The 66,124-nt window shown below is 40.9% G+C and overlaps 1 protein-coding gene across 1 annotated transcript; it reads left to right on the forward strand.

Moving 5' to 3' along the window:
• Positions 1 to 38,141: 38,141 nt before the first annotated feature.
• MAP10 (microtubule associated protein 10) lies at positions 38,142 to 41,958 on the forward strand. Its single transcript, XM_008268256.5, has one exon. The coding sequence runs from the start codon at positions 39,049 to 39,051 to the stop codon at positions 41,776 to 41,778; it is 2,730 nt and encodes a 909-aa protein (XP_008266478.1). The 5' UTR covers positions 38,142 to 39,048; the 3' UTR covers positions 41,779 to 41,958.
• The last annotated feature ends 24,166 nt before the right edge of the window (positions 41,959 to 66,124 follow it).

Here is a 66,124-nt window from a genome sequence, read left to right on the forward strand (position 1 = left end):
GGAATGGGAGAGGGAAGAGATGTATAATTTGGGACATGCTCAGGCTGACTTGCCCCAAGTGGTGGAGTTGGAAGCATACCAGGGGATTCCAATTCAATCCCATCGAGGTGGCATGTACCAATGCCATCTCACTGTTCCAGGTGATCAGTTTCAGTTCACAGTTGGTCATGGTGAAGGGACTGGGAGTCAAAGGGAGCACATAGACAAGTCTAGTACCTGCTAACGCTAACTGATGGAGTAAATAAAGGGGAGAGTGATCCAACATGGGAAGTGAGATACTCAGCAGACTCATAGAATGGCAGATGTCCTAAATAGCACTCTGGCCTCAGAATCAGCCCTAAAGGCATTCGGAGCCGGCTGAAAAGCTCATGAGAGTATTTCAGGCATGGAAAGCCAAGACACTCTGGCAAAAAGATCTCTGTGAGTGAGATCCCAGTGGAAAGAACAGGTCTTCAAAGAAGGAGGTACCTTTCTCTGAAGGGAGGAGAGAACCTCCACTTTGACTATGACCTTGTCTAAACAAGATAAGAGTCGGAGAACTCAGAGGGCTTCCATAGCCTTGGAAACTCATGACTGGAGCATAGGGAGATTACTGATGCCATAGACAGGAGTGTCAATTGGTAAAGTCAACAACAGGAGTCACTGTGCACTTACTCCTCATGTAGGATCTCTATCCTTAATGTGCTGTACATTGAGATTTAATGCTATAACGAGTACTCAAACAATATATTTCACTTTGTGTTTCTATGGGGGTGCAAACTGTTGAAATCCTTACTTAATGCATACTAAACTGATCCTCTGTAAAAAAAAAAAAAAATTATCAATTCCCAACTTGACTCTCACTGGGATTAAACATGACAATAGGTCTGCTCTGATTTCATCATCATTTAAAAAAATCATCTATTATTTTTCACTTTATGTTTCTGTGTGGGAGCAAACTGTTGAAATCCATACTTAATGTATACTAAGCTGATCTTCTGTATATTAAGATAATCGAAAATGAATCTTGATGTGAATGGAAGGGGAGAGGGAGTGGGAAAGGGGAGGGTTGTGGGTGGGAGGGACGGTATGGGGGGGAAGCCATTGTAATCCATAAGTCGTACTTTGGAAATTTATATGCATTAAATAAAAGTTTAAAAACAAACAAACAAAAAAATTTAAACACCTAAGAATAATTGTGTGTTAATTACAGAGTTCAACCAATAGTACTAGAACAAAAAAAATACTAAAATGGATAAAATATTACATTGTACATCAACAGTCAGGACAAGAGCTGATCAAGTCACTGTTTCTCATAGTGTCCATTTCACTTCAACGAGTTTCCCCTTTGGTGCTCAGTTAGTTGTCACTGATCAGGGAGAATATATATTTGTCATTTTGGGACTGGCTTAGTTCACTCAGCATGATGTTTTCCAGATTCCTCCATCTTGTTGCAAATGACTGGGTTTCATTGTTTTTGACTGCTGTATAGTATTCTATAGAGTACATGTCCCATAATTTCTTTATCCAGTCTACTGTTGATGGGCATTTGGGTTGATTCCAGGTCTTAGCTATTGTGAATTGAGCTGCAATAAACATTAAGGTGCAGACAGCTTTTGTGTTTGCCAATTTAATTTCCTTTGGGTAAATTCCAAGGAGTGGGATGGCTGGGTTGTATGGTAGGGTTATATTCAGGTTTCTGAGGAATCTCCAGACTGACTTCCATAGTGGCTTAACCAGTTTGCATTCCTACCAACAGTGGGTTAATGTCCCTTTTTCCCCATATCCTCGCCAGCATCTATTGTTGGTAGATTTCTGAATGTGAGCCATTCTGAGCAGGCTGATGAGAAACTTCATTGTGGTTTTGATTTGCATTTCCCTGATTGCTAATGACCTTGAACATTTTTTCATGTGTCTGTTGGCCATTTGGATTTCCTCTTTTGAAAAATGTCTATTGAGGTCTTTGGCGCATCTCTTAAGTGGGTTGTTTGTTTTGATGTTGTGGAGTTTCTTGGTTTCTTTGTAGATCTGGTTATCAACCCTTTATCTGTTGCATAGTTTGCAAATATTTTTTCCCATTCTGTCGGTTGCCTCTTCACTTTCCTGACTGTTTCTTTTGCAGTACCAGTACAGAAACTTTTCAATTTGATGCAATCCCAAATGTTAATTTTGTCTTTGACTGCTAAGGATCTTGAGTATTCTTGCAGAAGAGAAGCAGAGTAAGCATAAAGAGATTATCCTTATAATACAGAGATTAGACACAGAGACACACAGTGCGTACACAGATGATATCAAGAGGGAAGCAGGGATTGGAGCAGTGAAGGATGCCAAGGAAGTCAAAGAATGTTGGCCACCACTGAAGCTGGAAGAGGCAAGCAGGAATTCTCTGGAAGAGCCTCCACAGGGTGCTGGCCTCCAGATATCCTGGAGAATACACTTCCATTAAGTTATCAAGTCTGTGGTACTTCGTCATAGTAGCTGCAGGAAACTAACCAATATCCCTTTGTTCTAACCATAAATCCATACCTACCTAACTCCATATAATTTCCAACATTTGTAGCTATGACAGTAGATTCCAGATTCTAGATTAGCGAAATTTTAAAAAAGAATTCAGGTAATTAACATTGAATTGTCCAAATTTTTTAAAAAAGTATTTTATATGTTTGAAAAATGGAGGAACACAAAAATAGACTGAGAGAGATCTCCCAACCACTGGTTCATTCCCCAAATGCCTGCAATAGCTAGGGCTGGTCCAGACTGATGCAAGGAGCCAGGAGCCAGGAACTCAATCTGAGTTTCCCACATGGGTAGCAGGGACCCAAGTACTTGAGCCATCACCTGCTCCTTCCCAGAGTGTGCAATGGCAAGATGCAGGAAGCTAGAATCAAAAGCAAAGCTGGGACTTGAACCCACACTAGATATGGGATGCAGACATTCCAAGTTGGTGTCTTAACTGAAATGCCAAAGGCCCACTGTGGGTTGTCTGATTTTTATCATCAAAATTACATGAAAAAAGTCATGAATTATCAGTTCATAAAGGAAATTTTACTATGAATGGTATTTGTAAAAGGCAATTCCCTGTCTTGAACACATTCAAACTTATTAAAACCTCACAATATCATTCTTATTCTCATTGTGAAATGGAGCAGATGGAAACTTCATTACAGGTGCGTGGGTCCTTGCTGAGAGACAGGAACCTGGACCCATTGGCTCAAATCCCATTGTACATGGTTATTTACATATTGGCTTTCACTCTATCCCATTCACGCCTTTGGCCAGGAATTACAGAACTCTTTCTTTTTCCTCCACAGTACATCAGATTTAGATAATGAATATTGTCAAGGAATGTCAAAAATGGTCAAAAAATAATTTCCTAGGTTTTTAAATACAAAAATATATTCTTCCCATTGCTACATTTAAGTTTAACCTATAAAAGTCTTAAAGATGAATGAAAGAAGAGGAAAAACACATATAAAGCATCAAGAATAAAAATGGAGGAACATAAAAATAGACGAGAGCTCTCCCAACCACTGGTTCATTCCCCAGATGCCTGCAATAGCTGGGGCTGCACCAGGCTGATGCCAGGAGCCAGGCATTGGGGATGTGGTATAGCCAGTAAAGCCACTGCCTGTGATGTCAGCATCCCATATGGGCACCAATTTGTGTCCTGTCTGCTCCACTTCTGATCCAGCTCCCTGTTAATATGCTTGGGAAAGCAGCATAAGATGGAAAATGGTCCAAATGTTTGGAACCCTGCCGCCTACAGGGGAGACCCAGAAGTTCCTGGCTCCTAACTTTGGCCTGGCCCAACCCTGGCCATTGCGTCCATGTGGAGATTAATCAATCTTTTTAAAAAGAGTAAGAATGAAATTAAAAGTTTAAGAAGAAGTAATATATTGAGAGGAGGATAAGAGGTAGAGATAATAACATACGTGTTGTCCATCTCAGGAGCAAACAGCTCTATGCCTAAGCTCCTGTGGGGAGCAACTCGGACTAGACTGAGTTACTGGAATTAAGACTTATTCTATGCATCTGCTCTCCCACAATATGGCGCTGAGAAGGGAGAAACAGCTTCTACCCAGCTGCCTCCAGTTCAACCAATAAACTGTAGGACCTGCTCCTGATTGGAGGAGAACAGCATACTCGGCGTGTGGGTAGTAGAGTTGGGATTGGTGGAAGAGGACTATAAAGGAGGAGAGAGACAACATGCACCAGGAACATCTAAGGGGAACATCTATCTGAAGGAACACCTGTGCAGCCCCCGAGAGAGCCGGCCGGCGGTGTGCCGCTCCCCCGCGGAAGTGGGGAAAGTGGCCAGGGGGAACCGCCCTTCCACGGAGGTGGAAGGGTCGGTAGCCAACCCGGGAAGAACCAGCAGCAAACCCGGGGAGGGCCAAGCAGACAAAAGAACAGCGCAGGGTCCTGTGTCGTTCCTCCACGAAGACGGGGAGCGACATAATGGTGCCGTGACTCGGATATGAAGCCTAGGCAGGGTTTAGTGTCGTTCCTCCATGAAGAGGGGGAGCGACAGCTCCCAGGTCTGGACTTCAACTTCTCACCTAGCTGAGAAAGATGAGATTAAAGTGAAATTATTAACTCCTTGTATACTCCAGGCTAAAAGTCTTGCCCTTCAACATGTGCTTCTGAGAATTATCATTAAGCAAGCTGGTAGATTCAAAACCCAACCATAAAGCTAAGTGCCCTGGCAACTTTGACCCTCTAATTCCTTCTTTACAAGCTTGAGTACCTTTTGTTGTTTGCCAACAAACAGGATGTTTCTGGGGGTTGAGGGGGAGGAATTAAAATACTTGCAAACCTGCTGCCTGGAGCCGCCCAAGGTGGGGTAGTCCTCAGCCGGCGTTTTTGGTCTTTTTACCTTTCATGCTCTTTTAAAAAGTCATACCTGACTCTAAAATCAGAACCGAGAATCTCTGAGACTGAGTCAAATATCAAAGCAATTCAGTTGCAATCTGAGAAAGGAGAGTTTAGGATGAGGACCTGGCTTCTATCTTTGAGAATTTGCCTGTTTGTGTCTCCATCATTGCCTTTAAAGACAATGCTTGAAGGACTTTAAAAATAAAGGACTAGAAAGGATTGAGCATGACCTCATGGTTTTATTTTTGGAAGAACTGCAGAGAAGCTGTGTGATCCACATCATGCTGCTCCTCCTCAATCTCTGTTTTTCTGTGTCAAAAATTAGGAAAGCGGAAAGCTCAAGAACAAGAAATAACCATCTACTCCACAAGGTTGTATGTTTTATAACTTAAGAAAAATGATTCAATTACATTGTCATTTAATCTGTCTACCTCCTCTGTAACTGTAAATGTCTAGTCACCGTATCCACAGATAAGACAGAATTACAGCCCTAGTCTGTTTCCCCTTACTCCAGGTAATGAAGCATTTAACAATTATCAGGCTGTTCTTCAGCAAGATGACTATTAAGTGTATGTTGCCAATCCGCCAAGTACTATTCTTGTATGTTTTTACAATGTCAACCAAGACCAGGTGAAAAGTGCCTTTGTTAAAAGCTTGGCTTGGGGCCGGCACTGTGGCACAGCGAGTTAATGTCCTGGCTTGCAGTGCCAGCATCCCATATGGGCGCCGGTTTGAGATCCGGCTGCTCTACCTCTGATCCAGCTCTCTGCTATGGCCTGGGAGAGCAGTGGAGGACGGCCCAAGTCCTTGGGCCCCTGCACCTACATGGGAGACCCTGAGGAAGCTCCTGGTTTCAGATGGGCGCATCTCCGGCTGTTGCAGCAACTGGGGAGTAAAACATTGGATGGAAGACCTCTCCCTCTCTCTATGTAACTTTGACTTTCAAATAGATAAATAAATCTTAAAAAAGAAAAAAAAAGCTTGGCAAACCATTACCAATCCTAGTTAAGAGTTTTCACAAAAATATGGGGACAATTGCCAATTTGGGATTGGAAATAAGTAAGATTAAGAGTGTTTATCGGTGCTGCGGCTCACTAGGCTAATCCTCCGCCTTGCAGCGCCAGCACACCGGGTTCTAGTCCCTGTCGGGGCGCCGGATTCTGTCCCGGTTGCCCCTCTTCCAGGCCAGCTCTCTGCTGTGGCCAGGGAGTGCAGTGGAGGATGGCCCGAGCACTTGGGCCCTGCACCCGCATGGTAGACCAGGAGAAGCACCTGGCTCCTGCCATCGGATCAGCGCAATGTGCTGGCCGCAGCGCGCCGGCCGCAGCGGCCATTGGAGGGTGAACCAACGGCAAAAGGAAGACCTTTCTCTCTGTCTCTCTCTCTCTCTCACTGTCCACTCTGCCTGTCAAAAAAGAAAAAAAAGAAAAAAATAGTGTTTAAGGGCCCTATTGCAGTTTCAGCTGTGTTTCTTTGAGGTTTATTTTTGCTTTTTAATTCTTCAAACAAAGGCAATTGGACTTTGACTTTGGGGCTTATTCTAGCAAGTTTTGGGTGTGCCACCCCTTAGTTTAATTTCTGCTTTATTGACTGTGGGTTTACAGACTTCCCTCCAATCTGCTTTACAGCACCTTGGGTAGTTCCAAGCACTGGGACTAAGTTATGAGGATGGGAGCTTTTTTTGGAACCAGTAAGGCATGAACTGTGAGCATTGTCTTCCAGAGCAGGATGTTCTCCAGTCCTCCTAGTGCAGTTACATAACTGAGAACATGTTGATACTGTTAAGGTTAATGATCTAATAACAACAGAAGGCATCTTTATAGACAAACGGGTTATCATAATTGTTGCAGCAATAACATATTGCAAATGGGTGTTCTTTCAGCCTGAGCACCACCCAAGCCAACTTCATCCAACATGACTTTTGCAAGAGGCAATGCTTTACTTTCAACTGAGCTGAACAGCATCTTCTTAACTCCTGAGTACTGGGAACACCTGACATAAAGCCTGCCAAGGCAGAAATCACGAGGCCCACAGCACTCACAGCACTCCTGACTTCTCTAAGACTGAGAGATCAGTTTGGTTCCGATCATATCCAGTGTGCAACTTACCCTGAGAGTAAGCTGACCTTTTCAGTAGGTGCTACTTGCACCTACTCTTCTGGGTCACACAAATAATCACCAATTAACTAATGATTTCACTATGAACATCTAGGAAATTAACATTAAATGTAATGGAAGCATTACATTTTGGTCTTGGTCATTATGCATCATTTGCTACCCAAGTAACACATTAAAGGCCTTGCCTTAGTCCATTTTATGCGGCTATAGCAAAATACCAGAGACTGGATAATTTAAAAAGAAAAGAGATGCATTTATTACAGTTCTGAAGGCTGGGAAGTCCAAGAGCATGGATGGCCGTCTCTTTGACTTCAGGTGAAAGCTCTTGCTAAGTCATGACCTTGCTGAGGACATCACGTGGAGAGACAGAACAAGCCTTCTAGCTCCAGTCTCTCTTCCTACTGATTGCACCACTAGAGCATCCTCCTATCAAGCCACTAATTGCATCATGGGAGCACCGCTCACAGGACTTCATCTGACCTTAATTACCTCCCAAAGACCCCCACCTCCAAATACTATTAACATGAGTCTGTGGGCTAAGATTTCAATACATGAAATTTAGGAGACACATTCAAACCACAGCAGCCTCTATGCACAGCTAGAACAAACTCCGTACGTTAAGATGAGAATTCCACTGAATCCTATGCTGAAATTGAACTTTCTGCAGGAACTATGCTCTTAATCACAACTGAATGAGAAGGTTTTCTTAAGAATGTGTTTCCTATTTTGGAAAACAATCAGGTTCCAGGAGGCCTTTAAGGACTCTTAAGTAACTCACTTCCTGGCTCCCTGACACCTGGAACAGGCCTATCACACTAGCAGGAGCCATTCTTCCATCCATCTCAGTGTCCTTCTTAGAGGACAGCTTTGAACACCCTACTTCCTAGATGGGGAAGCTACCCTCCCGATAGGAAGTGGTCAGTTCCACATCACAAATCATTAATCATACAAAAAGTAATCTTGTTCTCATGCAGCTCAGATTCCAGAAACAAGAAGTAGGGACTGATGGGTCAGAGGAGTGAGTCTAAGGTAAAAACAGCTGTCAGGCTCCAGCCTTCCACTTGAAAATCCTTTTTTTTTTTTTTTTTTTAATTTCACCCTTTTTTCCTTTCCTCTCTATAAGGCTCTGTTCTGTTCTCTTGCCTGTACCAAGTTATTTTCTATTTGCCATTCAGGGTGAAGTGATTTGAACATAAAGAGTCTGCACTGGAGTAGATGGGGACAAGGACCTTCCATGTTCTGGAGCTTCAGTCCTTTACTAAATGCAGTGCTGATCTTTTAAAGCACCCTGCACTGGTTAGTGTTTCCATTCTGGGTTCTGCAATGTGATTTGACTCAGATCAGTGTTCTCCAGGGCAGCCTGACAGGCAGTTGCACCTTTGTGGCACACATGGCCAAGTCTCAGCAGCCAACTGTGTCCTACCCTGGCTTGCCTCCCCTGGCCTCTCTGCCTCTTGCTAAGCAGCATGCAGAGTCTATAGGTTCTTAAGTCACTGTTGCAACAACAATTATGCCCCTAAGATGCCCAAGAAAGAAAACATACTCTTGTTCTTAAACTGAGGTACATTTTTCCTAACAAAAGAAGACACAACATCCTCTTGGCAACAGGGGGCCCTATTGGTATAAGATAATTCCATTTCCATTTCCTGTTTTTCCTACCAACTGTTTTAAATGAAGGATATACACAAATAAGTTGTTACATATTAAGTTTTGCTGAATACTTGGGAACTGAGAAGGTACAAAATGAATCCATTGTAGTCCAGATCATAGCTACAAGAGACAAATCATCTAAAAGGGAAATTACAAACATGAACTCTAAAACAAGACAAGAAACATAGACTGTCCCAGAGTTCTAAAGAACCAGTGATGACTTCTAACTGGGAGAGTTTAAGAGGAGGTGGCCTCTCTCTGGTGTCTGCAGGATGGATCAGATTTGTATGAGGAGGCTTAAAAAGTTCATGGAAAAAGATGGAATTAAAAGACACATTTATTTTGGTGCAAAAAATTTCAAAGCACATATATGGTTTTTTTATAACACATCTTTTCAATAGACTTTTTGAAGACCTTCTGTATGCCAAGCTAGATAAGAAATTAAAGGACCTGGGTAAAGAACCAAGAGGAGAACAGAAGAAAGGAAGGGAAAGACTCAATATCCTATTGGATCCTGAGAATTTGTCAAAAAACAATGATCCCAGCTTATTTTTTGCAATATAGGCATCTGCTTTTTTTTTTTTTCCTGACACATTTAGTAAAGCTAGAATCTATTCTTCCTTCCAAAAAAAGAAAAGCCTCTGAAAATTTCCACGTCTGTACGTGTGAGGAGGTTGAACGTAACTAGATGTTTTTATTTGGATCACTAGTTCTTTGCTCAGTTTTCTGTGCTATCAGGTACAAGCATATAACTGGGCTGCAATACAACTACCAAGAACATTCTCCTGATGTAATGCAGCCAAATGACACCAGGCTGTCAGGTTCAGCCCAAAGGGCAAGGAGTGCTAGGTCTTCCGTCCACTTCTTGTAAAGGTAGATCTGTTGGGAGCACATCCTGTTGGCTCACAGGACGTTAACAGCTCTGCACCAACTTTCTCAGGCACACCCTTACTAAGTCTTGGAAGATTCATAAAAGCCTTAAGTCATTAGAATTACGCAACGGGCTTTGGGACAGTAAGATTTTGGGGAGAGTTATTCCAAAATCAGAAGAAGAAAGATGGTTTTAAGAAAAATGTTACAAATCATAGTTGCTTTTAAAATATTTGTCTTTTTCAGAAAATGCATACCTCATTGGAAGTTAGCAAAATTGCTTAAAGCATCATTTATGTTTAACACAGTATAAATGAGTAAAATTGCTACTGTAAGCATTTCTGATACTGCATTGTGAATACTGGCCCACAGTCATGATGAGACGTGATCTTCTGATTGGATTAGGTTCACAGGAGCATCTACTTTTTGAGTTCCTCCATCCTAGGATACAATATGGTACCAGTTCTTCAGCTCTGTCAACGTTTGTGTTCAGATATCTTGTAGGATCTCTTCCTCTTGAGTTTGATTCAAACTACACTTTCTTGATAAAATGAGCTAAAGAAAAAGAGATAATTTATCAAGAACTTCTGAGGTTTTGTGTTGAGTGAACTTTATTCCAAGTTTGTATTTTTTCCTGCTTCAAAATATCACCACCACATAAGGCAAGGAAGGCATCCCCAGAATCATTTTGTCTACTCTCCTACCTGATGGACAATTTCTCCATGAGAAATATCACCATCTAAGTGGGAGTTGCATCTTGCTGTTTGTTTAGTGAAGAACGTCTTCCTGACACTAACTCTAATTTTTTCTGCTGTGGTGAATCCCATAATTCCTTTTCTCATACTTAGATATGAGCAGAGCACCACTACCCATATAATACCATGTCTGTAGATCTGGAGTTCAGCATCTGAAAGCCAGCGCATCCAGCTCTGTTCCAGAGTCAGAGAATCTCTCCCTCAATTACCACTTCATGGTGTGCAAAGAGTCACAAAGGGCCCAGGCTGTGAGCATGAAGAGAAATTTGCTCAAATCCATTACTGCATGTGGAATACCAACTCTAACCAAAAATAAGAATAAGCATGACAGGCTTCATTGTTGATAGTATTTCTTTGTGGAAATGATTATATAACATATTTATTATTATTATTATTAACATTATTTCAGAGACAGAGAGAGCTCCTATCTGCTGGTTCATCCCCCAGATGCACACAACAGACAGGGTTGTGCCAAACCAAAGCTGAAGATGTGGGCTGGCTACTCTATGCAGGTCTCCCACGTAGGTTGTAGGGATGCAATTACTTGATTCCTCACCTGCTGCTTTTCAGGGTTTACATTAGCAGGAATTTGGAAAAAAGAACTGCAGCTAGGGCTTCAACCCAGGCGCTCTAATGTAGAACACAGGCCTCCTCACCAGAATCTTAACTGCCAGGCCAAACACCTGTCCTCTCCCAATATGGTCTTGATATTTTGCTTATAGATTAAACATGTTTTTTTAAATATTTATTTTTTACTTGAGAATCAGAGTTACACATAGAGAGGAGAGGCAGAGAGAGAGAAGAGAGGTCTTCCATCCGTTGGTTCACTCCCCAGATGGCCACAACAGCGGGAACTGCGGCGATCTGAAGCCAGGAGCCAGGAGCTTATTCTGGGTCTTCCATGTGGGTGCAGGGACCCAAGGACTTGGGCCATCTTGTATTGCTTTCCCAGGCCATAGCAGAGAGCTGGAGTGGAAGTGGAGCAGCCGGGACTAGAACTGGCGTCCATATGGGATGCTGGCGCTTCAGGCCAGGGCGTTAACCCGCTGTGCCACAGCGGCAGGCCCCAAGATTAAACATCTTAAAGACTTTCAAACTCCCTGCTAGAACTAAATTTTAATTTCTTTAGTCTGATATTTCCTCTCCTCTAACCTACCTTTAAGTAGATCATTGGGGTGAAGTTTGAATTCTCTGAGTCAACACTTTTAAGGAACTACCCAATACTAAGTACGGTGACAAGACACTTTGTTTGGTGACCATGTTTTTCTAAATCACAGATAAGAGGGGGAAAAAGGATTTCATGTACCATATTTATATGTAAGAGGCAGATTACATTTAGAAGCAAAACAAATTTTCTTAGATTCCGTTTTACTCCAAATATCCTCTTAGCAGATGAAAATAGTCTTAAGATTTAGGAATCCAGTTATCCAGACATGGAGGGGATTTACTGAACCTGAATACCACCCAGGGGCTATAATGGGAATTCCCAGCCTCAGCACCCCATGTGTCAATTGGCAAATAGTTCTCTTTCAGTGACTAAGGCACAACTACCTGCTGTTTTCAATTACTTCTTGCTTGATAAATGCTGTGGAAGCTACTTGTGCGGTTTTTGTAAACTCTATGAAATGCAGGAAGAAATGTTCGGAAGTTTTCCCACTGTGGAGAGACTGTCAGAGACATCTGTCACGACTGTAGGGGAGGGACCTTGGAGGGTTTTTAGTGTTAATAAAGATGTCTTGCAAGAGGACTTTTACCCAGGCCCTCTGAGTTTCTTCAAAGTGGTTTCTATTTTTGACTTCTCAGTTGTCTTTGTCAGAACCAAGAAAGATACATCAGGGATCTCTGGTGGAAAAATCCTGCTTCCTGAAGCTTCTGCCTTCTTCAAGAAGATAGTTTAATGGCTTCTTGGAAATGCTTATGCAGGTTGTTTGTTGTTATTTGCTTTTTAGATTGTATTGGTCTCCCATATCTTTTTTTTTTTTTTTTTTTTTTTGACAGGCAGAGTGGACAGTGAGAGAGAGAGACAGAGAGAAAGGTCTTCCTTTGCCGTTGGTTCACCCTCCAATGGCCGCCGCGGCCGGCGTGCTGCGGCCGGCGCACTGCGCTGATCCGATGGCAGGAGCCAGGTGCTTTTCCTGGTCTCCCATGGGGTGCAGGGCCCAAGCACCTGGGCCATCCTCCACTGCACTCCCGGGCCACAGCAGAGAGCTGGCCTGGAAGAGGGGCAACCGGGACAGAATCCAGCGCCCCAACCGGGACTAGAACCCGGTGTGCTGGCGCCGCTAGGCGGAGGATTAGCCTAGTGAGCCACGGCGCCGGCCTCCCATATCTTGAATATCATGATAAAGCATTTTTATTGCCTCATTTAATAAGACTGCCAGGTAAAAGATAAACTGAATTTAGAAATAAAGATATTGACACTGTACTGTATATCCCATCTTTCCTTGTTCTTCTGGCAACTTCTATGAGGGAATAAATTCTCCACCTTGGTTTTATGCCTCTGTGCTTTGTTTGTATAGCATACATATCCCGAGATAATGGCTCTAGCAACAGAAATGGCTATAGATTAATCCATTTAGAAGGCAGTACTGGGAAACCTGAGGCTCCTCCCCTTATCTCCAGCAGAAGCCAAAGCTATTGTCTTCTGTGGAACAGAACAGGAACCACACTGACGGGCCTCTGCATACAACCAAGTGGGGCAGGATCCTGATTTGACACCTTCCATGGTGCCTTAGGAGTTTACAAAAAACAAAGACAGAGTAAGTTTTCCCACTTAGAATCACAGAATTCTAAAGCTGGAAAGATGCTTGAAAATGATTCAGTCCTCTTGTTTTTCTTATAAATCAGGAATTGGGCCCCAGGGAGGTAAAGCAATTTGTCCAAGAACAACTGACTGTTGATAGAGCTAGAAGCTCAAGTTCTTAAATTCAGTCGACACTTCCACTCAGTGAAGTAGCTTGCTTCTTTGACGTTCACAGGTAGCATGGAAACTGAAATCCTGGCTTAGTCTAATTAAGAAATGTTATTGAGGGGCCTGCTCTGAGGCATAGTAGGCAAAGCTGCCACCTGCAGTGCCAGCATTCCATATGGGTGCCGGTTTGAGTCCCGACTGCTCCATTTCTGATCCAGCTCCCTGATATGGCCTGGGAAAGCAGTGGAAAATGGCCCAAGTCCTTGGGCCCTGCATCCACCTGAGAGACCTGGAAGAAGCTCCTGGCTCCTGGTTTCAGATCAATGCAGCTCCGGTCATTACGGCTAACCGGGGAGTGAACCAGCAGATGGAAGACACGCCCCCCCGCCCCCTTCCCCCGCCCCGTAACTCTTTCAAATAAATAAATAAATAAATCTTAAAAAAAAGAAATGTTATTGAAAGACAATTATGTCATCAGCTACCACCCCCATCGCCAAAATTACATCTACATCTCTACGATTTCCTGAACTACCCAGGGACTCTAGACAGTGGCATTGATAATGTTGTTGCCCAAAATATCATTTGATAAGATTTCTTATCACCTTTCCTCTTAGGCAACAGGTTGCTACATGGAGGGGAGAAGTAGGATTGTCATGGGTGAACGACAGTAATAATTGCAACCATAATAATGGCTAAAACAGTATCAAATAATTAAAATATATTAGACACTGTGCCCATCACAGTATCATTTAACTGTCATGACAACTCCACTTTCAGATGATGAAAATGAAGCTAGAGAAATGAACTCGCCTGAGTTTACATACCAGAACGCCACAAAGCAGGTGTCCAGACAGAGACCCCTGGTCCCCAAATCAGTATTTTCTTCTACTATGCTTATGAAATGGACAGAGAGGAAGGCTGGTGAGAATTCCAAGTGGAAGAAAAAATGTATGCAGAGACATGCCAGGTAGGAGAATAAATCCTGTTTGAGGATATGCAAGGATTCCAACACACCCAGATGCTAGGGTGCACATGGTGAATAAGTTCAGAGGTGATGAGGCTGGAAAGGAAGAAGGGAGTCAGGGAAGAAGGAAGCAGAGCGCGAGAACTTGGATAGAAACTGTGCGCGGCGTTCAATTTGATCTCAAGCAGGAGCATCAGGGATGAAGTGAGGAGGACTTTGTCAAATATTTGGGAAACAAAGATGAATAGGATCTCCTGATTTCCTGTTCATCTGTCTAAACTGTCTTAATGACACAATAAAGGTAGCCTCCTCCCTGTACACATTGAGAATATTTCTTTTATATCTCATAAAAAATCAACAAAGATATGTGACTACTGGATATGGAAATAATTTCTCCATTTCTGTTTTTGTTTCAATTTTGTCATGTTCTACTTCAAATTTAACAAATCTCATAACAGATATATCTTGTTCAATTAAAGTCATATTTCATTTTAACATTGTTTGGATTTGGGGAAAGCATTGTCTAAATAGAATAACCAATGAGTCAGACACAGTTAATAAGCTTCTAAGCCTTGGAGCAGAGATGTTATACCATCTAGGAGATGTTTAATTCCCACAGGATGATGTCATTTTCCATATTTTTCTTGATTATTTTCTTTGCAAGATTAACTTGAGCAATTGAAAAGGAAGCTAGATTAGCATATTGTGAGGATTGTTTATTATTTATGAGATGGAAATCAAACTCCTATATAACCAAACTCATTAAGGCTCCCATAAATAAAGCTTTCGCTGTCTTCTAAAGACACAATTCCTGTAACAAGTAATTTACACATTCCCAAAGAGTATTTAACTCTCTGAAATCCAAGTTTATTATCCAGGAATAAATGGCACTATTCTTATGCAAGACCTCCCTCCATCACAGCAGTATTGGCCCTCAAGACATGCCTCCAGAAGCACTATTTGGAAAACAGCACCTGCAAATGCGGTGTGTGTGTGTGTGTGTGTGTGTGAGAGAGAGAGAGAGAGAGAGAGAGAGAAAATGATAGAGAGAAATAGGATCAAATTTCTAATCAGCTCCTCAGCTTCTGATCCAGCTCCCTAATAATGCCCTGAGAAGGCAGAAAACTACAGTCTAAGTACTTGGGCTCTTTCCACCTACATGGGAGATCCATATAGAATTCCTAGCTCTGGTTTCATCCTGGTCCATCCCTGGCTGTTGTGGCCATTTGGGGAGTAAAACAGCATATGCAAGGTCTCTCTCTGTATCTGGCTCTTCCTATGCATTATAATTAATTAATTTCACAAGTAAATAAAAGCTCTCATCAGATTCCTAAAGAGGTTCATAACCTGAAAATGATTACAAATCATTAATCCAAGTTAGAAATAATTTGGTTTTAAAGTTTTCCCAATAATGAGCACTGAAAAGCCTTCCTTTTCTGTAGAATGTTGTCTCCAACAATAGCTAGGGCTCTGATGCCAGAAAGTCATGGATTTGAAACAAAATCTATCTCTCGACTTTAGAATCTCAGGCAAGTTACTTAACCTATTTAAGCCATACACATCTGCAAAAAGGGATTATATCATATCTCATAAATACAGCTTCAAGATCAAATCAAGTAGTATGTGTAGAGCGCTTAGCAATGATCTTGCTTCATCGTATACCTCCAACAAAAGTCAGCATATGTTAATGTATTTGTCATGTATACCTGGCTCTGGTTTTTTCATTGTCTTTGTCAGCAATTGGTATGGCTATGTTTGCTTATAAAGCCAAGATGGGGCTGGCATTGTGGCACAATAGGTTAATCCTCTGCCTGTGGCGCCGCCATCCCATATGGGCACTAGTACTAGTCCTGACTGCTCCTCTTCCAATCCAGCTCTCTGCTATGGCCTGAAAAAGCAGTGGAAGACAGCCTAAATGCTTGGGGCCCTTCCCAAAAACCCAGAAGAAGCTCCTGGCTCCTGGCTTTGGATCTGTTCAGCTCCAGCCATTGTGGCCATTAGGGGAGTGAACCAGCGGATGGAAGACCTTTCTCTCTGTCTCTCCCTCTCACTGTCTGTAACTCTACCTCTCAAATAAATAATTAAAACCTTAAAAAAAAGATTAAGTGAGGGTAATTGCTGCAATGCTACAAAGTTAAGGAACAATTTTTATGGAGAAACCACATAAACCAAGAATCAGCAGAAGGAAACGTGATCTGCTCTCTCATTGTCCCACTGAGAGGTGTTCCAGCCCAGGACACTGTTGAACACACAGCAAGTAGGGTTTTGGGCTGAGAGGCGTTCTGCTTCCCACTACTCTGCCTTCTTATAATGCAAGCACGAGATCTGCTTTTGATATGGATGTGTCTTGCAGAGTCACTCTTTTTCCTTCTTCATCCTTATATCAAAGGGAAAAGATAATCATATAACATATATCAACTTAATGTAACTCACAAAAAGACAGCCAGGGTGGGTATTTGGTACAGCAGTTAAAGACACCTCTTGGGGCTCCTGCATGCCCTATAGGAGTGCCTTGGTTCAGAGTTCCAGCTCCACTCTAGACTCTAGCTTCCTGCTAATTCTCACCATGGGATGCAGCAGATAATGGCTCAAGTGCTTTGGTCCATGAAACCCATGTAGGAGACCCAGATTGCATTCCTGGATCTGACTCTGTTCTTGTCCATCCCTTCGTGTTGTGGACATTTGGATAATGAACCAGTAGATGGGTGGTATCTCCCTCTCCTTTCAAAAACAAATTCAAAGTCAATAAAAGAATTTGAAACATTCTTTTTAGGGACTGGCACTGTGGCTTGTTGGGCTAGGCCTCTGCCTGTGGCACCAGCATCCCATATGGGTGCCAGTTCTAGTCCCAGCTGCCCCTCTTCCAATCCAGCTCTCTGCTATGGCCTGGGAAAGCAGTGGAAGATGGCCCAAGTCCTTGGGCCCCTGCACCCATGAGGGAGACCTGGAATCTCTCGCTCTCCCTTCCTTCATGTCTGTCTTTTCTCCCCAATGGCCCGCCTTCTCCTGTGCTGTGCTCTTTATTCTCCAGTTCGTCCATGATTCCTAGCTGTATAATTTCTCTGTCTGTGACTGATACATTATTTGGTATTGAGAATAGTTCCAGAAGAATAGAAACATATGGGTGGGTTTTCTGAATTAATTCTGGGTTCTATGGAATTCATTTTCTGACTTGATTTAAATGGAAGCAATTCATGGCCCAATTCCAGTATAAATGGGACACTGGTACTCATGAAATAAAGCAGCAAAAGTTGTTTAAATCATTGGCTGTACACACCTGCAGTCACATGCATGCCCAGGACATGTTGGTGGAAATAGGAGTATAATAGGGTTGTTTGCTGCTCCTAACTACTCTGGAGAATATGGGGAAAGAAAATGATGAGGTCAGGGCTTTAAATTTCCACCTCAAAATCTCTGTGAGGAAGCTGCGTGCTCCCATACTTTTCTTCAAAGAAACACTTATCCTGCAGGCGTAGTCTAAAAGGTCTCAAAGCAAACCAAACTCTAATTTTGACAAGTGACTGCATTACAGTGAAAACTGATTTGCTAACCAAGTAGGGGCTCTTGTTTTTAAGTTAGGGCACTGGTTTGGAAGATGTGGGTCCTTGAATATTGGGGTGGAGTCACAAGGATAATTTCAATAAGCCTGGAGACCTTGAACCTAGTGCTATGTGAAGCTATATTTGTACCTGAAGCAAAATTATAATTTAAATATTTTATTCTTGATGGATTTCTGGACTTTGGTTTTTGAATATTGCATTAAGATGGTGTTTATTTTCATTGCTGAATCTATTGGTGCCATCCTAAATTTTGCACGCATGGTGAGTGTCTCACTCAGCCCAGTTTACTCTCCAGTTTTCTTGAACCTCCCATTTCTGCCAAGTCTCCTCTAGGAATCTAAGCAGCTTTCCATCCTTGCTCTGAGGTTTGTTTCCTCTTACCTAAGGGACCTATCAGGCCTTCCAGAGTTGACTGAAGAGAGAAGTGAAGATCTTCCTAAGAAACATCCCCACTCACCACCTTTCACCAAACCCAAACCAGAACCCTGCCTGACCCATCTGGTAAGGATGCTCCAATTGTGGCTTGAACTTCTGCCTTGAACAGCCAGCATTCATCAGTCATTAAATATTTCAGCTCTCATTCAAACATGTCTAATTAATGGCCCATTACTGTGTTAAAGTAATTGATATATTAAAGTAATATATCATTTTGATGTACTACTTGATGTCATTGATATATTGAATTCATTTACAATAATTGTGTTTCTGTCCTTTTCTATTGTAATTTATAGAAGTTTTGGCTCTAGACAGATAGAGCTAGACAGATATAGAGGTAGAGTTTTTTTATATATATATATATATATATACAGTTCAACTCATCAAATCCACAAGAATGTCTTCATTTTACCAATAAAGTATTTTGAGTTAACAAACCCAACTATTAAAATATCTGGATATCTAAGGCCTCTGTTCTGTAGAGGACCAAGAAGTCCACGTATGACTTCAGAGTGTGACAGCCTGCATGGTGCCCCTGTGCCCAGCAAGGCTTTTTACCTGTCCCTGGAGAGCTTTAGCAGCCTTGTGTTGCTTCTTTAGTTCCTAACAACCAAATGTGTCCCCTCTGCTCTCAGTAAAGGGGAAAAATCTCTTTAGTTGTAGAACACCTACATAACAGAAGCCAGGAAGCTATTATTTGGGCAAAATCAAAGGAAGAAAGAGACCAGGGACCAAGGTCTTGTCTTTATCTGGGGGGAGGACAGGACTAGAGCGAACAAAAACGAAGGAGCCCCTAGCAACTTGGCCAGCAGGCAGTTTAAGCACAGGCCAGTTTTCGTGTATGTGCAGCAGCTTTCTGCAAACCAGCCTGAGCAGGCCCCAGGTGTCCCTGTACTGCCAGGATGGGGGACTCCATCCCACTGTCAATGCCTCTCAGGAAAGAGTAGTGGCAGTCAGAGCTGCAGGGACAAAGTGCGCCCACTGATTCCTCCAGAACTTCCCAGGCCCCCTGCCTTTCCCGCTGCACACATCAGCCCCCAGGACTATGCTCTTGATCCAGAACCTGGGGACAGAGAACCATGTTCACAAAGGGCAGTGCCCTGAGCACACGCTCCCCTCAGCACAGCACTGCGGGCCAGCTTAGACAGAGACTGATGGGAGGGCTTTATCTGGGCAGACTGTGTTCTCAGCGTCACCCCAGGTGTCTTCTCTGTGGCCTGGCTAGAGCTGAAGGAGAGGGCACGCCCCACTGTGGCAAGAGAACAGGGAAAGGCCATAAACAAAGACAGACTTGTAGTTTATTTTACATTTTTTAAAACAAATACACTTAAAGAAAAAATTATCTGGACCTGATAATTGTAGAAAAGAGAAAACATACAAAGGAAAAGTAAAAATTCTGTACAGTTACACATCTGGAGACAGCTCCTATTAACATTTTGTTGTATACTTTCAAAAATTAAGATTATAAAACTTACCTTATTTTGGATCAACTATATTCCTTATCTCTCACACTGGAGAAGCAAAAGAATTATCGACTATCTGGGGGAAATGACCTCTGCGGAAGGGAGGCACTGGGTTGAGGTCAAAGGAAAAATTATCTCTTATTTTGTACTCTTCTGTCAAATTTATTATTTCATTGTATATATTCTTTTTAAATGATAAAAATGAATTCTAAAGAAATGACACAATGCTGGAATATTAATAAAAGGTACAATACATGGAGAAAGGCTGGTAGGAAGGTACTGGACTTCAGGGTTCTACATTTTTAGATTCATATATATCACTTTTGATTATAAGCCAAGATCAAAGCTATGGACAAAAATGCTTCTTTCATTTAATTTTTAGTAGTGGTGATTCATATAATTATAGAGACTATGAAGAATAAAGAAGTGTGTAGAAAAAGATAAAACATGGCTATAAATCCACATCTGGAGCCAAATTTTATTAACATTTTACTGTGTATTTTATCAACACTAAGATTATAATGCATGTTTTATTTTGGATCACCCCTTTATATTTAATAATACAACAGGTACATTTCTCCAATGCTCTTAATTATTCTTTTATAATCCATTGTTTGATATGCTGTAATTAATTTAACAAACTCCTTGTTTATGTTGTTGCTTTTCCCATCTCTTTTTGCTGTTAAATCAGGTTCTAGACATAGATGGCTTGCATTTGTACACTTATGATTTGTGCATTCTTGGCTAACTCACCAAACCTCTAAGCCTGCTAGTCTTCCCTGTCAATAGAAATTATGAAGAGATTTCCTCATGGAAATTTTGCAGGTCTCAAATGCAATAATAAAAATTTTAGGAGCTGGCATATGGCGCAGCCAGTTAAGCTACCACCTGCAGTGCTGGCATCCCATATGGATGCCACTTCAAGTTCCGGCCACTCCACTTCTGATCCAGCTCCTGCTAATGCACCTGGGAAAGCAGCAGAGGGATGCCCCAAGTGCTTGGGCCCCTGCACCCATCTGAGAGACCTGGTGAAGCTCCTGGCTCTTGGCTTCTGCCTAGCCCAACCCTGGCCACTGTGGACAGTTGGAGAGTGAACCAGCAGATAGAAGACTACCCCTGCCAACTCTGACTTTCAAATTAAAAAATAATAAATATTTTTAAAAGAATTAGTGTAACACTTGGCACATGGTAAGCACTGAATGAATAGTAACTAATTTTATTCAAAATGTTGGCATGCTCCCATGTGGGAGACCTGGATGAAGTTCCTGACTTTTAGAATCAGCCTGGTCTACACCTGGCTGATGCAACCATTTGGGGAGTGGATGGAAGATCTCTTTCTCTCTTTCCCCCTCTCATTTTGCCTTTCAAATAAGTAATTAGTTAAATCTTTAAAAATTGGCATGCACATATTTGTAGATAAATTTTTGTTCAGGTGAACTCTTAGAGATAAAGTAGCTGAGTGAAAGGCATATTCATAATATTTTTGGTTGGCATTGCTAAGCTGTCAGTAGTGCATATTAGACATATAGAAAAGACCCTTTTGTCTGATGTGAATGACATGGATTTTATTTCCTGTCTTTATAAGCTTTAGATAATTTAGTTTACTTTAATTGGTCATTTACATAGAAAAATAGGGCATCTCATTTTGATTTTCATTTCTTTAATTACTAAAGAGATTGAAGTTCATATTTCACATAAATGTTGATAACTGCTGTTTCTCTGGAGAATTATTCATTTTGTATTTTGCCCATTTTTCTATTTTATTAGACTTTTTTAATTTGATAAATTTTCACTTAGTCAAATAAAAGTACTTTTATGGGTTCATTGAAGCCTTTATCAGCTCTGGAGTTTATGTGGGTGTCAGTTAAATCAACTTTATTTTTCCTAAGTAGTCTATTGTACCAGGGCCTCTCAAGATGTGGGTAATGGCAGACATGCAAACCTGAGCCATTCAGGATTTTCAACTCAAGTTTCAAAGATTTGCAATCACAGGAAGTCATAGAATTAAATCAGTAGCTAGAATTGATTGAAAACACAAAATAGTGGCTATATTCCTTTAAGCCTAGATTTAGCTGAGACCACAGGACAATAATTTTTATCGTCTGGAAGGCATTTTTGTTAAAATGCTTAAACCCATGAAGCCCAGACCATGAAAACACTGGGTTCTAGTTCTTGTATTACTTGTAATAACGTTCCACTTGCTTTTTAATTTCAGTATCGACAGCTTCATCTAAAGATATTCAACTGCTAAGCTACAAAATTGGGAACTGAATCGCTCTTTACTGGGGAGTCTTATTGGGGATGAGCCATAAAGTAACCTTAATTATGGAGTACATTATTTTCTCATGATTGTGGAACCCTTATGAAGATCAGAGAATTCTCTAATTAAAGGCATAGAATACATTAATGTATTTTATAAATGTATATAAATGTTTATGTGTCTATTTATTTATGTCCATACACACACAGACATACACATTTCAAACATTAAGGGCATCAGAGCAACACCTTTGATTTAAAAAGGAACAAATTAAGATCTAAGACTATGGTCTGTAAATATTTCTGATTTCACAATCTCAATGAAAATCTGTATGTCTCTCTATATATTTATGAATCATATTAATGTATTTTTATTAAAGTTCAATGTACTTTGTAAAATACAACACAATACTACAAATTTTAAATGACTTAATAAAATAGATATGACCCCACTGAGTCATCCCAAACACACCCATATCCCTACTTTGAAATAACCACCTTAGAGAGGTTAACTAACTTGTTCAAGGTCATGTGAAGGGGAGAAAGAACAGAATTCCAGCTGTATTTATTGCTACTGCAACGTCCTGCTTCCTACCAAATATATAGTTAGAACTAGGCCAAGGTCAGCTGGGTTAATAGTTTCCACTCCTGTAAACTCTATACTTTAAAATCTCTTATAACCACAAATAACTGAACTTTAGATTTAAGGCTAATATTAAAAGCATATTTGTGCTAACAGAATCTCTAAAATTGACTTTAAGGTTATATCTGAGGGAGAGCTCCAAATTATTAATTTCCTGCCAGTCTTGCATAACCCTGGCTTAAACCTGTGGTATATTCTTGGAAAGCACCTCCGCCCTTACCCCAAGGCACAGAAACTATCATTAAAATTTCTAAAATTATAACACAAAGACATTTCTGTAGGAACAACTTTGTGCTTTTGCTCTTGTTTTCCTAAATTCGAATCTCCTTCCAGTTGCAAATAATTTTATAATCCCATAAACTGAATTTCTGAAACTTATTTAGCTTTATATGACCAGAATCCCTCTTAACTAAATGATCTAAAATATTAGCTTTATGCTTTAGAAAGGGCTAAGGAAAACAGAATTATTCAACCTGTAATTTCATGGAAAATTACCTCGGTATCGTTTGGGTGACGAGGACCCAAGATGTTCATGAAAATCCCAGGCAGACCATGCTCTTTGTCATTCAGGGTTCTGAGCTCACTTTCAGGGTCATGTGTGCAGGTGTGTGTGTACACACAAATGCACCTTCATAGGATGATATGCTCAGCTATATTTGTGTGATATTCATACTCTAGATCATCTGAATGGGTACTTGAAAAAAAGATTAATTTATTTGTTTGAAAGTTACAGAGAGAGAGAGAGACAGAGAGAGAGAGAGAGAGAGATCATTCACCAGTTGGTTCACTTTCCAAATTGCTGCAATGGCTGGGGCTGAGCCAGGCTGAAGCCAGGAGCCAGGGGCTTCATCCAAGACTCCTGCATGGGTGGCAGGTGGCCCAAGTACTCAGGGCATATTCTGCCCACATGGGATCCCGGAGTCACAGCAGTGGCCACAATGCCAGCCCTTGAATAGTTATCTTAACCTCAAGTTCTACTGTGTAGTTTCGGTGCTTGGCTTTCATTTGGGTTAATAATTGTGGTGGTGTTAAATAGGGCTGCTGTAATTATTGTGGGCTGAATTAGTCAGAACTCCATTGCCTGTCATAAAAATAAACAAAAACACGCAAATGAGATGCCTTGCACCACAAGCTCCAGATCCTGCAAAGATCACATCTGGTAAATTGGGGAAAGCCTTTCAAGTCTGAGAGTTGTGTCTGGGCCAGTCAGAGCAAGAATTCACACAGCTGAAGGTGTCCCTCTAAGCAGGAACTCCACCCGTGTAATGCTCCTCATATTTATAGGAGGAGAGATGGATGACATCTAGTGGACATATGACAAGGGAGGCGCCCTGCTTGAGAACTTGGCCTTGTGAGAAAGGGAGAGCCTCTGGCACACAATAGCAAGGGCCAGTCCATCCTTCCGTGGACCTCATGTACACCTGCAAAGCCAGCTCACGAGAAGCTACTGGAAACTGGTATGAAATGAACCTACAAGCTTACCTGGATTTGTCTTTCCTCACTAGCTGAAGCTAATGGAAATTTATGGGCTCCCCAGACTTGGAAGGGCTCTATTTAAATCTGTTTGGGTCACTTGCCCAGCCGCATGGACAGAAGGAATGAATATTATGATTGGCTTGGTCTAGATCACGTGGGGACTCTTGGAGAGTGATATATGCTTTGCTGCTTATCACCACACAGGAGTTAGGAAATATTAGTTATTCAAAAGAAGGGATGTCAGCAAGAAAATAATCAGTGGATGCCCTGTACTAGGCAAAAAGAACAGAGCAGAAGTGGTGCATTTGAGCTAAATGAATGCCAGATGGCATTGCAGAATGGCATAACATTAAAGGCTTGTGTACTAGTTTGAACAGAAAGAAGAAGTGAAAAAAATTAAGTGATCTCATGGCACATGTTGGTATGCTAACTTTAAAAACAGTGTCTTTATGGCATCAGGACCATATTCACACTACTAGTAGTGATTTAATTTCATCAAAGTACTGCTGGTCACCACATAAAATTGTTGTTATTAATTTTTGATGGACCCTTTTTATATTTAATTAGTAAATGTTTTATCTTTTAATGGTACACCTGGGTTTGTTGTTGTTGTTGTTTTGCAGGACATTTATTATATATATATATTATAGAGAGAGAAGGACACACACATACACACAGGGAGAGAGAGGGATGGAGGGAGGAAGGGAGGAAGGGAGGGAAGGAGAGAGAGTGAGAGAGAGAGATCTTTCATCCATCAGTTCATTCCCTAAATGTCCACAAAGGCCGGGGCTGGGCCAGGCTGAGGTCAGGAACCAGGATCTCCACCTGGGTCCCCATGTAGTGGGAGGGGCTCAAGCACTTGGGTTATCTGCCACTGCTTTCCTGGGCACTTTATCAGGGAACTGGTTTGGAAATGGAACAACCGAGACTCAAACTGGCACACAGGTGGCAGCAGAACTTTCTGTGCCACAATGCTGGCCCCTGTATTAATTTTTTAGCTAATATGATAGTAAAGTTAATTTCAGGCAATATTAGGCTTGACTTCTTCCTTTACAAGAGAGGAATGCATTACTTAACTCTGAGAGCTCTTTCTAGCTTTCCTATTTCATCTGAGATCCACTCTCTTCTTTTTCAAGCTAAACACTAGAACTCCTTCCATCTTTTCTCATATGATATAATCTTAATTATTCTTTAGGATATGATTGCCAGTGGGGAGTGATAGTCTTTGGGAGATATATTAGGATCATCTGAGGGGCTATGTCAAACACCACAGGTGCCCTCCCCACCTTCTGAAACAGCCCTTTTATGAGCGTGTGTGGCTCATTGATGAGAGAGTCACTGTAACCATGGAATAACTGATGTGCCTCAAGGGAACCAGGGTAGAAAATAAGACAAAAATCATGACTTTAGAACATTAATCCCCTTCAGCATAGCACCCAGAGCTGAGCATCATGACCTGTGTGATATGGTTGCTAAAAAGCAGAAAGCACTTCAATTGGATCTGTCATTACGTTAATGGCCTTTTCCAGTTCTCAATTTTGTCATTCTTAACCTTTAATCTTCTGAGTGACTGTGGCAAACAGGGAGTAGGCGGCCCAGATCCTCCTTGGAGGAAGGCCTTGCTGCCCCGCTGCCAGCCTCTTTGGGATCTGTCTCTATCACAGAGGCCACTAGGCAAAGGGCCAGGGCCTTCCTGGGGTAGCCTGCAGCTAATAACCACTTTGGCCATCCAGGGGACACAGATGGGCAATCCTAACTCCAGGTCTTCTTGCAAAAAGATTCACTGGAGCTCCACTGTGGTTCAGTGTCTTCCTCTGCCCTTTTCTCCCAGAGGTGTTGCTCTTTAATACACATCGTGTGTCCCTAACACCACCTCCACATCTGCTCCTGGAGAGCCTGGCTGCAACACTGACTTCTCCAAGAGTAACTGTGTTTCAGCTTCCCGCTAACCTGACCATCTCGCCTGACAGTCCAGACGTTCCTGCTACTCCCTTGGCAACTAGATGTGCTCTGCTGCTACACTTACCTGGAGGACTCCCGAAGCAGGTCCTTTGGCTATGGGGATTGCAGAAACCACTTTCAGAGCAGCAGGTGTGCCAGTGTTGTTGCAGTCCTGAAAAATTCACAGGGACCTACATTACTGAGTGCTTTTCATTTGGCAGACACTATTTGGAAACACAAATTCATTCACAATCCTATTGTCAGTACTGTTACTACTCCAATTTTTTAGGTGAAGAAATCAGCACAGAAAATCACCCAGTTGCTGAGGTGGTAGAGCAGGGGTTTAAATGTCATCAGTCTTACTTCAGAACCTATGGTACTAGCCACTATCCCAGGGATTCCCCAATTTTGACCTGCACACAGAATCACTTGGTGGGTTTTTAAAACACAGATGGCCAGACCCTGCACCAATCGTTTCTGATGCAGCAGGGCTCAGGGTGGGGTTGGGGGAGCAGTGGTGGTGGTTCTTCACTATTTGCATTTCTAACAAGTTCTCAGGTAATGCTGCTGCTGCTGTTCCAGAGACCCCATTTTGAGAGCCACTGTGCTACATGATAGAGCCTGTCAAGAAAAATGACACCTGTCACCAGGTGGTGATGCACTGCCCTTCTCTACATGATAAAAGACAGTTTTAAAATATAAATTTGGGGAACTACTCACCAGATAATGTGAGCACAGCTTCTCCAATATCATCCTAGTCTCTTCCTGCTGCTAAGCCTCTCTCTGGCAACAGCACCTTTTTTACAAATCTCAGTGTTGCTTTCCTTGAATGTTAATAGGAACTTGGAATTGATTTATTGTATTTAAGCTGTATTACTTAGATACATAGCTTTGCCTTTACAAAAATGGGAAAGTTGTCATTATGAGCTCAGCCAATGGTAAGGCCACAAAATGAGCAGTCAGGCCTCATGCAGTATTTCAGAAATGTTGCTAAATAGTTTTTGTGAATGCAACACATTTAGAAATCATAACAAGAGTATTTGTAATACCTTTGAATCTAGGAAACTACCAGGTGATTTGTTGGATTATGTTTTTACCATGAATCTTTTATTTATACATTAATTCATTCAATTAATATTTAGGGCTACAGCATTGCACTGCAGAATCATATATCGTTGTAATCGTTGTAATAATAGTCACTAGTGTTTCTATCATCCTACTTTCTCAGGGACTTTAAATCTTTTCCAACTTTTGGTTGGTTGGTTTGCATATCACCTCTGTGAAGTAAGATGATCCGGTGTGTTATTATGTCCACAAATCCAGGGTGGACTCTAGAAAGCTAAGCACCCCTGGGCTGGGACTGCCTCCAGGCAGACCCACAGTGGAGATGCAAGTAGAATTTACTTCCCCAGACTCCCAAGCATCATCCTGCCAAGCAATTTTCTGTCTCAGGGGGATTTTCTGTCCTACATTGCTGTGGTAAGATACTTACCTCTAATTTTACTTTTTAAAGAAATTTAATAAGGAAGTTAAAAATTAATACATGTTGTGGCTCTCTGATGGTTTCAGACAGGAAATCTGTTACTTGTACCTTAAACTTCAAGAGGGGGGATCTGAACTTTGTCCTCTAAGGACTCTGTAATTTATAGCCCTTGGAAAATAATAGTCCTGTTTAAGACAACTGTAAAAGGGGGAGGGGGAAGGGTCACATAAACTCATGGGTTTCTAGCATTATTATTCTCTGCAGTGTATGCAAAGAAACTGGATGGAATTATATGGGGCTTTTTCAAAAGACCACAATCTCCTAAGAACAGTAGTTAATCTCCACTAGCAGCAGTTAATGCTACTGATCATATGAAATCATGGGACTTGATCTCATTTCTATTAGGAAAGTGTTAAGCTCAATAGCTGTACTGACTTTTATAATACAGAGATCAGAAAGCCACAGTTTATACTCCACAGAAGATGGTACAGAAGAAACCAAGAGCTTCAAATGAAAGAGAACAACTCAATTCTAAAATATGAATTTCTTCATGTTTGTGATTCCTAACATTTGCAAATATGTTCACTTTATATATTTAAATTTTGCCAGTGTGTGTTTCCAATGTACTAAATACTCATTTTCATTAATTTTCAGTGAGTGCCAGGTTAAATGACTTTTGCCTTGATTGTCCTTTAAATATGAAAACCTAATAGAATTATTGTTCCACAAAAAAATCTTTGGGCCAGTCTATTTATTTTGGTTTATTTATGTATAGTCAAATTTTATAAGATGTTATAGATTTCAGAGAAGTAATAATATAAAAAAGACTCAAGCATCATGGTTTTTAGTCAACTAAGTATCCATCAGTGTATTTCCTTCTTGAGTTGATAAAATGACTTAAGATAAAATACCAGGGACCAGAGTTGTGGCATAGTGGGGAAAGCCGACACCTACAACGCTGGCATCCCATGTGGACCCAGTTTGAGACCCAGCTGCTCCAATTCCAATCCAGCTCCCTGCTAATGCACCTGGGAGAACAGCAAAGATCAGCCCAAGTGCTTGGGCCCCTGCACCCATGTGAGACACCTGGAAGAACCTCCTGGGTCCTGGCTTCGGTGTGACCCTACCCAAAGCCATTGTAGCCATCTGGGGAGTGAACCAAGGTATCGAAGACCTCTCTCTATCTCTCCCTCTCTTTCTGTAACTCCTTCAAATAAATAAAACAAATAAATCTTTTTTTAAAAAAAGGTAAAATACCAAATTATCTGTCCCTATTCTACATAGCACAAATTGATTACATTAGCAATTTTTTTTAAATCTTTTTTTTTTTTTTTGACAGGCAGAGTTAGACAGTGAGAGAGAGAGAGAGAGAGAAAGGCCTTCCTTTTTCTGTTGGTTCACCCCCCAAGTGGCCGCTACGGCAGGTGTGTTGCGGCCAGCGCGCTGCGCCGATCTGAAGCCAGGAGCCAAGTGCTTCTCCTGGTCTCCCATGCTGGTGCAGGGCCCAAAGACCTGGGCCATCCTCCACTGCACTCCCGGGCCACAGCAGAGAGCTGGACTGGAAGAGGAGCAACCAGGACAGAACCAGCGCCCCAACCAGGACTAGAACCCGGTGTGCCAGCGCTGCAAGGCGGAGGATTAGGCTAATGAGCCCAGGCGTCGGCCACATTAGTGATTTTTAGGGTATAAGACTTGAGGAGTCAATTATCACATAAAATCTAACATTATGAGAAATCAAACTACAGTAGAAATTTTTTAGACATTTATTTTATTTATTTGAATGCAGAGAGAGAATCTTCCATCCTTGATTCACTCCCCAAAAGGCCACAACGGGTGAAGCTGAGCCAAGCAAAATCCAGGAGCTTCATGATAGGTCTTCCACATGGGTACAAGGACCCAAGCTCTTGGGCCATCCTCCGCTGCACATTAGTAGGGAACTGGAATTGAAAGCGGGACTCAAACCGGTACCCATGTGGAATGTAGGCATTGCAGACAGTGGTTTAACCCACTACTCCGCAATGTGGACCCTTATACTACAAATTTAAAGCAAATATTTTCATAATGATATTTAATACTTTTCATAACAAAATACCCCAAAATGGGTTATGTAAATTTCCCTAGGAAAAATCATGGGATCAAAAATCAGAACAAAATCTTCTAGATTTGAGGGACAAATAAACGTTCAGAAGTATACAATTTCTTATGATTTTCTCTTTCTCTTTTTTTTTTTTTTTTTTGGACAGGCAGAGTGGACAGTGAGAGAGACAGAGAGAAAGATCTTCCTTTGCCATTGGTTCACCCTCCAATGGCCGCCGCAGCCGTTGTGCTGCGCTGATCCAATGGCAGGAGCCAGGTACTTATCCTGGTCTCCCATGGGGTGCAGGGCCCAAGCACTTGGGCCATCCACTGCACTCCCGGGCCACAGCAGAGAGCTGGCCTGGAAGAGGGGCAACCGGGACAGAATCCGGCGCCCCGACCGGGACTAGAACCCGGTGTGCTGGCACCGCAAGGCGGAGGATTAGCCTAGTGAGCCGTGGTGCCGGCCTAGACGCATACAATTTCTAGGTGAAGATGGGAACACTTCTGCTAATGTCTATTCTAGTGAATGAAATTACTACAATGTTACCCCTTTTACAATAAATATTTTTTCAAACTGTATTAGTGTACTTGATTGCTACTTGAGAGGAATAATACTTATTCACAAATGTTCAAATTAAATATTTGTTAACAACAACAACCAAAAAAACCCCAGAAACCTTTAGAGGTTGATAGAACAAGCCACGAGTACAGCGAAGTGATATAGTAAAAAAGTAAAGGCAAAGTGGAGGTGTGACCTGAACTGGAGAGTGATAAATGAGGAAGGAGGAGTAGGGTGTTTGCAGGGTGATCTATCAAGACAGAGGTGTGGGGGCCAGCGCTGTGGCTCACTTGGTTAATCCTCCGCCTGCAGCACCGGCATCCCATATGGGCACCAGAGTTCTAGTCCAGGTTGCTCCTCTCCCAGTCCAGCTCTCTGCTGTGGCCCAGGAGGGCAGTGGAGGCTGGCCCAGGTACTTGGGCCCTGTACCTGCATGGGAGACCAGAAAAAGCACCTGGCTCCTGGCTTCAGATCGGCGTAGTGCCGGCCATAGCAGCCATTTGGGGAGTGAACCAACGCAAGGAAGACCTTTCTCTCTGTCTCTCTATCTCCCTGTCTACAACTCTACCTGTAAAAAAAAAAAAAAAAAAAAAAAAAAAAAAAAAAAAGAGAGGTACATGGTGCATGGGAGATGATATCTTAGAACACAGGGGCATGGTGGGTGGAAGGTGATCTGTTAGGGTGGAGGATACACAGTTCTGGTCTCCATTCTTCTGTGAGAACACCAGTCCTGTGGATTAAGGTAGAACACTAATCCAAGCCTTAGTATTATGTCTTTAAAGCATTATCTCCAAATATAATCATATTAGGGCTTACTACATCAACAGATAAATTTGGGGGAAGGAGGCATATTTCAGTTCATGACACCACGATTTTTTTTTTATAGTGATTGCCCCATTTTACAATCCCACCAACAGTTGCAATTGCTCTACAACCTTCAGTCCCACCAACAGTTCCAAATCTCTGCAACTGCACTAGTACCTGTTATTCTATGTTTGGAGTTTTATTTTGCTTGTTATAGTAACTTAGCTAATGAGTGGGGCATATGACCATGCCCTTCATGTGGGATCTGGGAAATGAATTGAGTAGTCCCCTTTATATATTGGTCCTATTTGTGGCCAGCAGAACCAACTCAAAATGCCAGGATATGCAACTGTGAAGTAACGAAACAAAATAGAAGACTGACATTTGAAAGAGAGGGGGGAAAGCTTTTAAAAAACCTAAGAGAAGGGAACATAGAGTATTTTTAACTGAGCTGAATTACAGTCTCCTTCAGAGGCTGCATCTATACGAACAGCCATTTAAAAGAAGGCATAGTTTATGAATGCCTGGTGTTATTTACAACCTTGCCTGTGGTGGCAGCAGGGATCCCATACCTCCTGCTGTTTTGTGGCCACTGAGCATTCTTTAGAGAATGTTCACATCAGGTGCATGAACAGAAACGAAACCTGCAGGGAAGTCCTGTGTGTCGTAAAATTGTCATGGAGAGAACACATAATCCTATTTACTTTAATCTAACTACCTAAGGCCTTGGATTTAGCCAACCATAACTTCAAAATCTGAGGCCAATTGAACGCAGTAGGGTCTCTGAAAGGTCCTAGGTTCCCCAAGGTTTCTATAAAACAGAGTTCCACACAAAGAAGATAACTGTGAAAAGTGAGCCATCACAGCTTTCTTTTAAATACATGCAAATTTTTAGCTCAAAATATTTCCCAAACTTGTTCTTTATACAAGCAAGAATTACAAGAGATAAGTTGCAATCTTCATGTATCAGTTTATCCTATATATACAACCACTGTGTATAGGCGCAAGACATTGTGTTAATTACTATAGACACACAAAAACAAAGGAAATAGCATTACCACAGAGCTTACAGAGAAGAAAGAGCTATAACTCATGTGCATAATAATAGCACAAGACAGAAACAGAGTTCATAAAGAGGTTTAAATGCTATAGAAAGAGAGATCTCTTGCAGCTAGGACAACTAGGATAGATTTTCAAAAAGAACATACATTTGAATTAGGCTTTAAAGAGAGATGAGGTTTGAGATCTGTAGAGAAGTAAAGGAGGGGAATTTTAGATGGATGGAATATAAATCATGAATATCAGCATTGAAAATGGGAAACTATAGTGTATGAAAAAGGTACAGCAAATGATAGAAACAGAAATGGGGAAATTGGGTGGAATTTGGTCTCTAAGGTCTCGTATTGTTATGGAGTAAATTATTTCATGCTATTAATTGCTATTTAAAATTTGGAAACAGGTAACTGGGAATTTAGCCTTTTTTATATACATAAAGCATGGAGACTATGGAGCCAATTTTCTCTTTTGAAGTTCCATTTCAACTGATAAGCACATACATATTTTAAGGAATACTTTTAAAGATAAATTGTGACTATTATGCTAAAATAGCTGGTGGAGAGTTAGGAAAGCAAATCAGAAGATAATGTCTGCATACAAAAGAGGAGGCATAAAGGAAGCTGCGTTTTGCTGTGTTGATGCAGAACCACTTCTCTTCTCAGTGTCTGGCATTGAGAAATGAGGCAAGGGCAGAAGGAATTCCAAATGTGCTTGGCCTTTAAGATCTAGAAATAGGAGACATGCTATTTATATATGACCCACTTATAATTATCCCTTATTTTAAGTGGGTACCTGGGATAGCGATCAGAACTTAATTCCAGGTAGCCAAGAAACAGCTCCAGCACAGCAAAGAAATTTCCCCTGAAGATGCTATACATCACAGTTAGTTTCTACAATACTGATATCTAGCACTATCCTCCAGGTATGTTGCAGGTTCAGTCTTTTGTGACTGATCTGAAAGTTGTGAGACAAAATACTGTTATTTTATGAAAAGTTCAAACATCTACAAAAGTATAGGAAATAATACAATGAATTCCCATGTGCCACTCACAGAGACTTGGTAAGGATGAAGATGTTGCCATATTTGCTTTCCCTATGCGATTTCCCTTTTATCCAGAGGCATTATAAAGCAAGTTCTAGGCATTGCCATTTCAAGAGTTTACATCTCTTATTTGCAAAAATGTTTTCTTAAATAAACCTAATAAGATTAACATTTAAAAAAATTATTTATTAATTATTTGAGAGGCAGCATTACAGAGAGAGGCAGAGAGAGAGGTCTTCCATCTGCTGGTTCACTCCCCAGATGGCCACCGTGGCAGGAGCTGAGCTGATTTGAAGCTAGGAACAGGAGTTTCTTCCGGGTCTCCCACGTGGGTGCAGGGGCCCAAGCACTTGGGCTGTCATCTGCTGCTTTCCCAGGTCATAAGCAGAGAGCTGGATTGGAAGAGGAGCAGCCAGGACTAGAATTGGTACCAATATGGGATGCCAGCACTGCAGGTGGAGGTTTAACCTACTATGCCACAGTGCTGGCCCCAACATTAACACTCTTAACCTAAAAGGATAATTCATTTGGATGAGGATCCTCTAATAGTAGTCTATAATCAAATGGCGTGCCCCCTTGTCTCAAACAAGTCATTTTAGTCAGATTGGTCTTTAAAGAGTCCAAAGAAGGTACATATATTACATTTGCTGTTCATGCCTCTTATGACTTAATTTGGAGCAGTCGCCTTCACTACTTCCCCTTTTCCCATGACATTGATTGGTTGCTTAAACTGAGTTAGTGATCTTACAAAACATTATCATGTATGACATGTGCTTCTTTGCCTCCTTTTGGTGCCATTTAATGATTTTTTGAATTGGATATTGTCAGTTTCATATATATTCATACTTTCTTCGAGCACAAATGACAAGAAGCTAGTTGGATAGACGCAAGCTACTTTTAAAAAGATGGCTATAACTGAATTTTAATGCAGCTTTACTTACTGTGTAAATTTGTAGACATTATTTAATTTCTCCAAGCTGATTTCATTAGTTTCATTACCAATAATTTCATGGGTTTGCTATGAAGATTGAATAAAGAAAGCCTGAAAAGGACCTAATGCAATGCCTAACACATAAAATAGTCGTGCCAGCTATTTGTAGTTATTTTAGTGTGTATCAAACTCCAGCTATTGGTCAGAGTCTCCTGAAGGACTAGTATGCTTGACTAAGTTATCAAGATTTTTGGTTGATTTCCCAGTCTTCAAAGCATAGGTGACAAACCAGGAAAGCAAATGGTAGCTCTTTTGGAGGAATCTAAATGCAATGAGTAGTAATTTAAAATAAACCCAATTTAAACCTAATTCTATAAATGGACCAGCAGTTTACATTATTCTCCACAATATGGTCTAGGCAAAAATATCTAACAGGGTTTATTTGCATAAGAATAAAAGAGGAGTTTATGAGTTAAATTGTATTTTTAAGCCCTCCCTTACAACAGAAGGCAGAAGGGCACCCTTTCAATGAAATATAATCAGTTTTCCCTGAAATGGAACAATGGCTTTGGTGTCTTGAAAGAGAGGGTTCAGTCTACTGAGGAGGGTTTTTCTCTAATCCATCCCTCCTAGAGTTTTCCACAACCTCTGCTGGGTATACCATGGGAAGTTGTCTCTGACCACTGCTGCTGTTGCTGCTACCTTGGCATCTCGGCATGGGGAAGTGTTGAATTAAAGCTTTTCCTCCATTTCACACTGAAAATGGAGAGAGAGAGAGATATGAGTACGTCAATACATAAATCTTTCTGCTATTTTGTTGGCATGATCATAATATCATTTTACTTGTCACGTATAATAATGAAGCTATCTTCAACATCCTGGAAACGAGGGTGATAGTTCTCAGAGAATGGTATAGGGCTCTGTGTATCAGAATCATCTGGCACACTAGTGTAAAATGTGGTGTTTCTGAGTCCTGACTCAGACATATTCAACTAAAATCTCTGAAAGACATATGATACCCAAGATAATATGAGAGGAAATCTCTCACATCATTGAACTTGACCCACAGTTACATGGTTATGAAACAGAGAAGCTGATACATTAATCCAGGATTGTTTGGCTTTAAGACCTGTGTTAGTCTCATCATATTACCTTTCTAATTGAAAATGACAGTCACATAACTTACACTAAATAACTTCTATTGATGATGCATGCCATTTGGTGTATTAATGAACTTATAATTTTCAATGCCTTCCTATGCTGCATAATTTCTGTTTCTTTTTCATTTCTGGCAGAGAGATTTATCAGAGTGGGGTTAGGCTACTCTTCCCCTTTAATCACTAGTAGTTCTTCTTCTGTTTATGGTCCCCAGCCTCTGCCTCCCCTCTCACTCTCCAGTCTTTCCTTGTCCTGTTTCCCAAGTGAATGGATTCCCAATATCACATACTAGAAGTTTCAAAATAAAAACTGAAAATGCAATGTAGAGCTTTGATCCACTTTAAAGAATGTTTTTAGATTATTTGCACTTACAACAACTATTTCATATTCATAATCTTAGAAGTGGTAATCATGATTCTGATCATAATTTTGCCTTTGATTTAATGACAACATGTGGAAGAACTATGATTCTCCCTCTCCAGAAAGTTAGAAATAGTAGGAGGGGCCAGCACTGTGGCATAGTGGGATAAGCCTCCACCTGCCACACTAGGTGCTGGTTCTGGTCCCCGCGACTCCTTTTCTGATCCAGCTCTCTACTGTGGCCTGGGAAAGCAGTAGAAGATGGCCCAAGTGCTTGGGCCCCCTGCACCCTCATGGAAGAAACTCCTGGCTTCTGTCTTTGGATTGGCCCAGCTCCAGCCTTTGTGGCCATTTGGGGAGTCAATCAGCGAATGAAAGACCTTTCTCTCTGTCTCTCCCTCTCTCTGTCTGTAGCTCTGCCTCTCAAATAAAAATAAAATAAAATATTTTAAACAACAAGAACAACAACAAAGAAACAGTAGGAGATGAAAAGACAGGAAATAAGGAGAAAGAGTTGGATTCAAACAATTCAGACACTGATGTTTATCCTGAGATTAAAGTCAAATCAGCATTACCAATGACTGAATATGTGAAGACAGATTAAAGTTCTGATTGTTTACAGCACGTTGCAGAGGTCCATTTGTTATATGGTAAGCAGAGAGGGGGGGGCATTTGACTTAGATTTTAGGAGTTTCTAATTAAGTCTTGGGACAGGGCACCTTTCTGTCAAGACATTTTCATCTCAAGTCCTGAACGAATGACTTTAGACATCTACATCTCCTGACTGAAATTTTCTTGCTCTAGGAATGTGTTATGTATCCAGAATGCTGCATGCAAGCCTTTGAGGACAATGGAAGAGAACCTAAACACAAGAAGGCTGTAACACAACCCTCAACTTCCTAGTCTGTGCGTGCCCTACATCAGACTGCCTGGGTTTGATTCCAGCCACCTGTCAATGCATACCCTGGGAGGCATCAGTGATGGTTCAAGTAATTTGGTTCCTGTCACTTCCATGGAAGAACTGGATTGTGTTCCTGATTCCTGCTCCAGCCTGGCCCAGCCCTAGCTGGTGTTAGTTAGCATTTGGGGAGTGAAACAGCAATGAAAGATCTCTCTCTCTCTCTCCCCCTCCCTCCTTCTCTGTAATTTTGCTTTTCAAATAAATAAACAAACTTTAAAATAAATAAAATAAAAAGAAACTTGACATAAGAGGGTACTTCAAAAACTTCATAGAAAATGGAATTTAAAAATAAGCTTATTTTGGTCAAAAACATTTTGAAATCCATGCCTAATTTTTTTCATTACATGTATTTTTCACAAACTTTTTAATGACTCTTCATAATATAAAAGCAATGTCCTTATGGAAGAGGGTCACTGGTTTCTCTGTTCACATAGGAGTATAGGAGATATACAAGTGCTTCTTGTCCCCATTATTAACCTTACTCAAAAGTCTTACTTCAGAACACCTTCAAGGAATTTCATGTGTTTTTCTGGCATAGAAGGACTTAATACCTCATTGCTTTCACTTATTAATTTGCCATTGAGTAAGTCACTTTATTATGTGCCTTTGCAAGTAGTAAGATTCTTAAGGACAAGAGCAGTATCTCTATTTACATAATGCAATAAAACCCCCCTCTCACATCTTCACACTATAGTACCAAGTCCCTCCAATTCTGAACTCTGGAGCTTCATTAATGTTATTCAGAGAATCAAGCAATATAATTTAACTCCAAATTATAAAGCTGGATAAAATTGAAATATCCATGTAATGTCCAGCAGGTACAAGGGTATTTTCCCTCATCAAGTTTCAGCCTCCTCAATAATTTCTCCTTCAATAGCATGAATTTTTCATGCACACCTTCTCTTCTAGTCACAAAATTCTAAAATCCCTCCATCAGAAAATCCCTCTTCCATCCGTCATCTCCCCCTTAATTCCACCAACCTGAGCAATGTTCATGCTATACCTGTCTCACTTAGCCCATTGCAATACTTTTCTGATGGCTCTGAATCCAAATTATTAGTAATATCCGTCCTGTGTTCCTCCTCCTGCTACATTTCCAAACATTCATATGAATTTAACTTACTCATTCAAAACATTGTATGCAGAATAAAGTCCAAACTCCTTACTAAGACATTCAAGATTCTCTGCATATTGGCCTTGTTTTTCTAGTTGGCTAGCTCACTGGAATTAGTAGTATATTTCTTTTTAAAAAAGACCTGGGATAGGCCGGCGCCGCGGCTCACTAGGCTAATCCTCCGCCTAGCGGCGCCGGCACACCGGGTTCTAGTCCCGGTCGGGGCGCCGGATTCTGTCCCGGTTGCCCCTCTTCCAGGCCAGCCCTCTGCTGTGGCCAGGGAGTGCAGTGGAGGATGGCCCAGGTGCTTGGGCCCTGCACCCCATGGGAGACCAGGAAAAGCACCTGGCTCCTGGCTCCTGCCATCGGATCAGCGCGGTGCGCCGGCCGCAGCGCGCCGACCGCGGCGGCCATTGGAGGGTGAACCAACGGCAAAAGGAAGACCTTTCTCTCTGTCTCTCTCTCTCACTGTCCACTCTGCCTGTCAAAAAAAAAAATAAAATAAAAAAAAAATAAAAAAAAAATAAAAAATAAAAAAGACCTGGGATATTGCAATAAGCTGTATTTCTATATTATGTGTGTGTGCCCAAATGTGCACACATGTGTGCATGTATAATAGGATCTATAACATTACTTTCATAGGGGATTGTTCAGCTGGAAATATTCTCAAAGAAAAAACAGAGTCAGATAGTAGAGGTAAAAACATTTTAATCAGGAATTATTGCAATAGGAGACCTCAGTATAGAGTTGGGCTCAATTCTGGGTACAAAACACAGAGATTTATAGCCAAACAGAAGACAGAGGTGGCCGAGTGGAAAATTACCAAAAGGAAACATAGAGGATGGAAAAAGATTTTGGTAAAACAGATCTAAAAGGATTCTTCCTGAAGGCAGGCTAGGGCAGTCAGATACCTAGGGTAGGGGGAGGCAGAATTTGATTAGGTATCAAGAATAGTCAGATATGAAGGGTTATAGGTTCTCTATAAATCATTTTACAACTGGATAGCTGGCGCCACAAGGTCAGATGCCAAAGTCAAAGATTAGCTGAGAAGGCTTAGAATAATCTGAGCAAAGAAGGGAGGAAGAGAGTCATTGTCAACGTGTTCACACATACAGACAGAGGCTCCCAAGGCCACCGGAGCAGTGTCCCTATCTTTTAGGCAAAACGGCAGCCACAAAGGTTGACTGTGGACAATTCGGAGGTTTCCTGTAGCCTGGGAACTGGAAGACAGTACTAATTTACTTTGAATATCTGATCTGATCCCTTAATTTATGGGAGCTACAATGATTAAAAACACGACAGAGGGGGAGGGAGAGGGCGAAAGAGCGAGCGACCCTGTGTTTTACCACTCACAGCCTCAGTCTTATTATCAGACAACTGTCTTAATATAAGCCTTTTAGGAGAAAAGTGCTTACACCGAGTATCGGTGCAATCGGATCAAATACACAGAGCAGCTTAAATTCCCAGGACGGCTGCAGCAAGGGACAGCCCCTCAAGTCTCGCGAGATAGCCTGCCAGGCGCCCGCTTTTCCCTCACTCTCGCGAGAGTCTTGGTCTTCAGCTTTCAGCGGAGACCGCAGCGGCGTCTCCTGGGGCAACAGCCATGGCGGCCGCGCTGTCCGAGCACCTTTTCTCGCTGGAGCTGTTGGTAGACTGCGTGCGTCTCCGAGCCGGGCTGCAGTCGCCGATCTCGGGTGCAGGGGAGGAGGAGGAGGAGCAGGAGGGGGCCTCGCAGACGCGCGACCTGTGCCCCGCCGTGGCCTTCCGCCTGCTGGACTTCCCCACGCTGCTGGTTTACCCTCCAGGAGGCCCCGCCGCGCCTGCCCCGGAACCCCGGCACGGCGTGATCAGCTTCGGTCGCGGCAAGTCCTGTCTCTTCCGCTTCCACCCTGCCTCTCTGCACCGCCTCCTCCTTCGGACTCCCCTTTACACCTTGCTGCTGCAGCTGCCTCCCGGCCGCCCGACGCCCACCCCACAGCTCCTGGGGTCCTGCAACGTCTCGCTGGCGTCCGCGGCCCACGAGGTCGTAGGGCCGGCAGCCTCCGGGTGCTCCCAGGGCCTCCGGGGAAGTTTCCCCCTGCGTAACCGGGCGGGGGAGCAGATCGGGGACATTGTGCTGGCCTACCGCCTGACTGACCTGGGCAGCCGCTTGCTGGGCCATCTTGAGCGGCCCATCAAGGCCACCACCTGCGCAGGTGGAGTGGCGGGCAGAGAGGTGCAGGAGGCAGAGGAGGTCCGTTCTCAGACCCCACAAGAAAAACAGCAGCTGGAGCAGCTAGCCTCAGAGCCCAGCCCGAGAGTTGCTGCTAGACCTCCGGGAGGGCTAAAAACCCCAAAGGCTTTGAAGGATATAGTGTCCCACAGTGAGGCCACCTCTGTTAACAGAGGTTCAGCAGAGAATGGCAAAACTGACTCTCTTACTTGTGAAAATGCTAGCAATGGGCGGAGTATCGGCCCCCTGAATCAGGAAGTCACAGAGTTGGATGTTGAAAGCAACATATTTTGCCCTCCTCCTCTGTTTTACACTCACAGGAGCCAAGAAAAGACGACTCCTGCACGAGTGACAATCACCATAGAACCTCAAGTGAATGAATCTGAGGAAGTGGATAGTGCTTTTCCGGAGAAAAACCTTGTAAATTCCCCAACGCATGGGAGTTCTTCAAAACACACAAATTCTGCCACTTATGAGACTCTCCCAATACTTAAAAATCCTCCACAGATTCAGGATATAGGAGCAGTTAATCAAACTGCAAGTAACTCTCAAACTGAACAAAATAGAGTTAATATTATAAGGCAGTTGCCTTTGTTAAATGCTTTGCTAGTTGAGTTGTCTGTCTTATATAACCAACCCATGACAAGCCCTACTCAGATACATCCTCACCTAGCCTGGTTATATAGAACTGAGGATCAAAAGGCACCAGAATCTTCTGCCAGATCCACCTGTCAGCCTGAATCTAAGAAGGAGAAGCTTTCTATGGGGGAACAGGAAAAGTCAGAGACTCTTCAGCATGAAAAAAAACAAGTTGAAAACCATAAGAAATGTACATATTTTGAAAAGAAAAGTGGTGACCCCCCAAAAAGAGTTAAAAGGGGGAGACTTCTTTATGGCTTAACAAATACACTAAGGCTACGGTTAAAGCAGACAAATCCTGATATGTTGGTAGTACACGAGAAGAGAGAACAGTTTAGAAAAATGCAAGCGCAAATGTTGGGTACAAGCAGAATGCCATCACCCAAAGTTAAATTATTAAATTTTGCAGAACAAAGTGAGAAGCCATATCTGTTGTCCAGAGATAAGTATGTAGATCCAGATGCATCTGTAGCTGAAAATAGTGATACCGCAAGGCAGATCAGTGGAGTTTTTGATGAGCTCAGCACAAATAAAGAAACTAAGCTGGAATGTGTAACTGAAACAATGACAGTTGGTTGTGGTGCAGTTAAAGCCAATAATGATTCATCAAAAGAAACTGTGAGTCCTATAAATTCTGTTATGCCAGAAGAGTTTATTCATACAAACATTTTGGGAGGAAAAATGGGAATGAGAATCCAGAGTCCATTTAATTTCCAACAGGATGCTGTTGATGGAACTGTAGATAAAGAAGTAGATGATAAGCTGGTCAAAACCACAGATAATGACATTCTTATTGGTGATGTGAGTGAAAGTAGACCAAGTCAAAATAGCTGCCCTGAAAGCGCCTCAGAACTAAAGTATTCAGATGATTTTAGCAGCCCTTGCTATTCTGAGGACTTTTGTACCACTGAAGATAGCAGCAGAAGTTTACAAGCTAATGATTGCAGAACAGCGGCAGAAGATCCAAAATACAGTCACTGTACAAGTAAGTCCGGTGGAGCAAAACTGTTGATCAGGGAAAACAGCAGTGAAAAGAGTTCTATTCTTAGCCCACCTTTCTCCTCTGGATCACCAGTACACTCATATAAAAGATCTCATATTTTAAAGACTCGGGGTAAAAGTTTGGAGGAAGCATCCAGTATCTCTAGCAGTGACTCATCTTCATCACATCAGACTAAAAAACAAAGCCACACAGACCAAAATGGTATGTATAATTGTAAAGTTATAAAAGGAGGTGAAGACATCTCTGTTAAAACAAGAACAAATTGCAAGGCTTTAGAAAAAAACCAGTCGCCACAGACATCTCAAGTGAGTTCTTATCTGCCATCTAATTTGTCAGAACTAGAACTGAATGTCCTGGACAGCAGTACATCAGATCACTTTGAGGAAGACAGTGATGATGTTGGCCCACTAAGTGTTTCCAAACAATGCAAAGACATTAGAGAATTAGTAATAAATAAACTTCCAGGATATACGGTGTAAAAATATGTGCTTTAAAATTTTTTTACAATGTATGTGTCCTGTAAATGAAAAACATTTTAATTACTTACAATATTTTAGTATGTAAATTTTGAGTGTCTTTTTAAGAAACATGTTCATTATTCCTATAATGTTTAAATTTATAGTATTTTACCATTAAATCTGATAATATTGATCATGAAATCACGTTATTGCCTATGTAAGATTTCTTCAGTTGTTGTTTAGTCTTATAACAAAATATCATTCTTTCTAAGCTGTCTCAAAGTATCTGTTCTCAAGTATAGATCATCCTAAACCTGACTTCATGGATACCACTGAAAAAAAAGGCTAGATTAAAAGTTTTAGTGAAAATGAATTAATTAACAAATGTAGAAGGCTTAGTAGCTATGTGAGATGCATAAAAGTACAAAAATATTTTAAGATACAACTGCTGCTGGTACACGAGCTTACAGCTTTATTTTTGATGCATGCATACTCTGTATCCCTATTAGAAGTTTTATACTATTTCCCCTTAATCACAATATGTATGATTATCTAATTTATGTTTATCTTCCACTACACTTAGGATTTAAGTTCTGTAAAGGAAATAACATGGTTCTACACACCAATATGTTTTTAATAAGTAGCACAGTCCCTGCCATGTGATGGTGCAGTAAACATTAATTGAACAAATTAATGAAGGCCAGACATTTAAAATACCTACAGGGATGGTGTGGAATTAAAGAGTAAAAATAAGCAGAAATCCTTTTTTAAAAATCTGCAGAAAATACTTACTGGAGACATATTTGTTATATTTTTGTTTTACTGGTGCAATCTTCAGGTGTTCTCTGAGGTATTTGACAAGATAACAAAGAGAGACTAAAATCAATCACTTCCTATCAGTTTCTTATAGAGCAGTTTTTTTTATTATTTCAGATTGCTCAATAGTAATTTAAGTGTGTGAAAGTTTACGAAGTCTAATGATCATTTCTTAAATTTCTTCCTTTGGTTTTATACTTAAACCTTATTCTGTCTTCAGGTATTTACATGTATTTTCTTCTGGCTGTGTTAAACTTTAATTTTTACACTTTTGTTCTATCAAAAAGATTTTGTTTACTTACTTGAGAGACAGACATAAAGAAGGAGATCCCAGTCTACTTGTTAGCTCCCCAGTGTCCGTAACACCTGAGGCTGGACAAGGCCGAAGCCAACGGCTGAAACTCAATCCAGGTCTCTCAAGTGTGTGGCAGGTACCAAATCAGTCATCACTGCTGCCTCCCAGCATCCTTATCAACAGGAGGCTGAGCTAGAACTCAGGTAATATGATAGGGAACACGAGTCTTAACTGGCTTCTTAACGACTAGGCCAAGTGCCTGCCCCCCAAAATATTTTTGGATTTGTGAGATTAAATCCTAATTTTTTTTTTTTTTAAATTACTTATTTGAGGAGAGTTACAGGAAGAGGAAGAGACACACAGAAAGAGGTCTTCCATGGGCTGATTCATTCCCCAAATGGCCACAATAGCCAGGGTGGAGCCAGGACAAAACTAGGAGCCAGGAGCTGCTTCTGGGTCTCCCATGTGGATGGCAGCGGCCCAAACACCTGTGCCATCTTTTTGCTGCTTTTCCCAGCCCATGCAGCATTATAGGCAGCGGCTTTACCCACTATGCCACAATGCCAGCCCCCTAATTTCCTTTTTTAACATATAGGGATTGTCTTCTTAATGATCATAATAATAGATATAGAAGGATGCTAAGAACAGATGAGGATGTTATATTTTGAGGAACAGTCTGAATAAAAGAGTGAAGATGAATGAACATGGTATATTCATGGGACAGTGAAAATTTTATCTTCAACTACAGATTCATGCTACCAAGTAGTAGAAAGGAAATTTGTTGGGTAAGGAAGTCTCAGATAGTAAAGGGTCTCAAAACCCAAGCATAATAAAATAAAGTCCTAAGCAATGGGAGCAATAGGTTATTTGAAGTTGTAAATGAAGATGAGTAAGTAGGCATGACATTATGAATATTTTAAATTACTGAAACTAATTACTTAGAGGCGCAGGAGTTATGTCATTAAAATATGGAAATATGAACTATTTTATAGGTAATGGTTATGATCTTAACTTTCATATAAAGCATATAGCATCTCAGCTCACAAAATCAAAATAATTTAATGCCAGCTACTATAGCTTGTCAAATGACATGCACACTGTAAACTGTATAATGGAAAATTTTCATTACTATATAGAAGACAAAAATATAAGCAAATCAGAATCATCAAAGAAAAAATTCCTTAAAAACCAACTGTTTATTTGGTTGAAAGTATGTCATTGGGGCCAGGTCCTTGGGCTCCTGCACCCGTGTGGGAGACCGGGAGGAGGCACCTGGATCCTGGCTCCAGACTGGCACAGCTCCGGCCATTGCGGCCATTTGGGGAGTGAACCAACAGAGGAAGGACCCTTCTCTCTATCTCCCTCTCACTGTCTGTAGCTGTACCTCTCAAATAAATATATAAAAAAAATCTTTAAAAAAGTATGTCATGAAAATAGGAGTGAAAAATGATGAACTCAAGAGTGTCTAAGATATAAGGACCAAAGAAATAATGTACTGTACATTACCAAACTGAGTGGCTGAAATAGCTTCTCTTTGAGTTCTTTCATGAACACTTCTTTCTAAAATTATGGTATTGGGTTTTCTTGCTTAATTCTAGTGACAATGCCTGTTTTTTCCTTTGTTTTTTAAATATTTATTTATTATTTGAAAGGCAGAGAGACAGAGAGAGAGAGGTCTTCCATCTACTGGTTCACTCCCCACAGGGTGCACATGCCCAAGGACTTGGGCCATCTTTTACTGCTTTCCTAGGCCATAGCAAGAGAGCTAAATCAGAAGTGGAGCAGCCAGGACTCAAACCGGTGCCCATATGGGATGCTGACACTGCAGGTGGCAGCTTTACCTGCTACACAACAGCACTGGCCCTAGCCTGTTTTCATATAGTTAAAACTTACTACTATATTCTATCTACAAATTCTGTTTCACATTTTAATTCCACAGTCTGTAAACTTTTTAAAAAAATTCATAATAGCTACTAGCTATGAAATCCTTTTTGATCTCCTTAATTATTAAAATTATTGAATAAAATAATAGTATTTCAAAGTTATAAGTAAGGGAAACATGCCATTTCATTATAAAACTAACTGTAATCTAGCTTTTCTGAACAAGATGCATGTCTAAACTGCTGTAGACACAGCTGAATGGGAGAGGATTTAGAAAGCAAAGATAGCCACAGAAATGGTGTTACGCCATACCTCTGGGCATTAATAGTTAAAGCTTAGGAAAGAGCTGTCAACAATAGCAAGTCATTTGAATTACTGCTGGAAGCAGATTTGCAGAGGATTCTATAGAAGCATACAGTGTGTAGTTTTTTCTTTCCTCCTCCTCCAATCATGTGCATGCTGTTGATGACATCTACAGATGCAAAGAACAATGATCATTCACTTCCTGTGGTGTTCTACTGAAAGTTACCCTTTCAAATTTCAGTTAATTTCCTTATAAAGTTTTTATTTATTTATTTTATTTGAGAGGTAGAGCTACAGGTATTAAGAGGGAGAGACAGAGGGAGAGGTATTCCTTCTGTCAGATCACTCTCCAAATAGCCACAACGGCTGGAACTGCACCGATCTGAAGCCAGGAGCCAGGTGCTTCTTCCCGGTCTCTCACGGGTGCAGGGACCAAGAACTTGGGCCATCCTCCATTGCTCTCCCAGGCCATAGCAGAGAGCTGGATTGGAAGTGGAGCAGCTGGGACTAGAACTGGCGCCCGTATGGGATGCCAGCGCCGCAGGCAGAGGATTAACCTAGTGTGCCACGGAGCCAGCCCCTTCAGTTCATTTTTTCTTCCTATACAAGGAGAGAATTTATTATGGAATTATATGTTAGAATCAACCATTGTGGCAAAGTGGGTAAAGCCACCACCTAAAATGCCAGCATCCCATATGGATCCAGTTCAAGTCCTGGCTCCTCCACTTCTGACTGAGCGCCTTGTTAATTGCCTGAGGAAAGCACCGGAAGATGGCACAGGTACTTGGGCCCCTGTTACCCACATGGGAGATCTGGAAGAAGCTCCTGGCTCTTGGCTTCAGCTTGGCCCAGCCCTGGCTCTTGTGATCATCTGAGGAGAGAGCCATCGGATGGAAGATAGAGAGAGTGGGAAAGATAGAGATCTTCCATCTACTGCTTCACTTCTCAAATGCCTACAACAACCAGAGCCAGGCCAGGCTGAAGCCAGAAGCTAGAATCTACATCAGGATCTCCCAAATGGGTGGCAGGGACCCAAGTACTTGGGCCATCATTTGGTGCCTTCCCAAGTTTATTAACAGGAAGCTGGACTCTAACCAGCACTCCAATAAGGGATATGCATCTCAATAGGTACCTTAACTGACTGTGCTACAATGCACACCACCAAGACAAATTTCGTAAATAAATATATATATATATATATATATAATTTTATTGAGTCAAACTCCTTGAGCCTAGAGAAATAGCTATTCTTCAGGCTGTTTATGTTTTATTTTGCAATAAAATATCTGAAGACTTATATAGAATAACAATGAGAATGAGCCAAGAATTGCTGGATTTTTTTCTTTTTTGAAATTATTTCTTTATTAGGGAAGCAGAGAGACAGAAGCAGACAAAGAGAGTTCTCATATGCTGGTTCACTCCCCAAATGCTGGCAATGGCTAGGTGGGTGAGGGATGGCAAAACTAGGAGCTCAAAACTCAATCTTGGTCTTTGACATAGATGACAGGAATCTAAGTACTTCAGCCATCACCCCTGCAGTCTAGGATCTGCATTAGCAGGGAGCTAGAGTTAGGAGATGGAGTTAGGGTTTGAACCCAGGTATTCTGATGTGGGACATGGGCACTTCAACTGGCATCCTAACCACTGGGCCACATATCCCTTCCCATTTCTTGTTTTTGACCTAAAATAATACAAGAAAGACTACTCAGTCAAGGACTGAGGCATTTTTGCTGATTATCTACAAAGATCTAACTTCATTCCATGCAGTAACAGACTTCAGGATAAGTGCAATTAGGTTGGAGTGCCAAGCCCTAGTGGTAGAAGTATTTCCTTATCTTCCAAACACTTCTTAAATCTCCATTATATTAATATATATAAATTCTGGCCAGCGCCGTGGCTCAATAGGCTAATCCTCCACCTAGTGGTGCCGGCACACCAGGTTCTAGTCCCGGTCGGGGTGCTGGATTCTGTCCCGGTTGTCCCTCTTCCAGGCCAGCTCTCTGCTGTGGCCAGGGAAGTGCAGTGGAGGATGACCCAAGTGCTTGGGCCCTGCACCCCATGGGAGACCAGGATAAGTACCTGGCTCCTGCCATCGGATCAGCGCAGTGGGCTGGCCGCAGTGCGCAGGCCGCAGCGGCCATTGGAGGGTGAACCAATGGCAAAGGAAGACCTTTCTCTCTGTCTCTCTCTCTCACTGTCCACTCTGCCTGTCAAAAAAAAAAAAAAAAAAAAAAAAAAAGAAATTCTAGGCAAAAAATTAAGATCCAGATAAGAAATTTTTATTTTTTATTTTTTATTTTTTTTAACTTTTATTTAATGAATGTAAATTTCCAAAGTACGACTTATGGATTACAATGGCTTCCCCCACATAACGTCCCTCCCACCCACAACCCTCCCCTTTCCCACTCCCTCTCCCCTTCCATTCACATCAAGATTCATTTTCGATTATCTTAATATACAGAAGATCAGCTTAGTATACATTAAGTAAGGATTTCAACGGTTTGCTCCCACACAGAAACATAAAGTGAAAAATAATGGATGATTTTTTTTAAATGATGATGAAATCAGATCAGACCTATTGTCATGTTTAATCCCAGTGAGAGTCAAGTTGGGAATTGATAATTTCTTTCTTTTTTTTTTTTTTTACAGAAGATCAGTTTAGTATGCATTAAGTAAAAATTTCAACAGTTTGCACCCCCATAGAAACACAAAATGAAATATATTGTTTGAGTACTCGTTATAGCATTAAATCTCAATGTACAGCACATTAAGGACAGAGATCCTACATGAGGAGTAAGTGCACAGTGACTCCTGTTGTTGACTTTACCAATTGACACTCCTGTCTATGGCATCAGTAATCTCCCTAGGCTCCAGTCATGAGTTTCCAAGGCTATGGAAGCCCTCTGAGTTCTCTGACTCTTATCTTGTTTAGACAAGGTCATAGTCAAAGTGGAGGTTCTCTCCTCTCTTCAGAGAAAGGTACCTCCTTCTTTGAAGACCTGTTCTTTCCACTGGGATCTCACTCACAGATCTTTTTGCTCCTCAAAATTGTATACTCTGGAAGGAACATGGTCCTTTCGAAATCCCACTGAAACAGGAGATATAAAAAGAACAAACCTATATAACAGCCTTGGAAAACCAAGAAAGTACTGGTGGTATAGATAAGATGGAAACTTCCAGAATAACTAATCAGACACGATTGATAAAAAAGAGTTGAGAAAGTTATTGTTCAACAATGCCCAGTGAGGGTGCCACTGGAGAAATGAGAAGCTAGTGTTTTCTAACAACCCCAGATAAATGTCAAGCTCAGTCAGTAAAGCTTGAGAGTAGAAGCATACGGAAAGCTAGAGCAGGCACACAGCACACAGCGTGATACACAAATGGTCTAAGTTAAGGTTTATCTACTAGCAAATCTATTGAGACCAAAGACAAATATTAGTATTTTTGCTTTTGACACAAAAACATACATCAGAAATGTGTGTGTGTGTGCTATCGGGGGTCACAATTAACCTTAGTGGCAAATTATAATATAAGCTAGGTCTTTGTAGACTAATGGATAGAGTTTGCATATTTTTTTTTTTTTTTTTTTTTTTTTTTTTTTTTTTTTTTTTGACAGGCAGAGTGGACAGTGAGAGAGAGAGACAGAGAGAGAAAGGTCTTCCTTTGCCGTTGGTTCACCCTCCAATGGCCGCCGCTGCAGCCGGCGCACCGCGCTGATCCTGGCAGGAGCCAGGAGCCAGGTGCTTTTCCTGGTCTCCCATGGGGTGCAGGGCCCAAGCACCTGGGCCATCCTCCACTGCACTCCCTGGCCATAGCAGAGAGCTGGCCTGGAAGAGGGGCAACCGGGACAGAATCCGGCGCCCCAACCGGGACTAGAACCCGGTGTGCCGGCGCCGCTAGGTGGAGGATTAGCCTATTGAGCCACGGCGCCGGCTCAAGTTTGCATATTTGATTACAGTATTTTTTGGAAACAATCTTTTCATTATAGAATTGGTTTCAGTATTGAATCAAGTAACTTGAATACAGCAAGTATGACCATAAATCTGAGTGTGAATATTTGGAGAGTGTATTTACTGACAATATAAGGAATGTAACTTGTTATTTGTATTCCTATGGTAGTAGGATGCATTTTTAACTAAAACTGTAGTAAGAAAACCAACTCTTCCTTCTAGAAGATCTACACAACTGTCTCAGCATAGTGAGGCAAAGAAGCTTGTAGAGAAAAAAAAAAGCCAGCACAAAGTTTTGGCCAAAGAAGACTGTTCAGGTCAGAGAGCAGAGCTACAAAACCAAACAGAAGAAAGAATCCTCAGAACGTTCATCAAAGAGGGGGAGTCCAGCTTTCTGCAGACCACTGAGGGCAGGAGGAACATAAAACTTCCTTGCTATTCAATAAGAAAGGGAACTCTGAGTTGGGCCGTGAGTAAAGACAAAACTTTCTAAAATGATAAAACACTGTAAGAGCTCAGGAAAGCACAGAACGTTGCTCTGCTAACATAGGTAAGTGACTCCTCCTATAGGGCGTTGCTTTAAAACACCCAAAAGTTGGAGTTTTTTTCTTTTTTGTTTCTCATGTCTGGATATTTCATGTCTTTCCATTGTGGTATGCAGAAGTGTTTGCTCCTTTCCTTTAAATGTCTTGGGGTTAGGGACAGAGTGATTGGGAAGGATGTGTCATAATAAAAGAAAAATAATTGGGAGCTTGTAGAATGAGTTGATAGGGATGAGATGGCTTTCAAACATAATATTGAGTGGGAGAATCCTCGGCAGCAGGAATCTGTGAAAAGGTTTATTTTTTTAAAAGATTAATTAATTTATTATTTGAAAGGCAGAGTTACAGAGAGGCAAAGGCAGAGAGAGAGAGGTCTTCCATCTGCTGGTTCACTCCCCAAATGGCCACAATGGCTAGAGATGAGCCCATCCAAAGCCAGGAGCCAGGGCCTTCTTCCAGGTCTCCCACGTGGGTACAGGGGCCCAAGGACTTGAGCCATCTTCTACTGCTTTCCTAGGCTGTAGCAAGAGAGTTGGATTGGAAGTAGAGCAGCTGGGACTCAAACAGGTACACATACGGGATGCCAGTACTGCAGGCAGCGGTTTTACCCACTACGCCACGGCACCGGCCCCAGGTTTGGCTTTTCAAAAGAAAGAATGTTTGTGCTTGTCCAGGATAGATTAGACAAGGCAGGATAGATTAGACAAGCTCCTGCATAATAGTAAGGCAAGATAATAGCTGGAGCTGATGTGTTGCAAAGAAAGAACATGCCACTGAAATCCTACCTTCCATCTTATCCCCCATCCTATACCTCAGTCAGAGCTGAGGAGCCCAATTATGTTCAAAGAAAAGAAGATAGATTCTTGACAACTTTAAGTACAGCTCATTGGAAGCAGTAAGATAGAACTATCCTGTGAACTTCTATAACCTTATAAATGTACAATAACAATGGGTTAGGCTTTCTGGTGGGCAACCTAAAGAATGATCTAGCTATACTAGGTCCCCTAAAAAGGAGAGATGCAGAAAGATTATTAGGTCTGCCTTCATGGGTAGATGGATGCAAGGAACAATAAAGCTCCATGCTCAGTAGGGCCCAGGGCTAATTTAATGCTTTGCTGTTGCCACATTGAATTTTTTTATTGTACCTTTTTCTGGTTTTGGAATTAAGGTGATGCTGGCCTTATAGAAGGACTTTGGGAGGATTCCCTCCCTTTCAATTGCTTTGAATAATTTGAGAAGAATTGGAATTAATTCTTTTTAAAATGTCTGGTAGGATTCAGCAGTGAAGCCATCCAGCCCTGGGCTTTTCTTTGTTGGGAGGGTCTTTATTACTGAATCAATCTCCGTCTTGGTTATTGACCTATTCAGAGTTTCTATGTCTTCATGACTCAATATTGGTAGATAGTGAGCCGGCGCCGTGGCTCAATAGGCTAATCCTCCACCTTGCGGCGCCGGCACACCGGGTTCTAGTCCCGGTTGGGGCGCCGGATTCTGTCCCGGTTGCCCCTCTTCCAGGCCAGCTCTCTGCTATGGCCAGGGAGTGCAGTGGAGGATGGTCCAAGTGCTTGGGCCCTGCACCCCATGGGAGACCAGGATAAGTACCTGGCTCCTGGCTCCTGCCATCGGATCAGCGCGGTGCGCCGGCTGCAGCGGCGGCCATTGGAGGGTGATCCAACGGCAAAGGAAGACCTTTCTCTCTCTCTCTCTGTCTCTCTCTCTCACTGTCCACTCTGCCTGTCAAAAAAAAAAAATATTGGTAGATAGTTTGTGTGCAGAGATCAATCCATTTCATCTAGATTTTCCAATTGTTGGTATATAGCAACTTGTAATAATTTTTTATTTCTGTGGTATCCATTATAACATCTATTTTTTCATCTCTGATTTTCTTCTCTCCTCTCCTTTTGTTGGTTAGTTGGGTCAATAAAGAAAGAGAACTACAGACCAATTTCCCTGATGAACTTAGATGCGAAAGTCCTCGACAAAATTTAAGCTAACCAAATCCAACAACACATCAAAAAAATCATTCACCTGTACCAAATGGAATTTATCCCTGGTATGCAGGGATGATTCAATATACACAATAAATAAGTGTGATCTATCACATATCACATTAACAAATTGAAGAATAAAAATTATATGGTTATCTCAAAAGCTGCAGATAAAGCATTTGATAAAACACAACATTGTTTTGTGATAAAAATCTTAAGCAAATTGGGTATAGAAGAAACATTCCTCAACAAAATCAAGTCAACATATAACAAACACACAGGCAACATCATATTGAATGAGGAAAAGTTGGACGCATTTTCACTAAGAATTGGAACCAGACAAGGATGCCCACTTTCACCATTGCTGTTCAATGCAGTTGTGGAAGTTTTAGCCAGAGTCATTGGGCAAGAAAAAGCAATAAAAAGGATACAAATTGGAAAGGAGTAAGTCAGATTATCCCTGTTTGCACATGGCATGATCCTTTATACAGAGGAACCAAAAGACTCCACTAAGGAACTATTAGAGCTCATAAGAGAGTTAAGTCAAGTGGCAGTATACAAAATCAACACATAAAAATCAATAGCTTTTGTATACACAGACAATGCCATGGCTGAGAAAGAAGTTGTAATAATCAGTATCATTCACAATAGCTACAAAATTATAAATACCTTGGGATAAATTTTAACAAGGAAGTAAAAGATCTCTACAATGAAAATTATAAAGCATTAAAAAAAGATAGAAGTGCAAAAAATTGTATCTTGAATATTATGGTTAGCAGTGCATTAAGCCTGTGATTATAGAGTTTACTAAAACTGTTTTCACAAAAATTAAAGAAAAAAAGAAAGGAAAGAAGGAGGGGATTGAGGAAGGGAAATATAGTTATCTTCTTAGAATAAATTTGAAATAATCAATTTCAAATCTAATCTGAGACCATGGAGCATGTGCTTGGACACAGTATATGAGAGGGAGAGATGGGGAGGGGAAATTTGAAAGAAAGGAAAAAAGTTTACAATTTAGGTACTTTTTAAAAAACCATTCTTTTCTATCTTTTAAATAATGGGTCCTGAATTTTTGTTTTTCACTGAGTCCTGAAATTTTTGTAGCTAGTCTTAGTTATTATTCTAAGCTAGTAGGAGAAAAATCTCATTACTTACAGGCCTTCTACCATGTTATCAAAGGACACATGGTATTTGGCACACTAACTTTCTGGACATGGTTTTTGTATCATACTTAATATATACTGTGTTGGGGACAACTTCTTTCTTTTTTAGAGTCTGGACACTATCTTTTAAATGATAACTTTACAATGTGAAGTAAAACACCTACATTTCACACCACTGACAAACTTGGCTTCTAGAAGTTGTATATAGGATTACTCACAGCAACTATATGGAGGTAGAGCTAAATAATTCTGCATCCAGTAATATCAGTGTATAACATGCAATGATTGAACAATATGCAACCATTTGTTATCTGCTTCCATTGATTCTTGTCAGCTAAGGTGATTTCCAGGTATCATTTTGAAGACTGACTCACCTTATAATGTTTCCTTAGCACTAGTTACAGATGCCAACATTAGGGCTATGTTCTCAAAATGGTTGGTTTTGAAGATATGCAAATATGCCTGTATATGTAACTAGTATGGCATAATTTGTTAGTTTGGGGTACAATTATGATCATTCTCCTTCTGAATCCCAACAGATTATTCTATCTCCAAGTATTCATGTTAGCAAGAAACCCAGCATCAATATTTTATGTATTCCATCATCCCATATGATCCAAGATCCCCAGAAGCTTATTTGGCCTTACTTAGGTGGTCTCCTCTGCTTACTAATGCTACACCATATGACTTGTCCTCTGGCCTTGGTTTTCAACTGCTGTAGCATCTATTTGCTGTGACACAATGTTCCATTAAATCAATTTCCTCCCTGGTCCTGACTGCCACACAGATTGCAAGGGGACAAATGATTTGTACTCTATAGCTCACATCACAACATGGTTGGGTCTTAAAGCCTTTCCCCATGATGACCTTCATATTTGTGTGGGGCAAGGATCACTAATACAGGTTCTAACTTTCCTCATTTGTTTGGGGTCTTTGAAGTTCCATTCTTCTTCATCTTGTTCCTCTTTGAAGCCTATGTGACCTCATAAGAATTTTCTTTCACTGTCTCCATTTTCATCAAATTACAAGGATCTCAGATTCTTAAGGCCAATGGATATTGTCTTAACCATTTATGTTACTATAACCTAATAATATATACTGGGAATTTACAACAAATAGAAACTTACTGGCTCACAGTCCTGGGGGCAGGGAATTCCAAGATAGAGGGGAAAGTATCTGGAAGGGTCTTTTTGATATATTACAACACAGTGGAAGATGAAGAGGATAGGGATAGAGAGAGAGAGAGAGAGAGAGAGACAGAGGCAGAGACTGAGAGAGAGACAGGGAACCTATTCCATGACAGTGACATTATACCATTCACAAGGACAGAGCCCTCCTGGCCTAACCACCTTTCAAAGGTCCCGCCTCTTAATACTCTTAAATGGCAATGAAATTTCAACATGAGTTTGAGAGGGAACAAGCATTCAAGCCACAGCAGGTGTTTTTCTAGTGACATTTATGTAACTGAGAGGGGCATTTCTAGTGTTGTGAGAAGAGTCCAAAAATCCTTCCTGGAGAGTTTTCTATGTCCCCTTATGTCAATGCAGTTGGTCATACCAACTTAAAACAAATAAAATTAACTTTATCTTCACCAGTTACCTACACAAAGGTGTATGTTCAGAGTGTCTTACTTGATTTTGCTTTTCTTTCTAATCCCCAGCATAGAGGCTACCACAGTACCTTTCATGTATGTATTATCTCAGTCTCTTTGTGCTCTTAACAAAATTCCACAGACTGGGTCATTCATAAAAATTAGAGTCTTCTCACAGTTCTGGAGGTGGGGAGTACAGGATCACTATGCAGACCCAGGTTCTGCTTTCAAGATGGTCCCTTGTTGTTATGTACTCTGGAAGGGGAGAATGGTGTTTCTTCCCTCACATGGTGGACGAGGAGAAGGGCAAAAAAGGTGAACTCCTTCCATCAAGCCCTTGATCAGGGCACTGAATCCAATTCATGCTGTCATGATTCAGTCACATCCCGTTGCATTGGGATTCTTTCAACATGAACTTTGGAGAGGACAAAACATTAAAACCATAGCACATATGTTTCATGAATATTGGTGGAATTGAGTGGAAACTAAAGCTAGAATGCATTGATATTTTGCAAATTAGAGTGTTCTGTACTTGGTCCACTTTGCTACCTAGTTATTCTGTGATCCAGAAATATGGAGGTTGGACACCGGAAATGGTTCATGAAACCAGCTTACTTGGTCCCCTGCTATCCAAAGGAATAAACCTTTAGATGATTTCTCAAACTAGTTCACTTTGCTGGTAAGCTTTTGGTCCATCTGGGTTCAGAATGGAGATGACCACAGACCAGGGACATACTAGTCAAAAACTGTCAATTCTTGATGTTTCCATGCTCTCTGAATTTATTCCCAGGGTAAGTTATATAAGGAGGACTTTCTCAGAAGGGTGTACTTTTGTAGCGGATGTTTTTCTGGCAGATGACTATTCTAACATATGGCACCTTCCTAGGAGGTACCAAAAGATTGAACACTCTCATCTCCAGCCTTCAACTACATTTCTTCAAATAGAATGGTTATAAAATCCACAACAAATAACACTTCCTTTAACACCATCAGAGTGTTAGGAAGAGCTAGACTATGGTGTATATTTAGACCACTTTGTGCCTGAATTTAAATTTGAACATTCTCTTGATAGGCAACCAGTTTCAGTGTGTACATTATAAAGAACAAGAATGTAAATGAGTATGTTTAGTCTCAAAGCTGTGGCCCCATTCACTTATTTTTATTATGCAAGACTTCAAATATTCTGAAGAATAAAAATACAACAACCCCTATGCATACATTATCCAGACTGAACCCAATGTTGACACTGTGTTGTGTCCTCTCTCTCTCTCTCTGATGCCTCCCCCTCCCCTCTCACAAACAAAACATACAGACACAACTGTTTCCCTTCCTCACTGTTTTGCCCTCCCTTCCAAGGAGTAACTATTTCTTTACGATTATTGTGCACCTGTCCCATTTCCATTGAGGGATAAGTAGGTTGTTTCTAGATATCTTTTATTATAAACAATGCTGATATTCACGTTCTTGTCTCTCTGTGTTCCTGTGTTCAAATTTCCTTAAGGTTTCATGCCTACACTTGGAATGATCAGGTCCTAAGTTATATGCATCTTCTATTCTGCAAAATCACTTTCCTATGTATGTAGTTGAGCCAATTTACTGTGCCATCAGCAGTTTCTTCACATACTAGTCAAAAACTGGTAAATGTTAGCCATTTCAATTTTTACTACTATATTTAACTACTTTAACTTTGCATAATTCTTAACATCTAGAAGAAAAAGTCCATTCTCTATTTTCCTTTTTTTATGTTGCCTAATCCAGCACTTTTCAATATTTTTGGTCCCAGTAATCTTTTGTACTCGTAGAAATTACCAAGGGCTCCAAAGAGCCGTTGTTCTTGTGGATTTTAATTTTTGTTTTTCTAATATTTACTGCTCCTTAAGTTCAAAATGAGAAAATTTGAAAATGTTTACAAGGTCTTTAAAAGTAACATTAGTAAATTTGGTACACATTAACACATGAAAAACATTTTTGATTAAAAAAACTAATCTTAAAAATTCCAGAAGGATGACATTGTTTTACATTTTTACAATTTCTTTATTATCTGGCTTTGAAAGAAGCAGCTAGATGCTCATATCTGCTTCTACATTCAAACTACTGTAATATCATATCACGTGGCTCTGGAAAAATCCATGGCACACCAGTGGGAGAAAGAGAATAAAAATGGCAAATAATATCTCATCCATGCCTCACAGACCTATGTCTCCCTCCTCAAATGGGTCTTGCGGAGTCCTACAGCTCTTCAGATCACTCTTGGAAGAATGCTTGTCTAGAATATTTTTATTCCTTTTTCTTCCATATGAATTTTAAGAACAGTTTATAAAGGTCAGGAAAGTAGGCTTTCATTTCCATTGCTTAGAATTTACAGGTTGGGTTCACTTGCTAAAAATTGATATCTTATGACAGGGTATATCTATGAACTTAAAATATCATTCTATAACTTCAAGTCCTTTTTAGCATCTTTCACTAATGTTTTAGCATTTTCTTTGTCAAGTCTTATACATGTCTCTTACAAAATAATTAATTTGTAATTTTTGTTGCTATTATGAACTAACCCTTTCAAATGTATATTTTAAAATTGGGTTGTTCCTGTGTGTGATTGGAATTGTATTACTTTTTTTTTTTTGGCAGGCAGAGTGGACAGTGAGAGAGAGACAGAGAGAAAGGTCTTCCTTTGCCCTCCAATGGCCGCCCACCGTGCTGATCTGATGGATCAGGTGCTTATCCTGGTCTCCCATGGGGTGCAGGGCCCAAGCACTTGGGCCATCCTCCACTGCATACCCTGGCCACAGCAGAAAGCTGGCCTGGAAGAGGGGCAACCGGGACAGAATCCGGCGCCCCAACCGAGACTAGAACCCGGTGTGCCAGCGCCGCAAGGCAGAGAATTAGCCTAGTGAGCCACGGCACCGGCCGGAATTGTATTACTCTTAATTCCAACTGCTTTCCTGAACTCCTTTTTTCTTATCATCAGTTTATAGATACTCTTGACTTTTTCCATAGAGATAATCACATTGCTTATGAATAACAGCAATCTTGAAGGTGTTATACCTCTTTTTGGGAAGCATGCATAAGGAGTACATTTATGTCGCAAAGACATCTTTTTGTCCAATGTTCTCAAGAGCTGAGATGAAGAGAATTGAGCTACCAGGTGTTGAGATTCTCAACTAAAACAAGACAAATGAAAGTAGCAAGCTGGTACGCAATTATTTAAATAGTGTAAAAAAGAGTCCTAGTCAGGAAAAGGGCTCCCCAATGTTCCATTTTTACCTGCAGAAGTTTACTCTGCAATGTGAAATGAAGAGTGATTATGAGCATCTTTGTTTCATTCCTGATTTTAGAAGGAATGTTTCAAATAGTTCATCATCACATTCAGTATTCATTGTAGGTGTTTGAGAGACACACTAGGTGGAAAGACATTCCCTTATTTAATAGAAATTTAATAACTGTTATTATTGGCCAGTGCTGTGGCTCACTAGGCTAATCCTCCGCCTTGCGGCGCTGGCACACCAGGTTCTGGTCCTGGTCGGGGCGCCGGATTCTTTCCCGGTTGCCCCTCTTCCAGGCCAGCTCTCTGCTGTGGCCCAGGAGGGCAGTGGAGGATGGCCCAAGTCCTTGGGCCCTGCACCCCATGGGAGACCAGGAGAAGCACCTGGCTCCTGCCTTCGGATCAGCTCGGTGGGCCGGCCGCAGGGCGCCGGCCGCGGCGGCCATTGGAGGGTGAACCAACAGCAAAGGAAGACCTTTCTCTCTGTCGCTTTCTCTCATTGTCCACTCTGCCTGTCAAAAAAAAAAAAAAACTTAATTATTGACTATTACCTCTTAATCATAAGGTGTGTTGAGTTTTATCAAATGCTAAGCTGCATCTATCAAACTAACCATATGCTGTTTCTTCTTTAATCTGTTAAAGTGGTCAGATAAAGCAGGAGATTTTCCAAGCCTGAATCATTCTCGCATTCCTTTCTTGGTCCTGATTTATTCTATTATTGGCATTACTATATTTCATTTAATGTTGTGTTTGTAATTGCCTTTCTTGTATTATCTTTATGTATGTTTTACACCAAGATTTTAAGAACCTTAATAAAGTAAGCCAGTGAATTTTCTCTCTGCTTCTGTTCCCTGTACTAGTTTCTGTGGGGGTACGAATGATTTGTCTTTAAGGACTGGTAAAACCTGCCTGCAAAATTATTTGGGCCTTGTGTTTCATTGTGGTAGAATTTCTTACTCAGATTGTTTGAGGATATGGTTTTATGTGATTAAAACTGTCAAGTAGATTGTTCCCTAAAGTTATGAAATCTTAGCGTGTTTTATATACTGTTGTAAAATGTAGGGAGTTTAAAGCCTTTATTTAATATCCATTTTGAAAAGTTAAAAAAGAAAGAAAAAAGGGAGTTTAAGGATTGTGTTTTACTCATTAACTCCAGAGCACATTTCTGCATTCATCGTACTGAGCTTGCAGTTCAACGGAGTTGCCCACTCCCATCATCTCCTGCTCCTTTACACTCTTGAGTTTCTTTCGCCCTCTCCCAGCTAGTCTTCCAAGATTCTTTTCTTTTCCTCCATACTGAAATAGTGGATCCCCAGCTCCTACCTAATTCTCTCTCTAAACTCTGTCTAGTTCATCTCATCTCTCCAGTTCCTTCAAAAGCAACTTTCATGGTGATAACTCTCTAATTTTAATGTCCAATACAAATCTCTCTTCTGAGTTGCAGACTCATATGTCTGCCTAAAATATCAAGTTATGTTTCACAGGTATCTCAAACTTCATGGGCACAAAGCATGACTGTTGATTCTCACCCCCCAAACAGTTCCTCTATTAGTTTTCTGTGCTGAACTTTGTCCAATCACACCTTCACATCCACCTTCTACCTTTCTTTTTTTCTCTAACCCCCTTGTGCTCAGAATGGTACCTTTATTGACTGCATCAATGGGCAATATAAGATACTGCCATCTATTTGGAATTCGCTGGTGGGAGCCACTGCAAGGCATGAGGCAAGAGGGAGAAAAAGGTTGAGGTACTGAGTTTCTTGGACTCCTTCCAGTCATCTTTGTGTTGGCAGTGGCTGTTTTTCTAAATAGAAGATTGTGGCTTTCATGGGACATTCCTCTATGAAGTGTGGCTACAGCTCCAAATCTTTCAGTTTCAGGAACTGCTCTTTTTGCCCATTCAAAGGGATGGCAATGGCTCCTTGCATTGTAGGTCCTGGATCCTTCACCATCCCCTGTTGCTCTCCCTTAACTCTGCCCCTTCTTAAATAGTATCCTCCTTAAATTTTTCTCAGTGACCCTGTTTGAGTGTACCACTTTTTTCCTGTCATGATGATCAATGATGAATGTTTCCAGTCTCAGTAAGTCACCACCACCTATCACTTTTTTTTTAATATTTGTGTCTGAACTAAAATGCTGTCATTGGAAGTATCAAACACAGTAAGCAAACCCAGAGGTACTCCTAACAACTGAAATGTCTCAAGTTCATTTGAGTATGTTATCTGTTTCTTGAAATAAAGAAACCATTTCCATTTTCATTAAGTTCCTCATTATAGGAGGAATGTACAAGTGTGACATTTCTTATAATATAGAAATCATGTCCTGTGCGAAATGCAATATCACAGCCCCAGTGATTTCAGGCATCTGGGTCTCAGCTTGGTATTCTGTATACATATCACCTTACAATGTGAATACAGGCTGGGCAAGAAGTTATTTCTAGCTGGGACTTTGCTGAACAGAATTTTATAAGAGATTAAGGGCCTAATATATCAGTTGTGGAATGGGGAAATGCAAATTTTAATATATCATAAATATGTTACCAGTGAATCTTATGAAATGGGTCTTAGAGGGTCAATAGGTATACTAGAAGCAGGGAAAGAATTTGGAGAATTAAAATAACAGGAATCAAGAGATATCCATGAGGGCATACTTAAGTATCAAACATTTGCTACAACAGGTCTTCCAATTATATTACATTTAGTATCCAAATATATCAGTGAAATTTTAGGCATCTAAGAGACCTCAAAAAGATGACTGCAACAAAAAAGATGCCCAAGTGGTTTCCAAATAGCAGCTTACAACTGAGATACTAACAACCCACTGGGTTTTCTCCCCTTCTTGTGTTCCTTGCATTGTGGATGGTTTGTAGGTGATAGTAGAATGACTGGAAGAATCTCATCTTAACAGTTATACATTTTCATGTCCCCTGTTCCACTAGTCTCTCTGCAAAAAACAAACAAACAAACAAAAACCAACAACAACAAAAAAAAAACAAAAACAAAACAAAACAAAAACAAAAACAAAAACACAGGCACTTCAAAAGCCTTTGTCCAGAAGTGCTTCTGATTACCAAATAATTCCAGCACCCAGTGTTGAAGTTTATGGTGGCTCCCTTCACTCTGAAGCCTCCTTGACCAAGCCATTGTCTTATTTTGGTTCCACAGTTCCTTTCTACGTACCACTTGAGGAGCTTCTTCATGCCATGAAGACCCTGCGACAATTCCACTCCATTGCTTGGGCACCATGTTGGACATAGTGCCAGGGACAGTGTGACACTTCATTGCAGGGATAAATACTCCTGAGATAAACCTTACTTTCCACCCAGTGTGCACAATTGCAGGTATATACAGTACATCTTATATAGCTCTTTTTTTATAAAAAAAATATCAGAAAGAACTACCCCCTCTGTAGATCTACTCCCCAAATTTCTTCAATGGTTGAGGCTCAGCCAGGAAACTCATCCTCATTTGTAATAGAGTCAGGTGTAACAACGTCTTCAAACCATCAGATCTTGGCTCTTTTTCTTAAAGCATTTTTCATCTTGAATCTTGCTTTGCTGTGTGAAGATAGATTCTCCATTTACAAATTCCATGCCTTATTGACTTGCTTTTCCTGAATCACTGAACTTTGCTTTCTCCAGTGGCAACTCGGTCCTCCAGTTTGCAAATTCCTCTTCCAAGAGTGCCTTGTCCATGGCACTATACCACTTGGGATGGAAAAGGTGTATTTTGGCTCACAGTTTGCAGGTTCACATGGCATATACCACTCAGCCCTTTACATTAGAATTGCAATTCAGACTCTGATTGGCATTGCTCACAGCCTTCACGTGGGTCATCTGTAACCATCATACGGAAACAAAGCTCCTTCTCTTTTCCAGGTCCAGATCACTGTGAAACGTCAATGGGTACAATGTAAAATCCAATGGAAACAGCACTGGGGAAGACTCTGCCACATCTGCCATCAGGAGCCCAGGAACGACCTGGCCCACAGCCTAGGCAAGGAAGGTGCTGAGATCATCCCTTTGAATATCATCAAGCAAAAGCCATCTTCTTGATTGTGAAGCCAACACAGCATCGTAATCACTGAGCCTTCATTACCTTAACTTAGACAATCGTGAGGAGCTTCTTGGGGTGGAAAAGGTGTATTTTGGCTCACAATTTGCAGGTTCACAGTTCAGGATCAGGAGGCCCCATCAGTCTGGTGTGTGTTGGAGGCTGGAACTAGCAGAGTGACTTGGAGAAAGAATCACGTGGTGAGCCAAGGAGCGGACCACCACCTATCTTATTGCACAAGCCAGAACACTGGCATCGTCTTCCCTTCCATTCACTTTCCACATTCAATGCATTACCCTAACCTCCTGATGCTACTTCCTACATATGTCATGACATAAGCCATTTCTCTCCTTACCATAGCTAAGTAGTAGCTTTTTTACTGATCTCCCATTTTTACTGTTGCCTCTTTGAATCTGTTTACTGCATAGCAGACAAGGTGATCTTTTAAAAATATAAATCAGGGCATATTCTATCTATATTCAAAACTTAACATTTTCTCTAAAATTTCAAGTAAAACCCAAATTCCTCATCATAGGCCTACAAGATCCTGCATGACTGACTCTTTACTCACCTCTCTAAATGCATCTCCTACCTCACTACGAGTTGCCCTCTGGTCCTTCAGGCACACTGCCCTCCCTGCTGTTTCCCAAACACAGAGAACTTATTCATACTCAGGACCTTTGCTCATGCTGTTCCCTATAAAGGGAAAAGTTAATTCCCCACAACAGCTCTTCAATTGTTCTTTCTTATCCTTTAGGCTTCTATTTAAATGCCACTTCTTCAGGGAGGAATTATGACAATCCAATCAAATTAGGTGCCTTAATCCAACCTTGCACACAACCCATTCTTTTCTATCATTGCATCTTGTTGACTTCTTTATTAATTATTATAATATATAATTATGCATATCAGTAGTTTCCTATATTAGTATACATTCTTTACAGATTTATTTTCTGTCTTCTTCACTACTCTTTGATGACGGAGACTTATACCTGTTTGACTACTGTGCAACCAGCTTTTAATACAATTCACATTATGCTGGCATATACTGGTATATAATTATATAAAATAAATATTTGTTCAATACCTAAATTTTCAAGCAGGGGAGAAAAAACCATTAGGGTTTCTTTAAAAGGTTCATGATAAACAGCAAAGGAAAGCGAAGAGATTATTTTCTCAACACAAAAAGCCATTTCTCACACACACACACACACACACACACACTCTGTTCCCCACCCAGGGAATGATCAACATTGAGATATTCTTAGCCTGTTGAGCATCTAGAAACCACTTAGCTGTGGAGGAAATTTCAATTACACAATGGAGATTAAAGTTTCAGCACTTGGGAATAATTACAAAGATGTTTTCCATTATATAAGTTCAAGAAGAAAGGAAAGGCATGAAAACCCAACGGAAAAGCATTTCAAATTGTAATCAAATTATTACTTTTATTGCAATCACAGAAACGTATTGCAAAGCTTCAGATCTTTGGTCTAAGGCCGAAGACTAATCACTTAATAATATGGTTAAAACTCGAGAATCAAAAAAGCTTGAATTGAGTGTGAATATTTTAAAATATCAAGTTATTACTAGAACCATTAATTGCCAGGCTGATGTGTGATTCATCATCCAAACACACAGCAATATTTCCTTCTCTGAGATACATTGGTTATTTGTACAATTAACTGTTTAGTATTCTGAGTCTTTATTTGCCAAGTATTGTTCACACAACTGTAGCTGACTCCTTACAGCTATGTGATAAATTTTGGGGCTAGCGGTATGTTTTAAAATTCTTTTTAATGTTGAAATAATCTTCTAGTGAACAGCTTATGAATATTACCACCAAGAATCCATTCACTTTTCTTAGGATAAAAGAGTTGATGTAATTTTCCTCAGAAGAAGACCCTGAACCCTCAGTCTTGAGAACTGTGATTTGATAAGCTTAATCCCATTTTTAGTTTAATACGAGACTATTTCCTCTTGCAGGAAAGAGAAATTGGATGGACACATGATTCCACATCAGGAAATGTTTTAAAATTGTTCTGGTCGAAACATTCTATTTTCCACACTGTGTCTGAATTATGAAATATATTAGAACCCATCACAGAAGCACTCACAAGAAAGAGTCTGCCTGGAGATGGAGCCAAGACCAAGAAGTGGGGACCAGGAAACTCAGACCTGATCACCACCGAGCCCTGGTTCACCCACTCAAAAATGTTAACTCCCGGGCTGTGAAATTACTTACATGAGTAAATTAACTTTCAAAACATAAAGACTGATGTGGCTTGGTGAGATTGTCAGGTGCAGCTAAAATAATTCTTGTAAACAGAAGGCATTTGATTAATGTCTTTGATTAACTTCACCAGATCTTATAAAGATCTAGAAAGGTTCTCTTGATCTGATTACATGGAAAAGCAAATTTTTGTTGTGATTAATGTTCTTTAGTTCTAATGAGTCAAACATCTCCATTTGAAATTCCAAAATTTGTTTATTAAAATATTGCTATTTCCAGGACAGTCCTGATATCTGGAAAAGTTTCCCTCTATTTTTTCTTTTTATTAAAGATTTATTATTTCTTTGAAAGTGTTACTGAGAGAGAAGGTAAGACACAAAGATAGAGAGAGACGTTTTATCCATTGGTTTACTCCTCAGATGGCCATAATGGCCAGGACTGGCACAGACAGAAGCCAGGAACTAGCAGCCTCTTCCAGGTCTCCTATGTGAATGGCAGGGGCCCAAACACATGGGTCATCTTCTACTGTTTTTACAATTCTAAGAGCATGGAGTTGGATTGGGAGTAAAGCAGCTGGGACTTGAATAAGGGCCCATATGGGAAGATGGCATCACAGGTGGTTGCTTTATCTATTATGTCACAATGCTGGCCCCATCCCTTTGCTATTTCTGAAAAACAAACGACTCTGAATTTTATACACTTTTAAAATTAGAATGCATTTCTTTATTCTGCAGAACATATTTCTTTGTCAACAATGATATTTGCAATCCAACAATTTAGTTTAATACTGTAGCTAATAAAGGAATTTAAAGGTAGAATTAATATTTTGGAATTTAAACATGACAAATACTTTTGTTAAAAATGAAAGGGTTCAGGACTGTGCATTGTGGCATAGTGGGTTAAACTGCTGCTGAGAACACTGGCATCCCATGTCACATTGCCAGTCTGAATCCTAGCTACTCTGTTTTTCAGATTCAGCTTCCTGCTAATGTGCCTGGGAAAGCAGCAGATGATGGCTCAAGTACTTGGGCACCTGACAGAATGGAGTTTCTGGCTCTTGGTTTCCACCTGGCCTACCTCCAGGTATTTGGTGAACGAACCAATGGATGGAAACTCTTTCCATCTCTCCCTCTCTATCACTCTGCCTTTTAAATAAATATTTTTTTTAAAAATTAAATGATTCAGATAAATGGCATGTAGATGGAAAATGAAAATCACTTGTAATCCTAATCCAAATGATCATATCTGATCTTTTGAGACATATCTTTCCAGATAATTTCCATAAGTAGAGATTTCTTGTTACACACCAAAAAATCAAATCTTCTTATGTATGTATACTCTCTGTGTATGAAATGGTATCTTCATGTTGTCATATTTAATATTAGTAGTACAGCAGTCTCCCCAAGCCAACATAAATAAATATTATCATCCTGAATGACTGTTGAGTATTTTATTGTATGGATATAACATAATATGTAGTTTAAAATTTTCATTATTTAATTTCTTTGAAAGGGAAAGAGGAAGAGAAAGAGAGATCTTCCATCCACAGATTCACTCTCTAAATTCCCACAACAGCTGGTGCTGGGCCAGTCCAAAGCAAAGAGTCAGGAACTGACTGCATCTCCAGTATGAGTGGCAAGGATCCAAATACTGGAGTCATCATCAGCTGCCTCCCAGTGTGGGAATTAGCAGAAAGCTGGAATCGGGAATGGAGCCCCAACTTCCACCCGTGCACTCTGATATGGAATGCAGGCTACCTGAGTGGTATCTTAACCATTACACCAAATACCTGCTCCAATATAATGTTTTCAAACTCATCATTTATTGAAGAATATTCACTGATTCCCTTATGTTAGTATTATAAATGAGTTAGTAAGTCATCACACAATGATGTGCTTTTTTAGGATAAAATCCAATGATAATAACTGGCACATTTGAAAGTTTCCAAATGGCCTTCCAAAACGGTTGCACATTCCAGCTTTTCGTATAATCACAAGCCCTGAAGATAAAATCCTTATTTAATTTCAATTATCTTGTAGGTGATAAATGGTCATATTTTGCTGTTTCAGTTTGAATTTCTTTGATAGCTAATGGGGTGGAACTGTTTTATGGGTGAATTATCCGTTTTCACTGCTGTAGAAGAAACCACCTAAAAACTTGAGGGTGACCACTCATTACTGCTCAGAATTCCAGGCACCAGCTGGATGGTTGACATGGCTCATGTTGCTGGGTCCACTCATGTATCTGCAGCACACTGCAGGCAATCTGGATGCCTTTGCTTCTAAGCCTGAA

This window comes from Oryctolagus cuniculus, chromosome 13 (assembly GCF_051225735.1).
Source record: "Oryctolagus cuniculus isolate XC-2025 breed Fujian yellow rabbit chromosome 13, ASM5122573v1, whole genome shotgun sequence".
Lineage (NCBI taxonomy): Eukaryota > Metazoa > Chordata > Mammalia > Lagomorpha > Leporidae > Oryctolagus > Oryctolagus cuniculus.

Bases quoted from the DNA above. Each gene is read 5' to 3' on its own strand.
- MAP10 (XM_008268256.5), top strand. From the start codon at position 39,049: ATGGCGGCCGCGCTGTCCGAGCACCTTTTCTCGCTGGAGCTGTTGGTA.